The sequence below is a fragment of the Nipponia nippon genome, unplaced genomic scaffold (genome assembly GCF_047370975.1).
Source record: "Nipponia nippon isolate SJK-2023a ecotype South Korea unplaced genomic scaffold, ASM4737097v1 scaffold_10, whole genome shotgun sequence".
Lineage (NCBI taxonomy): Eukaryota > Metazoa > Chordata > Aves > Pelecaniformes > Threskiornithidae > Nipponia > Nipponia nippon.
Genome location: NW_028262291.1, coordinates 19589733 through 19661410, shown reverse-complemented (window position 1 = coordinate 19661410; position 71678 = coordinate 19589733). Strand labels below are relative to the sequence as shown.

Genomic DNA, 71678 nt, shown 5'->3' with positions numbered 1-71678 from the left:
TTTTCTTATGGTGGAAAGTTTAGAGGAAAGCACAACTGTTAGAGTTTAACACTTCTGTCAACTACAGAACTACAAACAGTGCAGCAATTGACTCTATAGAGTTCTCATGATGAATACTGCAGGAGTTCAGGTGTGCTGGGCTTCTGTCTCCCTTTTTAAGACTGACTTTTCAAAGGATTTACAGCTATTAGGCCTCAGACCTCACTGGAAAACTAATAGGATTTGATTTTCCCATTCTTCTTTTGCACTTCTGAAAATCATGAAGTAACTATATATATTTTTTTTTTTAATTGGACTGGACTACTTGGAGTTTGCAAAAGGTCTCTGGTATGATCTCTTAAAGATGTGAAATTGTGCATGTTCCTTTTGCACAGTTCATGGAGGAAGGAAAATTCTTTTCCTCTGAACTGTTAGCGCCTGGATGCAAGCTGACGCCTGCATAACATCAGTTCTGGGATGTGAGGTCAGTTAACAAACTAGTAGTAGACTTGCATGGATCCTGTTGAATTAACAGGAATAAAGCACAGGTTGGTGAAGTGATAGCTTGAATAACAGGTGAGATTTAGATTTTCTTCTGATAGTACTGTTGCTCTGTTATACTGTTAGCTTTTCTGATTGTGTTCAGCCAACTGTTCTGCTGGACTTGCTCCTATCTTTGGGGTTTTTTTGTCAGTGGGAAGTTGTATAAATGTATGCTAGAATTCAGCTATAGGAACAAGAGAGTTATGGAATTTTTTTTTAAATTGGAGAAAAGTCTGCTTGGTTTCAATTTAAAAAGTTTTTAACCACAACTTTCTTAGTGATTGTGATGAACCTTAATAACTCTAAAAATCTTCCTCCAGGCTTCACAGCCCTTTTGAAAACTTTCAAGATACAGTGTCAGTCACTCAGTTTTCAAAATGCTGGGGGACACCTGAACTCTCTTTGAAGGGGATAGCTTTTAGCTTCAGAATTAATTTAAACTAGGTATGGCAAAAGCAAAACCCCTCACTGTTTTCCTGTCCTTGAGTATTGTATTTTCTTGGATTGTTGGGAATATAACAATTTTATTTTTTTCCCAAGTAACTGTGAAGTCTGTAATACTGCTGCAGCGTTTTTAGTTTTATTGAAGCCTTGATTCCGTCTGAATAGTCTTCTGATGAGTGAGCAGAATGGCACAGCCTCAGACAGCACACTTGTAACTAATAAAATATCCCTGAATTACACTATTAGGACAACATTATGAGATGATTCAAGCAACATTATGTATTTAGGTGAGATAAATTTATTTTGCTGTCTTGGCTATTTGAAAACAGGTATTTGTAGTCTAACTGACCTTTTCCATCTCTTAAACACCTTCCCCAACCCAAACCAAGCAAAAAAACGCCCAAAACAACAACAGAAAAGCCCCAAAAACCTGCAGCATTAATGTCTTTTTTTAATTTTTTTTTTAAGGGAGACATTTCTTGTTTAAATTGTAAATCCCTATGTACTAAATGACTTTATTAGCATTGTTTCTGGTGAGCTGGCTTATGCTGCAACATTATATTGCTGAGTAGATACCAACTACATTTTCCTCCCTGAATTATGAAGGAGTGGTAGTTAACAAATATCACTACTTACAGACAGCCAAATAAGAAAAAGAAACAAATTTAATACTATACAATCTCCTAGTTATCCTTACTTTGTTGAAGATGGACATGATCCTTCACATCGGCTTAAAGTGACATTTGTAGAACAGCCTTTGTAAGTTATTTTTTCTTCATATTCGAGTTCTCTACAATGCTCTGTCAAATGTAAAAAGAAAAAAGTGTAGCAGAAACTGATCTTAGTCTTTTCGAGTGACTTTTGCTGGATGCCAAAAGCCTCCATACTCAGTATCATAGAAAACCATTCCTATTGCATGAGACAATTAACAAGTCACCAGTGAGTAACACAGCAAGAGAAGGTTTTAAACTAGGCACTGAAGATGTATGAGAGAGTTACCCTGGAGGACAACTAAGAAAATGCAAGTCACTGGCATTACAAATAAGCAAAAAAAAATTCCTGTTAAGAACATAGTGCAAATTCAGTCCAGCAGGAAAAAACTCTAAACTACTGCTGAGAACACAAAGATGCAAATAAAACAACCAGCTGGCTAATTCTGGTGTAATTATTTCTGCTTCACAGACTTTGTAATAGATTACTTGAAAAATGCTTAATTTAGTCATTTTTAAGGATTTATTTATAGGTAGCCAGATGTTCACAACTTAACTGCCTGCCTGAGGTCTGTCTTTCGTTACTAGATAGAATGTGTAATGCTACCTAGCAGGTAATGATTATATGTACTGATCTCGCATTTTCTCCTGACTTGAAGCAAGGCACTAAGCACTTTATGAAGCAAAAAGCTGACTGAAAACGCAGGTTTTCCAATGAGTTTAGAGATTGTGTTTGAAGTTTATATTAAGGAGAACAAAGATGCTGAATACTATGAAGGCAGTTTATGCACCTCTCGCACTGCTCCTGTACAGTGCTCTTTTGAGCACATTCAGGTTCCCTGCTTGAAGAAAGGTTATGGATAAAACTTGAACACTGTTGCGGGGAAGGCTCAGTTAATGCTGTAGTAGGAATTTGGGAATTTGTCATTAGAAAATAAAGCAACTAATAACTAGACACTAGGCTAAGGTACTATACCTGTGTATCATAAATGAAGAGCTAGGAGCTAGGCCAGTGTTTAACTTTTCCTTCTGGACTGAATGGTAGTGTTAATATTCTGCAAGACTGAAAAGTACCAGAGTTGCTTAGTTTAGGGCTGAAAAACGTGCAGAGAAAGGAGAACAACTTGTTTGCAACTTCCTGAACTCATGAATAAATACTGGGAGGTACTGCCTGTTAACGGCAAGGAACAAGCCTGATAATGGTATCGTTAGGAAGATACTGCTTGAAAGCACTTCTCTTAGAAAAAGAACGTCAACAAAATCTAAATCAGGCACTAAAAACATAATTATGCTGGGGAAAATCCTGCTTGAGAGTTCCTACATGGATTCCCATTCTGTGAGGTGAAAATTATGAGGATGCAGGGAAAGCAGGGTCAAAGGGGGTGGGGCAAGAGAAAGAATCCCATCTCCTTGGGTCAAGCTGTCATTTCCGGATGCTCACGCAGTCAGTCGATTTGAGCCTTTTTTCTGCAAAAAAAAAAAACAGCAACCAGCCTCTTTGGTACTGCATTACTTGTGTAACAGTGGGAGGAAGGACAGACTGTGCATTCAGTCGCTTGCTCTGCAGGTAAAGAATTCTGTCATGCCCTGTGGCTGAGCTGAGTGACCCGTACAAGCTGCACTCTGCTGACAAGGCCAACAGTGAAAACAGATTAAAGGTTCTGCTACAGGTGACTATACCCGTTGTTATGTATTGATTCTCATGTCGCTCTTTGAGAGTAGTAGTTAACCACAAATACGGTTTTCTCAGCTGACTATTTGGGACCCTTTGTGTAAATCAGTCTTCTGGAGTAAGACTCAGTAGGTGATATCTTGGATTACTTGAGCATGGTGTTCTGCTTTGTTCATTTTTTATTGCTGTTACAGATGAGTTTCTGGTTCAGTTGATCTGATTGTAACAATGGAATGGAGGACTTCGTGTGAAGATTCACGACAACTAAGGAAATAGCATGTAGGACTGTGGAAAAACTTTGAACACATGCTTCAAAGATAAAAAGATGCAAATACTTATAATCTCATTATTAAGCAGGGTAGAAAAGGGCCAGCCTGTTAGGATGCCACATATCCTTCCTAATTCTTGAAAAAGATAAGGCAAGTGAGGGCTGTAACTTGTTGGAGGTGAGGTTGTTAGTTTCTTTAGGAATTAAACACACAGAAAAGGAGAACAAACAGTGAAAGTGGTATATGACAGTGGAGAAAGCAATAGGAAAGAAGGCAGTATGATATGGCTAAAGTACGCTTTCCAGATAGTTTCTCCGTTGTATGTTGAACTCTCTCAAAAGAGAATATAAAGTAGCTGAAATTGAGATGGGTCCTCAAACAGAGAACCCCACTGGAAATCCACCTTCCATTCACAGATCGAACAGTGCATATGCCGTTTACTTTAGAAATGTTAATCTATATCTGAGGAAGTGTTGAATAAAAACTGCCTGCCTCACTGTTTCTAAATAGGACTAGAAACTAGGCCTCTACTACCTATACAGAATCCAGTTAAAAATGTATAGATATCTCTTGTACATCCACACCAGTGTTCGTCACTCCTATACTGTAGACCCTAAAGTAGGACAGTTCCATCTAAACCAGTAGAGAGGACGTTGTTTTGTGTGCCTTCTTTTACATGAAATTGTGCAGAAATCGTAGAATGTGGTATTCCTTCAGTCAAAACATATTAGGCTTTAATTATGCACAGGAACCAAAAAACATCACTCTACCTTGAAAACTGACAAAACAGTACCTTGCAGAAGAGATGAAAAAAAATGCTCAAGTGTGCAGAAAGAGTATATGAGACCAAACAGGAGGACTGCAGGGTAACTCAAGAGATACCTTTTCTTTGGACAGGCTGTCTTTCTTACACTGCTTAACTGGGATTTTAAGATAAAAAACCAAACAATTCTGTGGCTCTTCCAATATGCATCCTATCAGCCTCCTTAACTCACACTAATTAATGTTTACATCAGCATAACAACAGGTTCCCTGCTATATAAAATTGGACTTCAGACAAACACTCTACAAAAAATAACTGTAGAAAGGACAAAAAGAAAGGATGGAGCCAATGCATAGAAATGGTATCATAGCCAAAGAATATGTAATGTAAGAATTCATACACTCATGAAAGAAAAGATGTGCTAAAAAATCCCCACATGATACAGGAAATGATATAGATATACTTTACCGTGTGACACTGTTAACGGTGCAACAGAAGACAAGGATGTCAAAAGTCTAGAGGTGAAAGAAGGAGATGACGTAGTGCGGGTAGTGGTTAATGTTGTTGTTTCCAAAGAAGTCCTTTCAACTGACTCTGTAGAAGCAGTAGTAATAAAATTGGGAGCAAAAGTAATTGATGTAGATAAAACAGTTGGAATGAAAACTGGAGAGGACTTGGCAGAGATATGGGTAGGAACTACTACAGAATATGTTTTGCCATGTGGAGTAAATGTGGTGTTTTGGGAGGAAAAGTATGTAGTACTCTCAGCAGACCTGAATGTGGAAGTAGTGAGGGGCATAGGTGTAGCCTTTGAGCTGGTGGTTGAGGCTGACGCGGAGGAGACTGTGGAAGTGGTGGCAGATGGCAGCCGGGTACCGAGCTGGTTGTTGGGGGCAGGCGGAGAGCGGGGACTTGGAGACGTCTTTATCAGAGGGACTTCTGTGCTGCTAGCGGGGCTGGCCTCTCTGGAGACAGAGGTCTTGGAGGTGCTGCTGGCGGAGGTGGTGGCGGTGGTCTTCTGCGTGGTGAGAGGCGGCACAATGTGTGGCACGGTTGTCCTTTTCTGGGTGAAGGCTGTTGGGAGGAAAGCACAGGTTGACTGAGGGGGCAGGCCAAGAAGGGAAGGTAAAGGAGGTGTGAGGACGCCCTGGGCTTGGGCCTCGGGCCAGAAAGGCAGCCCCGTGTAGCACTGAGTCTCGCTGGTCAAGAGGGAGGACCGGGCTTCTGGCTCCTTCCCTGAGCCTCCCCGTGCTGCTTAGACCCAGTTGGGGCCAATGTGCGCGCCAGTCGCCGGTGGGTTGACCCTGGCTGGATGCTAAGTGCCCGCCCAGCCACGCGCGCACTCCCCCTCAGCGGGAACGGGGAGAGAATCGGAAGGGCAAAAGCAACAATCGCACACGCGTCTGGATAGAGAGAGTTTTTGGAAGTGAAGAATCTAAAGGAAGAACAAACCAAAGACCACCCATGAGATGCAAAGGCAATCCCTCACCACCTCCCACTGGTCGCCAATGCCCAGCCAATCTCTGAGCAACGGCTACTTGGGAAAAACTGCCCCCCACCCCATTTTACTGCTCAGCATGACGTTCTGTGATATGGAGTATCTCCTCGGTCACTCACGTTGGGTCAGCTATCCTGGCTGTGTCCCCAGCCAACCTCTTGCCCACCCCTTGCCCACTCCCTGGCAGGCAGAAGGAGAAACAGAGAAGGCCTGCGTGCTGTGCTAGCACTCCGCAGCAATAGCTACAGCACCTGTGTGCTATCCAGACTGCTTTGGACACACTTCTAAAACACAGCACCAGACAAGGTGCTCGGAACAAAACTTCGCTCCATCCCAACCAGGGCCAGTACACAGGCCCAGGAGTGCACCAGGTCCCAGGCTGGCGAAAGGCAGCGGGAAGGGAGGGCCAAGTGCCAAAACAACTGTGCAAGCGACGTACGGTGCTTGGAAGGAATGATGGAAGGGTGGATGGAAGGAGGGAAGAGCAGGCAGAAGCAGCGGGAAGGGTAGGAGGGAGCCTTACCAGGCTGTGAGGAGCTCAGCCATGTTGAGGACACAGTTGAGGAGGGAGAAGATGCAGGCGACGGCAGCGTGCTGGTTTTGGCTGTGGAGGGCGCGGAGGACTCCGATGCAGGCAACTCTGTTGGAGCAGTGGTCCTGGGGGAAGAGGGCTTGGGCCTTAGGGTCGTAGGCGTAGGCTTTGGGCTGGTGGTTGAGGCTGACGCGGAGGAGACTGTGGAAGTGGTGGCAGATGGCAGCCGGGTACCGAGCTGGTTGTTGGGGGCAGGCGGAGAGCGGGGACTTGGAGACGTCTTTATCAGAGGGACTTCTGTGCTGCTAGCGGGGCTGGCCTCTCTGGAGACAGAGGTCTTGGAGGTGCTGCTGGCGGAGGTGGTGGCGGTGGTCTTCTGCGTGGTGAGAGGCGGCACAATGTGTGGCACGGTTGTCCTTTTCTGGGTGAAGGCTGTTGGGAGGAAAGCACAGGTTGACTGAGGGGGCAGGCCAAGAAGGGAAGGTAAAGGAGGTGTGAGGACGCCCTGGGCTTGGGCCTCGGGCCAGAAAGGCAGCCCCGTGTAGCACTGAGTCTCGCTGGTCAAGAGGGAGGACCGGGCTTCTGGCTCCTTCCCTAAGCCTCCCCGTGCTGCTTAGACCCAGTTGGGGCCAATGTGCGCGCCAGTCGCCGCTGGGTTGACCCTGGCTGGATGCTAAGTGCCCGCCCAGCCACGCGCGCACTCCCCCTCAGCGGGAACGGGGAGAGAATAGGAAGGGCAAAAGCAACAATCGCACACGCGTCTGGATAGAGAGAGTTTTTGGAAGTGAAGAATCTAAAGGAAGAACAAACCAAAGACCACCCATGAGATGCAAAGGCAATCCCTCACCACCTCCCACTGGTCGCCAATGCCCAGCCAATCTCTGAGCAACGGCTACTTGGGAAAAACTGCCCCCCACCCCATTTTACTGCTCAGCATGACGTTCTGTGATATGGAGTATCTCCTCGGTCACTCACGTTGGGTCAGCTATCCTGGCTGTGTCCCCAGCCAACCTCTTGCCCACCCCTTGCCCACTCCCTGGCAGGCAGAAGGAGAAACAGAAGAAGGCCTGCGTGCTGTGCTAGCACTCCGCAGCAATAGCTACAGCACCTGTGTGCTATCCAGACTGCTTTGGACACACTTCTAAAACACAGCACCAGACAAGGTGCTCGGAACAAAACTTGCTCCATCCCAACCAGGGCCAGTACACAGGCCCAGGAGTGCACCAGGTCCCAGGCTGGCGAAAGGCAGCGGGAAGGGAGGACCAAGTGCCAAAACAACTGTGCAAGCGACGTACGGTGCTTGGAAGGAATGATGGAAGGGTGGATGGAAGGAGGGAAGAGCAAGAGCTGGGAAGAGCAGGCAGAAGCAGCGGGAAGGGTAGGAGGGAGCCTTACCAGGCTGTGAGGAGCTCAGCCATGTTGAGGACACAGTTGAGGAGGGAGAAGATGCAGGCGACGGCAGCGTGCTGGTTTTGGCTGTGGAGGGCGCGGAGGACTCCGATGCAGGCAACTCTGTTGGAGCAGTGGTCCTGGGGGAAGAGGGCTTGGGCCTTAGGGTCGTAGGCGTAGGCTTTGGGCTGGTGGTTGAGGCTGACGTGGAGGAGACTGTGGAAGTGGTGGCAGACGGCAGATGGGTGCTGAGCGGGCTGCTGGGGGCAGGCGGAGAGCTGGGACTTGGAGACGTCTTTATCAGAGGGACTTCTGTGCTGCTAGCGGGGCTGGCCTCTCTGGAGACAGAGGTCTTGGAGGTGCTGCTGGCGGAGGTGGTGGCGGTGGTCTTCTGCGTGGTGAGAGGCGGCACAATGTGTGGCACGGTTGTCCTTTTCTGGGTGAAGGCTGTTGGGAGGAAAGCACAGGTTGACTGAGGGGGCAGGCCAAGAAGGGAAGGTAAAGGAGGTGTGAGGACGCCCTGGGCTTGGGCCTCGGGCCAGAAAGGCAGCCCCGTGTAGCACTGAGTCTCGCTGGTCAAGAGGGAGGACCGGGCTTCTGGCTCCTTCCCTAAGCCTCCCCGTGCTGCTTAGACCCAGTTGGGGCCAATGTGCGCACCAGTCGCCGCTGGGTTGACCCTGGCTGGATGCTAAGTGCCCGCCCAGCCACGCGCGCACTCCCCCTCAGCGGGAACGGGGAGAGAATCGGAAGGGCAAAAGCAACAATCGCACACGCGTCTGGATAGAGAGAGTTTTTGGAAGTGAAGAATCTAAAGGAAGAACAAAGCAAAGACCACCCATGAGATGCAAAGGCAATCCCTCACCACCTCCCACTGGTCGCCAATGCCCAGCCAATCTCTGAGCAACGGCTACTTGGGAAAAACTGCCCCCCACCCCATTTTACTGCTCAGCATGACGTTCTGTGATATGGAGTATCTCCTCGGTCACTCACGTTGGGTCAGCTATCCTGGCTGTGTCCCCAGCCAACCTCTTGCCCACCCCTTGCCCACTCCCTGGCAGGCAGAAGGAGAAACAGAAGAAGGCCTGCGTGCTGTGCTAGCACTCCGCAGCAATAGCTACAGCACCTGTGTGCTATCCAGACTGCTTTGGACACACTTCTAAAACACAGCACCAGACAAGGTGCTCGGAACAAAACTTCGCTCCATCCCAACCAGGGCCAGTACACAGGCCCAGGAGTGCACCAGGTCCCAGGCTGGCGAAAGGCAGCGGGAAGGGAGGGCCAAGTGCCAAAACAACTGTGCAAGCGACGTACGGTGCTTGGAAGGAATGATGGAAGGGTGGATGGAAGGAGGGAAGAGCAAGAGCTGGGAAGAGCAGGCAGAAGCAGCGGGAAGGGTAGGAGGGAGCCTTACCAGGCTGTGAGGAGCTCAGCCATGTTGAGGACACAGTTGAGGAGGGAGAAGATGCAGGCGACGGCAGCGTGCTGGTTTTGGCTGTGGAGGGCGCGGAGGACTCCGATGCAGGCAACTCTGTTGGAGCAGTGGTCCTGGGGGAAGAGGGCTTGGGCCTTAGGGTCGTAGGCGTAGGCTTTGGGCTGGTGGTTGAGGCTGACGCGGAGGAGACTGTGGAAGTGGTGGCAGACGGCAGATGGGTGCTGAGCGGGCTGCTGGGGGCAGGCGGAGAGCTGGGACTTGGAGACGTCTTTATCAGAGGGACTTCTGTGCTGCTAGCGGGGCTGGCCTCTCTGGAGACAGAGGTCTTGGAGGTGCTGCTGGCGGAGGTGGTGGCGGTGGTCTTCTGCGTGGTGAGAGGCGGCACAATGTGTGGCACGGTTGTCCTTTTCTGGGTGAAGGCTGTTGGGAGGAAAGCACAGGTTGACTGAGGGGGCAGGCCAAGAAGGGAAGGTAAAGGAGGTGTGAGGACGCCCTGGGCTTGGGCCTCGGGCCAGAAAGGCAGCCCCGTGTAGCACTGAGTCTCGCTGGTCAAGAGGGAGGACCGGGCTTCTGGCTCCTTCCCTAAGCCTCCCCGTGCTGCTTAGACCCAGTTGGGGCCAATGTGCGCGCCAGTCGCCGCTGGGTTGACCCTGGCTGGATGCTAAGTGCCCGCCCAGCCACGCGCGCACTCCCCCTCAGCGGGAACGGGGAGAGAATCGGAAGGGCAAAAGCAACAATCGCACACGCGTCTGGATAGAGAGAGTTTTTGGAAGTGAAGAATCTAAAGGAAGAACAAACCAAAGACCACCCATGAGATGCAAAGGCAATCCCTCACCACCTCCCACTGGTCGCCAATGCCCAGCCAATCTCTGAGCAACGGCTACTTGGGAAAAACTGCCCCCCACCCCATTTTACTGCTCAGCATGACGTTCTGTGATATGGAGTATCTCCTCGGTCACTCACGTTGGGTCAGCTATCCTGGCTGTGTCCCCAGCCAACCTCTTGCCCACCCCTTGCCCACTCCCTGGCAGGCAGAAGGAGAAACAGAAGAAGGCCTGCGTGCTGTGCTAGCACTCCGCAGCAATAGCTACAGCACCTGTGTGCTATCCAGACTGCTTTGGACACACTTCTAAAACACAGCACCAGACAAGGTGCTCGGAACAAAACTTCGCTCCATCCCAACCAGGGCCAGTACACAGGCCCAGGAGTGCACCAGGTCCCAGGCTGGCGAAAGGCAGCGGGAAGGGAGGGCCAAGTGCCAAAACAACTGTGCAAGCGACGTACGGTGCTTGGAAGGAATGATGGAAGGGTGGATGGAAGGAGGGAAGAGCAAGAGCTGGGAAGAGCAGGCAGAAGCAGCGGGAAGGGTAGGAGGGAGCCTTACCAGGCTGTGAGGAGCTCAGCCATGTTGAGGACACAGTTGAGGAGGGAGAAGATGCAGGCGACGGCAGCGTGCTGGTTTTGGCTGTGGAGGGCGCGGAGGACTCCGATGCAGGCAACTCTGTTGGAGCAGTGGTCCTGGGGGAAGAGGGCTTGGGCCTTAGGGTCGTAGGCGTAGGCTTTGGGCTGGTGGTTGAGGCTGACGCGGAGGAGACTGTGGAAGTGGTGGCAGACGGCAGATGGGTGCTGAGCGGGCTGCTGGGGGCAGGCGGAGAGCTGGGACTTGGAGACGTCTTTATCAGAGGGACTTCTGTGCTGCTAGCGGGGCTGGCCTCTCTGGAGACAGAGGTCTTGGAGGTGCTGCTGGCGGAGGTGGTGGCGGTGGTCTTCTGCGTGGTGAGAGGCGGCACAATGTGTGGCACGGTTGTCCTTTTCTGGGTGAAGGCTGTTGGGAGGAAAGCACAGGTTGACTGAGGGGGCAGGCCAAGAAGGGAAGGTAAAGGAGGTGTGAGGACGCCCTGGGCTTGGGCCTCGGGCCAGAAAGGCAGCCCCGTGTAGCACTGAGTCTCGCTGGTCAAGAGGGAGGACCGGGCTTCTGGCTCCTTCCCTAAGCCTCCCCGTGCTGCTTAGACCCAGTTGGGGCCAATGTGTGCGCCAGTCGCCGCTGGGTTGACCCTGGCTGGATGCTAAGTGCCCGCCCAGCCACGTGCGCACTCCCCCTCAGCGGGAACGGGGAGAGAATCGGAAGGGCAAAAGCAACAATCGCACACGCGTCTGGATAGAGAGAGTTTTTGGAAGTGAAGAATCTAAAGGAAGAACAAACCAAAGACCACCCATGAGATGCAAAGGCAATCCCTCACCACCTCCCACTGGTCGCCAATGCCCAGCCAATCTCTGAGCAACGGCTACTTGGGAAAAACTGCCCCCCACCCCATTTTACTGCTCAGCATGACGTTCTGTGATATGGAGTATCTCCTCGGTCACTCACGTTGGGTCAGCTATCCTGGCTGTGTCCCCAGCCAACCTCTTGCCCACCCCTTGCCCACTCCCTGGCAGGCAGAAGGAGAAACAGAAGAAGGCCTGCGTGCTGTGCTAGCACTCCGCAGCAATAGCTACAGCACCTGTGTGCTATCCAGACTGCTTTGGACACACTTCTAAAACACAGCACCAGACAAGGTGCTCGGAACAAAACTTCGCTCCATCCCAACCAGGGCCAGTACACAGGCCCAGGAGTGCACCAGGTCCCAGGCTGGCGAAAGGCAGCGGGAAGGGAGGGCCAAGTGCCAAAACAACTGTGCAAGCGACGTACGGTGCTTGGAAGGAATGATGGAAGGGTGGATGGAAGGAGGGAAGAGCAAGAGCTGGGAAGAGCAGGCAGAAGCAGCGGGAAGGGTAGGAGGGAGCCTTACCAGGCTGTGAGGAGCTCAGCCATGTTGAGGACACAGTTGAGGAGGGAGAAGATGCAGGCGACGGCAGCGTGCTGGTTTTGGCTGTGGAGGGCGCGGAGGACTCCGATGCAGGCAACTCTGTTGGAGCAGTGGTCCTGGGGGAAGAGGGCTTGGGCCTTAGGGTCGTAGGCGTAGGCTTTGGGCTGGTGGTTGAGGCTGACGTGGAGGAGACTGTGGAAGTGGTGGCAGACGGCAGATGGGTGCTGAGCGGGCTGCTGGGGGCAGGCGGAGAGCTGGGACTTGGAGACGTCTTTATCAGAGGGACTTCTGTGCTGCTAGCGGGGCTGGCCTCTCTGGAGACAGAGGTCTTGGAGGTGCTGCTGGCGGAGGTGGTGGCGGTGGTCTTCTGCGTGGTGAGAGGCGGCACAATGTGTGGCACGGTTGTCCTTTTCTGGGTGAAGGCTGTTGGGAGGAAAGCACAGGTTGACTGAGGGGGCAGGCCAAGAAGGGAAGGTAAAGGAGGTGTGAGGACGCCCTGGGCTTGGGCCTCGGGCCAGAAAGGCAGCCCCGTGTAGCACTGAGTCTCGCTGGTCAAGAGGGAGGACCGGGCTTCTGGCTCCTTCCCTAAGCCTCCCCGTGCTGCTTAGACCCAGTTGGGGCCAATGTGCGCGCCAGTCGCCGCTGGGTTGACCCTGGCTGGATGCTAAGTGCCCGCCCAGCCACGCGCGCACTCCCCCTCAGCGGGAACGGGGAGAGAATCGGAAGGGCAAAAGCAACAATCGCACACGCGTCTGGATAGAGAGAGTTTTTGGAAGTGAAGAATCTAAAGGAAGAACAAAGCAAAGACCACCCATGAGATGCAAAGGCAATCCCTCACCACCTCCCACTGGTCGCCAATGCCCAGCCAATCTCTGAGCAACGGCTACTTGGGAAAAACTGCCCCCCACCCCATTTTACTGCTCAGCATGACGTTCTGTGATATGGAGTATCTCCTCGGTCACTCACGTTGGGTCAGCTATCCTGGCTGTGTCCCCAGCCAACCTCTTGCCCACCCCTTGCCCACTCCCTGGCAGGCAGAAGGAGAAACAGAAGAAGGCCTGCGTGCTGTGCTAGCACTCCGCAGCAATAGCTACAGCACCTGTGTGCTATCCAGACTGCTTTGGACACACTTCTAAAACACAGCACCAGACAAGGTGCTCGGAACAAAACTTCGCTCCATCCCAACCAGGGCCAGTACACAGGCCCAGGAGTGCACCAGGTCCCAGGCTGGCGAAAGGCAGCGGGAAGGGAGGGCCAAGTGCCAAAACAACTGTGCAAGCGACGTACGGTGCTTGGAAGGAATGATGGAAGGGTGGATGGAAGGAGGGAAGAGCAAGAGCTGGGAAGAGCAGGCAGAAGCAGCGGGAAGGGTAGGAGGGAGCCTTACCAGGCTGTGAGGAGCTCAGCCATGTTGAGGACACAGTTGAGGAGGGAGAAGATGCAGGCGACGGCAGCGTGCTGGTTTTGGCTGTGGAGGGCGCGGAGGACTCCGATGCAGGCAACTCTGTTGGAGCAGTGGTCCTGGGGGAAGAGGGCTTGGGCCTTAGGGTCGTAGGCGTAGGCTTTGGGCTGGTGGTTGAGGCTGACGCGGAGGAGACTGTGGAAGTGGTGGCAGACGGCAGATGGGTGCTGAGCGGGCTGCTGGGGGCAGGCGGAGAGCTGGGACTTGGAGACGTCTTTATCAGAGGGACTTCTGTGCTGCTAGCGGGGCTGGCCTCTCTGGAGACAGAGGTCTTGGAGGTGCTGCTGGCGGAGGTGGTGGCGGTGGTCTTCTGCGTGGTGAGAGGCGGCACAATGTGTGGCACGGTTGTCCTTTTCTGGGTGAAGGCTGTTGGGAGGAAAGCACAGGTTGACTGAGGGGGCAGGCCAAGAAGGGAAGGTAAAGGAGGTGTGAGGACGCCCTGGGCTTGGGCCTCGGGCCAGAAAGGCAGCCCCGTGTAGCACTGAGTCTCGCTGGTCAAGAGGGAGGACCGGGCTTCTGGCTCCTTCCCTAAGCCTCCCCGTGCTGCTTAGACCCAGTTGGGGCCAATGTGCGCGCCAGTCGCCGCTGGGTTGACCCTGGCTGGATGCTAAGTGCCCGCCCAGCCACGCGCGCACTCCCCCTCAGCGGGAACGGGGAGAGAATCGGAAGGGCAAAAGCAACAATCGCACACGCGTCTGGATAGAGAGAGTTTTTGGAAGTGAAGAATCTAAAGGAAGAACAAACCAAAGACCACCCATGAGATGCAAAGGCAATCCCTCACCACCTCCCACTGGTCGCCAATGCCCAGCCAATCTCTGAGCAACGGCTACTTGGGAAAAACTGCCCCCCACCCCATTTTACTGCTCAGCATGACGTTCTGTGATATGGAGTATCTCCTCGGTCACTCACGTTGGGTCAGCTATCCTGGCTGTGTCCCCAGCCACCCTCTTGCCCACCCCTTGCCCACTCCCTGGCAGGCAGAAGGAGAAACAGAAGAAGGCCTGCGTGCTGTGCTAGCACTCCGCAGCAATAGCTACAGCACCTGTGTGCTATCCAGACTGCTTTGGACACACTTCTAAAACACAGCACCAGACAAGGTGCTCGGAACAAAACTTCGCTCCATCCCAACCAGGGCCAGTACACAGGCCCAGGAGTGCACCAGGTCCCAGGCTGGCGAAAGGCAGCGGGAAGGGAGGGCCAAGTGCCAAAACAACTGTGCAAGCGACGTACGGTGCTTGGAAGGAATGATGGAAGGGTGGATGGAAGGAGGGAAGAGCAAGAGCTGGGAAGAGCAGGCAGAAGCAGCGGGAAGGGTAGGAGGGAGCCTTACCAGGCTGTGAGGAGCTCAGCCATGTTGAGGACACAGTTGAGGAGGGAGAAGATGCAGGCGACGGCAGCGTGCTGGTTTTGGCTGTGGAGGGCGCGGAGGACTCCGATGCAGGCAACTCTGTTGGAGCAGTGGTCCTGGGGGAAGAGGGCTTGGGCCTTAGGGTCGTAGGCGTAGGCTTTGGGCTGGTGGTTGAGGCTGACGTGGAGGAGACTGTGGAAGTGGTGGCAGACGGCAGATGGGTGCTGAGCGGGCTGCTGGGGGCAGGCGGAGAGCTGGGACTTGGAGACGTCTTTATCAGAGGGACTTCTGTGCTGCTAGCGGGGCTGGCCTCTCTGGAGACAGAGGTCTTGGAGGTGCTGCTGGCGGAGGTGGTGGCGGTGGTCTTCTGCGTGGTGAGAGGCGGCACAATGTGTGGCACGGTTGTCCTTTTCTGGGTGAAGGCTGTTGGGAGGAAAGCACAGGTTGACTGAGGGGGCAGGCCAAGAAGGGAAGGTAAAGGAGGTGTGAGGACGCCCTGGGCTTGGGCCTCGGGCCAGAAAGGCAGCCCCGTGTAGCACTGAGTCTCGCTGGTCAAGAGGGAGGACCGGGCTTCTGGCTCCTTCCCTAAGCCTCCCCGTGCTGCTTAGACCCAGTTGGGGCCAATGTGCGCGCCAGTCGCCGCTGGGTTGACCCTGGCTGGATGCTAAGTGCCCGCCCAGCCACGCGCGCACTCCCCCTCAGCGGGAACGGGGAGAGAATCGGAAGGGCAAAAGCAACAATCGCACACGCGTCTGGATAGAGAGAGTTTTTGGAAGTGAAGAATCTAAAGGAAGAACAAAGCAAAGACCACCCATGAGATGCAAAGGCAATCCCTCACCACCTCCCACTGGTCGCCAATGCCCAGCCAATCTCTGAGCAACGGCTACTTGGGAAAAACTGCCCCCACCCCATTTTACTGCTCAGCATGACGTTCTGTGATATGGAGTATCTCCTCGGTCACTCACGTTGGGTCAGCTATCCTGGCTGTGTCCCCAGCCAACCTCTTGCCCACCCCTTGCCCACTCCCTGGCAGGCAGAAGGAGAAACAGAAGAAGGCCTGCGTGCTGTGCTAGCACTCCGCAGCAATAGCTACAGCACCTGTGTGCTATCCAGACTGCTTTGGACACACTTCTAAAACACAGCACCAGACAAGGTGCTCGGAACAAAACTTCGCTCCATCCCAACCAGGGCCAGTACACAGGCCCAGGAGTGCACCAGGTCCCAGGCTGGCGAAAGGCAGCGGGAAGGGAGGGCCAAGTGCCAAAACAACTGTGCAAGCGACGTACGGTGCTTGGAAGGAATGATGGAAGGGTGGATGGAAGGAGGGAAGAGCAAGAGCTGGGAAGAGCAGGCAGAAGCAGCGGGAAGGGTAGGAGGGAGCCTTACCAGGCTGTGAGGAGCTCAGCCATGTTGAGGACACAGTTGAGGAGGGAGAAGATGCAGGCGACGGCAGCGTGCTGGTTTTGGCTGTGGAGGGCGCGGAGGACTCTGATGCAGGCAACTCTGTTGGAGCAGTGGTCCTGGGGGAAGAGGGCTTGGGCCTTAGGGTCGTAGGCGTAGGCTTTGGGCTGGTGGTTGAGGCTGACGCGGAGGAGACTGTGGAAGTGGTGGCAGACGGCAGATGGGTGCTGAGCGGGCTGCTGGGGGCAGGCGGAGAGCTGGGACTTGGAGACGTCTTTATCAGAGGGACTTCTGTGCTGCTAGCGGGGCTGGCCTCTCTGGAGACAGAGGTCTTGGAGGTGCTGCTGGCGGAGGTGGTGGCGGTGGTCTTCTGCGTGGTGAGAGGCGGCACAATGTGTGGCACGGTTGTCCTTTTCTGGGTGAAGGCTGTTGGGAGGAAAGCACAGGTTGACTGAGGGGGCAGGCCAAGAAGGGAAGGTAAAGGAGGTGTGAGGACGCCCTGGGCTTGGGCCTCGGGCCAGAAAGGCAGCCCCGTGTAGCACTGAGTCTCGCTGGTCAAGAGGGAGGACCGGGCTTCTGGCTCCTTCCCTAAGCCTCCCCGTGCTGCTTAGACCCAGTTGGGGCCAATGTGCGCGCCAGTCGCCGCTGGGTTGACCCTGGCTGGATGCTAAGTGCCCGCCCAGCCACGCGCGCACTCCCCCTCAGCGGGAACGGGGAGAGAATCGGAAGGGCAAAAGCAACAATCGCACACGCGTCTGGATAGAGAGAGTTTTTGGAAGTGAAGAATCTAAAGGAAGAACAAACCAAAGACCACCCATGAGATGCAAAGGCAATCCCTCACCACCTCCCACTGGTCGCCAATGCCCAGCCAATCTCTGAGCAACGGCTACTTGGGAAAAACTGCCCCCCACCCCATTTTACTGCTCAGCATGACGTTCTGTGATATGGAGTATCTCCTCGGTCACTCACGTTGGGTCAGCTATCCTGGCTGTGTCCCCAGCCAACCTCTTGCCCACCCCTTGCCCACTCCCTGGCAGGCAGAAGGAGAAACAGAAGAAGGCCTGCGTGCTGTGCTAGCACTCCGCAGCAATAGCTACAGCACCTGTGTGCTATCCAGACTGCTTTGGACACACTTCTAAAACACAGCACCAGACAAGGTGCTCGGAACAAAACTTCGCTCCATCCCAACCAGGGCCAGTACACAGGCCCAGGAGTGCACCAGGTCCCAGGCTGGCGAAAGGCAGCGGGAAGGGAGGGCCAAGTGCCAAAACAACTGTGCAAGCGACGTACGGTGCTTGGAAGGAATGATGGAAGGGTGGATGGAAGGAGGGAAGAGCAAGAGCTGGGAAGAGCAGGCAGAAGCAGCGGGAAGGGTAGGAGGGAGCCTTACCAGGCTGTGAGGAGCTCAGCCATGTTGAGGACACAGTTGAGGAGGGAGAAGATGCAGGCGACGGCAGCGTGCTGGTTTTGGCTGTGGAGGGCGCGGAGGACTCCGATGCAGGCAACTCTGTTGGAGCAGTGGTCCTGGGGGAAGAGGGCTTGGGCCTTAGGGTCGTAGGCGTAGGCTTTGGGCTGGTGGTTGAGGCTGACGCGGAGGAGACTGTGGAAGTGGTGGCAGACGGCAGATGGGTGCTGAGCGGGCTGCTGGGGGCAGGCGGAGAGCTGGGACTTGGAGACGTCTTTATCAGAGGGACTTCTGTGCTGCTAGCGGGGCTGGCCTCTCTGGAGACAGAGGTCTTGGAGGTGCTGCTGGCGGAGGTGGTGGCGGTGGTCTTCTGCGTGGTGAGAGGCGGCACAATGTGTGGCACGGTTGTCCTTTTCTGGGTGAAGGCTGTTGGGAGGAAAGCACAGGTTGACTGAGGGGGCAGGCCAAGAAGGGAAGGTAAAGGAGGTGTGAGGACGCCCTGGGCTTGGGCCTCGGGCCAGAAAGGCAGCCCCGTGTAGCACTGAGTCTCGCTGGTCAAGAGGGAGGACCGGGCTTCTGGCTCCTTCCCTAAGCCTCCCCGTGCTGCTTAGACCCAGTTGGGGCCAATGTGCGCGCCAGTCGCCGCTGGGTTGACCCTGGCTGGATGCTAAGTGCCCGCCCAGCCACGCGCGCACTCCCCCTCAGCGGGAACGGGGAGAGAATCGGAAGGGCAAAAGCAACAATCGCACACGCGTCTGGATAGAGAGAGTTTTTGGAAGTGAAGAATCTAAAGGAAGAACAAACCAAAGACCACCCATGAGATGCAAAGGCAATCCCTCACCACCTCCCACTGGTCGCCAATGCCCAGCCAATCTCTGAGCAACGGCTACTTGGGAAAAACTGCCCCCCACCCCATTTTACTGCTCAGCATGACGTTCTGTGATATGGAGTATCTCCTCGGTCACTCACGTTGGGTCAGCTATCCTGGCTGTGTCCCCAGCCAACCTCTTGCCCACCCCTTGCCCACTCCCTGGCAGGCAGAAGGAGAAACAGAAGAAGGCCTGCGTGCTGTGCTAGCACTCCGCAGCAATAGCTACAGCACCTGTGTGCTATCCAGACTGCTTTGGACACACTTCTAAAACACAGCACCAGACAAGGTGCTCGGAACAAAACTTCGCTCCATCCCAACCAGGGCCAGTACACAGGCCCAGGAGTGCACCAGGTCCCAGGCTGGCGAAAGGCAGCGGGAAGGGAGGGCCAAGTGCCAAAACAACTGTGCAAGCGACGTACGGTGCTTGGAAGGAATGATGGAAGGGTGGATGGAAGGAGGGAAGAGCAAGAGCTGGGAAGAGCAGGCAGAAGCAGCGGGAAGGGTAGGAGGGAGCCTTACCAGGCTGTGAGGAGCTCAGCCATGTTGAGGACACAGTTGAGGAGGGAGAAGATGCAGGCGACGGCAGCGTGCTGGTTTTGGCTGTGGAGGGCGCGGAGGACTCCGATGCAGGCAACTCTGTTGGAGCAGTGGTCCTGGGGGAAGAGGGCTTGGGCCTTAGGGTCGTAGGCGTAGGCTTTGGGCTGGTGGTTGAGGCTGACGCGGAGGAGACTGTGGAAGTGGTGGCAGACGGCAGATGGGTGCTGAGCGGGCTGCTGGGGGCAGGCGGAGAGCTGGGACTTGGAGACGTCTTTATCAGAGGGACTTCTGTGCTGCTAGCGGGGCTGGCCTCTCTGGAGACAGAGGTCTTGGAGGTGCTGCTGGCGGAGGTGGTGGCGGTGGTCTTCTGCGTGGTGAGAGGCGGCACAATGTGTGGCACGGTTGTCCTTTTCTGGGTGAAGGCTGTTGGGAGGAAAGCACAGGTTGACTGAGGGGGCAGGCCAAGAAGGGAAGGTAAAGGAGGTGTGAGGACGCCCTGGGCTTGGGCCTCGGGCCAGAAAGGCAGCCCCGTGTAGCACTGAGTCTCGCTGGTCAAGAGGGAGGACCGGGCTTCTGGCTCCTTCCCTAAGCCTCCCCGTGCTGCTTAGACCCAGTTGGGGCCAATGTGCGCGCCAGTCGCCGCTGGGTTGACCCTGGCTGGATGCTAAGTGCCCGCCCAGCCACGCGCGCACTCCCCCTCAGCGGGAACGGGGAGAGAATCGGAAGGGCAAAAGCAACAATCGCACACGCGTCTGGATAGAGAGAGTTTTTGGAAGTGAAGAATCTAAAGGAAGAACAAACCAAAGACCACCCATGAGATGCAAAGGCAATCCCTCACCACCTCCCACTGGTCGCCAATGCCCAGCCAATCTCTGAGCAACGGCTACTTGGGAAAAACTGCCCCCCACCCCATTTTACTGCTCAGCATGACGTTCTGTGATATGGAGTATCTCCTCGGTCACTCACGTTGGGTCAGCTATCCTGGCTGTGTCCCCAGCCAACCTCTTGCCCACCCCTTGCCCACTCCCTGGCAGGCAGAAGGAGAAACAGAAGAAGGCCTGCGTGCTGTGCTAGCACTCCGCAGCAATAGCTACAGCACCTGTGTGCTATCCAGACTGCTTTGGACACACTTCTAAAACACAGCACCAGACAAGGTGCTCGGAACAAAACTTCGCTCCATCCCAACCAGGGCCAGTACACAGGCCCAGGAGTGCACCAGGTCCCAGGCTGGCGAAAGGCAGCGGGAAGGGAGGGCCAAGTGCCAAAACAACTGTGCAAGCGACGTACGGTGCTTGGAAGGAATGATGGAAGGGTGGATGGAAGGAGGGAAGAGCAAGAGCTGGGAAGAGCAGGCAGAAGCAGCGGGAAGGGTAGGAGGGAGCCTTACCAGGCTGTGAGGAGCTCAGCCATGTTGAGGACACAGTTGAGGAGGGAGAAGATGCAGGCGACGGCAGCGTGCTGGTTTTGGCTGTGGAGGGCGCGGAGGACTCCGATGCAGGCAACTCTGTTGGAGCAGTGGTCCTGGGGGAAGAGGGCTTGGGCCTTAGGGTCGTAGGCGTAGGCTTTGGGCTGGTGGTTGAGGCTGACGCGGAGGAGACTGTGGAAGTGGTGGCAGACGGCAGATGGGTGCTGAGCGGGCTGCTGGGGGCAGGCGGAGAGCTGGGACTTGGAGACGTCTTTATCAGAGGGACTTCTGTGCTGCTAGCGGGGCTGGCCTCTCTGGAGACAGAGGTCTTGGAGGTGCTGCTGGCGGAGGTGGTGGCGGTGGTCTTCTGCGTGGTGAGAGGCGGCACAATGTGTGGCACGGTTGTCCTTTTCTGGGTGAAGGCTGTTGGGAGGAAAGCACAGGTTGACTGAGGGGGCAGGCCAAGAAGGGAAGGTAAAGGAGGTGTGAGGACGCCCTGGGCTTGGGCCTCGGGCCAGAAAGGCAGCCCCGTGTAGCACTGAGTCTCGCTGGTCAAGAGGGAGGACCGGGCTTCTGGCTCCTTCCCTAAGCCTCCCCGTGCTGCTTAGACCCAGTTGGGGCCAATGTGCGCGCCAGTCGCCGCTGGGTTGACCCTGGCTGGATGCTAAGTGCCCGCCCAGCCACGCGCGCACTCCCCCTCAGCGGGAACGGGGAGAGAATCGGAAGGGCAAAAGCAACAATCGCACACGCGTCTGGATAGAGAGAGTTTTTGGAAGTGAAGAATCTAAAGGAAGAACAAACCAAAGACCACCCATGAGATGCAAAGGCAATCCCTCACCACCTCCCACTGGTCGCCAATGCCCAGCCAATCTCTGAGCAACGGCTACTTGGGAAAAACTGCCCCCCACCCCATTTTACTGCTCAGCATGACGTTCTGTGATATGGAGTATCTCCTCGGTCACTCACGTTGGGTCAGCTATCCTGGCTGTGTCCCCAGCCAACCTCTTGCCCACCCCTTGCCCACTCCCTGGCAGGCAGAAGGAGAAACAGAAGAAGGCCTGCGTGCTGTGCTAGCACTCCGCAGCAATAGCTACAGCACCTGTGTGCTATCCAGACTGCTTTGGACACACTTCTAAAACACAGCACCAGACAAGGTGCTCGGAACAAAACTTCGCTCCATCCCAACCAGGGCCAGTACACAGGCCCAGGAGTGCACCAGGTCCCAGGCTGGCGAAAGGCAGCGGGAAGGGAGGGCCAAGTGCCAAAACAACTGTGCAAGCGACGTACGGTGCTTGGAAGGAATGATGGAAGGGTGGATGGAAGGAGGGAAGAGCAAGAGCTGGGAAGAGCAGGCAGAAGCAGCGGGAAGGGTAGGAGGGAGCCTTACCAGGCTGTGAGGAGCTCAGCCATGTTGAGGACACAGTTGAGGAGGGAGAAGATGCAGGCGACGGCAGCGTGCTGGTTTTGGCTGTGGAGGGCGCGGAGGACTCCGATGCAGGCAACTCTGTTGGAGCAGTGGTCCTGGGGGAAGAGGGCTTGGGCCTTAGGGTCGTAGGCGTAGGCTTTGGGCTGGTGGTTGAGGCTGACGCGGAGGAGACTGTGGAAGTGGTGGCAGACGGCAGATGGGTGCTGAGCGGGCTGCTGGGGGCAGGCGGAGAGCTGGGACTTGGAGACGTCTTTATCAGAGGGACTTCTGTGCTGCTAGCGGGGCTGGCCTCTCTGGAGACAGAGGTCTTGGAGGTGCTGCTGGCGGAGGTGGTGGCGGTGGTCTTCTGCGTGGTGAGAGGCGGCACAATGTGTGGCACGGTTGTCCTTTTCTGGGTGAAGGCTGTTGGGAGGAAAGCACAGGTTGACTGAGGGGGCAGGCCAAGAAGGGAAGGTAAAGGAGGTGTGAGGACGCCCTGGGCTTGGGCCTCGGGCCAGAAAGGCAGCCCCGTGTAGCACTGAGTCTCGCTGGTCAAGAGGGAGGACCGGGCTTCTGGCTCCTTCCCTAAGCCTCCCCGTGCTGCTTAGACCCAGTTGGGGCCAATGTGCGCGCCAGTCGCCGCTGGGTTGACCCTGGCTGGATGCTAAGTGCCCGCCCAGCCACGCGCGCACTCCCCCTCAGCGGGAACGGGGAGAGAATCGGAAGGGCAAAAGCAACAATCGCACACGCGTCTGGATAGAGAGAGTTTTTGGAAGTGAAGAATCTAAAGGAAGAACAAACCAAAGACCACCCATGAGATGCAAAGGCAATCCCTCACCACCTCCCACTGGTCGCCAATGCCCAGCCAATCTCTGAGCAACGGCTACTTGGGAAAAACTGCCCCCCACCCCATTTTACTGCTCAGCATGACGTTCTGTGATATGGAGTATCTCCTCGGTCACTCACGTTGGGTCAGCTATCCTGGCTGTGTCCCCAGCCAACCTCTTGCCCACCCCTTGCCCACTCCCTGGCAGGCAGAAGGAGAAACAGAAGAAGGCCTGCGTGCTGTGCTAGCACTCCGCAGCAATAGCTACAGCACCTGTGTGCTATCCAGACTGCTTTGGACACACTTCTAAAACACAGCACCAGACAAGGTGCTCGGAACAAAACTTCGCTCCATCCCAACCAGGGCCAGTACACAGGCCCAGGAGTGCACCAGGTCCCAGGCTGGCGAAAGGCAGCGGGAAGGGAGGGCCAAGTGCCAAAACAACTGTGCAAGCGACGTACGGTGCTTGGAAGGAATGATGGAAGGGTGGATGGAAGGAGGGAAGAGCAAGAGCTGGGAAGAGCAGGCAGAAGCAGCGGGAAGGGTAGGAGGGAGCCTTACCAGGCTGTGAGGAGCTCAGCCATGTTGAGGACACAGTTGAGGAGGGAGAAGATGCAGGCGACGGCAGCGTGCTGGTTTTGGCTGTGGAGGGCGCGGAGGACTCCGATGCAGGCAACTCTGTTGGAGCAGTGGTCCTGGGGGAAGAGGGCTTGGGCCTTAGGGTCGTAGGCGTAGGCTTTGGGCTGGTGGTTGAGGCTGACGCGGAGGAGACTGTGGAAGTGGTGGCAGACGGCAGATGGGTGCTGAGCGGGCTGCTGGGGGCAGGCGGAGAGCTGGGACTTGGAGACGTCTTTATCAGAGGGACTTCTGTGCTGCTAGCGGGGCTGGCCTCTCTGGAGACAGAGGTCTTGGAGGTGCTGCTGGCGGAGGTGGTGGCGGTGGTCTTCTGCGTGGTGAGAGGCGGCACAATGTGTGGCACGGTTGTCCTTTTCTGGGTGAAGGCTGTTGGGAGGAAAGCACAGGTTGACTGAGGGGGCAGGCCAAGAAGGGAAGGTAAAGGAGGTGTGAGGACGCCCTGGGCTTGGGCCTCGGGCCAGAAAGGCAGCCCCGTGTAGCACTGAGTCTCGCTGGTCAAGAGGGAGGACCGGGCTTCTGGCTCCTTCCCTAAGCCTCCCCGTGCTGCTTAGACCCAGTTGGGGCCAATGTGCGCGCCAGTCGCCGCTGGGTTGACCCTGGCTGGATGCTAAGTGCCCGCCCAGCCACGCGCGCACTCCCCCTCAGCGGGAACGGGGAGAGAATCGGAAGGGCAAAAGCAACAATCGCACACGCGTCTGGATAGAGAGAGTTTTTGGAAGTGAAGAATCTAAAGGAAGAACAAACCAAAGACCACCCATGAGATGCAAAGGCAATCCCTCACCACCTCCCACTGGTCGCCAATGCCCAGCCAATCTCTGAGCAACGGCTACTTGGGAAAAACTGCCCCCCACCCCATTTTACTGCTCAGCATGACGTTCTGTGATATGGAGTATCTCCTCGGTCACTCACGTTGGGTCAGCTATCCTGGCTGTGTCCCCAGCCAACCTCTTGCCCACCCCTTGCCCACTCCCTGGCAGGCAGAAGGAGAAACAGAGAAGGCCTGCGTGCTGTGCTAGCACTCCGCAGCAATAGCTACAGCACCTGTGTGCTATCCAGACTGCTTTGGACACACTTCTAAAACACAGCACCAGACAAGGTGCTCGGAACAAAACTTCGCTCCATCCCAACCAGGGCCAGTACACAGGCCCAGGAGTGCACCAGGTCCCAGGCTGGCGAAAGGCAGCGGGAAGGGAGGGCCAAGTGCCAAAACAACTGTGCAAGCGACGTACGGTGCTTGGAAGGAATGATGGAAGGGTGGATGGAAGGAGGGAAGAGCAAGAGCTGGGAAGAGCAGGCAGAAGCAGCGGGAAGGGTAGGAGGGAGCCTTACCAGGCTGTGAGGAGTTCAGCCATGTTGAGGACACAGTTGAGGAGGGAGAAGATGCAGGAGATAGCAGCGCGCTGGTTTTGGCTGTGGAGGGCGCGGAGGATTCTGGTGCAGGCAACTCTGTTGGAGCAGTGGTCCTGGGGGAAGTGTGCTTGGGCCTTAGGGTCGTAGGCGTAGGCTTTGGGCTGGTGGTTGAGGCTGACGCGGAGGAGACTGTGGAAGTGGTGGCAGACGGCAGATGGGTGCTGAGCGGGCTGCTGGGGGCAGGCGGAGAGCTGGGACTTGGAGACGTCTTTATCAGAGGGACTTCTGTGCTGCTAGCGGGGCTGGCCTCTCTGGAGACAGAGGTCTTGGAGGTGCTGCTGGCGGAGGTGGTGGCGGTGGTCTTCTGCGTGGTGAGAGGCGGCACAATGTGTGGCACGGTTGTCCTTTTCTGGGTGAAGGCTGTTGGGAGGAAAGCACAGGTTGACAGAGGATGAGGGGAAGAGGGGAATGCAAACGAGGTGGGTAGTAGCCCCGGGCTGTGGGCATGTGCAAGAAATGCAGCACTGTGCTGCACTGAGTCTTTCTGGTCATGAGGGAGGATTGGGCCTCTGCCTCCTGCTCTCAGCCTTCCCGTCCAGCTTCTCTCCTTAAAAGGAGGGTCAAGGACAGCACCTGAAGGGTGCTCCCCAATGAGCAAGCACCCTCTGCCTCTCCCTGGGAGAGGAGTCTTTCTGTATGTGCGTGTCTGCCTCCAAGGAACAGGCAGACTGTGCCGTCCGCCTCCTCCCAGGCAAGCCAGGCTCCGTGGGAGAGAGCTGTGCTCAGGCCCGTACCAAAGGCAGCCCATAGCAAAGTGCTGAGGCTAAAGGAAGTGGGAATGGAGGAAAAGTACCAAAGCAAATGCCCGAGCAGCCTGTGCTGCTAGAAAGGAAGAAAGGAAGGAAGGATGGAAGCGTGAGAGCTGGGAAGAGCAGGCAGAAGCAGTGGGAAGGGTAGGAGGGAGCCTTACTGGGGTTTGAGGAGCTCAGCCATGTTTAGGACACAGTTGAGCAGCATCCCGTACGCTGTCCCAGCCTCTGGTGTCATTTGCTCACCTAGCAATTCACGTTGTCATACAGCCTCAGAGGAGACTGTCCTTGTTGGCATATGGTGTACCTGACATCCCAAAGTGTAATTTTCTTTTTTTAATATTTATTTTTGGGAGAATTTGTTAGAATGGCTAGTCAGAACACATATTCTCTCATTTGTGAGTTTTCAAGAAGTCACTTTTAAACATAGAGAGATTTTGCCTAATTTTGGAGGAAATGTAGAGTATGACCTTGAAGAGAAATGTTAGGTTTAAGATGATATTTGGATGTCAGATACTTGCTCCATTGGGAAGACACAGATTTCCATTTTTATCACACTTCAGTTATCCATGTTCTTTCCTACCTATTTGCAATTTTAAGACAACTAGTAAGAATGCTTGTTTTTTTTAATAAGGAGTACATTGACATGTGTCTTTTGAGTGATGGCTTCACCTGGCAGATATCAAAAAGTGATATTTACCTACTGTTGTTAGTTTAGGCTTGCTGAAAGTTGTGACCTGAGATGTAGTTTGAGTAGGTTTTGAGGTGGTTGTCACTTCCTTTGTGATAGCGGTCTTGAAGGGTGGTGTGGTGAACCTCACTTTTTCTGTCTCTGTTGAAGCAGCAGTTGATGAGGCAACAGGTGTAGGCTTTGGTTTAGTCGTCATGGTTCTTTTTGTTGAGGTAGTTATGGAGGTGGTAGTGATGGCTGTAGTCATGTTTGGTGTGGTAAAAATTGATGTTGTATGTTCTTTTGGAGAAAAGGTAAATAATATAATGTGAGTAATCAGTTCATAGAATAATTAAAAATAGATAAATTATGAAGAGCTATCCATGTTCCAGAGACCCAGTTTTCACCCTTGATCTTTTGAATATTTTCTTCATTAATTGTTTGTATTCAGAGTCTCACAAGCTTGCCAAATCTTTTTCTACTTGTATTTTGTTTCTGTTGTCCCAAATCTTTCGTTGTTCTAATTTTCTGTGTTTTTCCTGTATTAGATTTTTTATGTAATTTGTCTAAGAAGTTAGCTTTGTTGTCACTTATTGGCTAAAGTGTGTATGAACTTTGCCCAAATGACAATTTCATTGGCTATTCTCATGTTCCAAATCAGCCACAGCTTCAGCTTTCCACAATTTGTATTACAAAGCTAAATAACATCATACTGTAGGACTTTCCTTGTCCCAGTGGACAATTAATCTGTCACAACGGCAGCCTTTGAAGTTGTGTTTTGACTCCTGTGGGACCTCTTTTTAACTCTGCTTTCCCTGATAGCCTGGGTCCAGGATGGCTTATTAGTTGAAGTGCATGTTGGTGGGAACACGTTATTATGAGTCTCCACAAGCCATAGAATCAGAAAGTAATTTATGTTGGAGAAGTCATCCTCCTGAGAGCAGGACTCTAGAATCCTAGACAAAGCTGCTGCACTGGTACCTGTGTGATTCTGCTTTGGAGCCTGCTTACATTATTCAGAGTTAATAGGTTGGGTGCTCCTTGAATATGACCACATAACTGAACCAGTTGTGGAAAAGAGGTTGAAGCTGAGCTAATAAATCCAACTGGAGCTGAGCTGGGTCACTACTTATAGAACTTCTAATGTGCTTCTCAGATGAGTCACACAAGTGATTTTTGGTTGTATTTTTAACCTATTGTCTATATCCTTTCTCTTTCCATGAACTTTTGATCTACACTTCTGAACATTTCTGGTTTACAGACACCTTTCTGGAAGCCTGCTCTGCCTAATTCATGATTTGGATTCTTATGCTTGGATGTTGAGACAGCTTGCAATGCTTTCCTAGTAGGATGATATCTCAGCTATGTATAGAGTGGGTTTACTGTATTTTAAACAGTAACACTAAAAACCTACCAGTTGTTGACTTTATTGTGACAAGAGGTGATGCTGATGAAGTTCTTGGAACTGTGATTTTTGAGGTTATTGTTGGATTTGTAGTCTCAGTTGATATAGTAGCTGCAGAAGAAGAAATACTAGGTACTCTTGGTGGGGTACTTGTGGTAGAGCTTCTCGTTACTTTAGGCTGCACTGATGTTACTAAGAGGAAAAAATAACAAAATTAATGGATATGAAATAGTTATTGATAATCTATTTATAATATACCTATATGAATTTAAAATTCTTTTTTGAAGTAAAAACACTGTTTTAATTACTATTAGTAGTAACTACTATTTAAAACCGTTACCTTTTAGGTGAAACATTTGAGAGAATAGATATCCATCTATTCCTTTGCTTTTATGTGCAGTGAATACATTGAACAGGAATTCTTGTAGAAGCTTTTATACCTTTTTCTTCATCGCTTTAAAGTGAATTTGGCATGAATGCTTGTGCATAGCAGCAGAAATGGAATTGTGTTTCATTATTCATGCAGTCGACAGTGTAACATTTTCCCAGTACCGTCTGTCTTCAGGGAAATTGATGGAAATTCTAACAAATTTAAGATCAGTATATATAGATTCCTTTCCTGGATCAGGCTATAGGAGTTTGGTATACTCAGTCATACACTTCCATGAAGACCATCTTAAATTGTTGAGGTGTTATACAGCCAGTCGCCACAAAGAATTGTGATGAAATTTTTGTGGGATTTTGTACATCATAGAATCATAGAATGGTTTGGGTTGGAAGGGACCTTTAAAGGTCATCTAGTCCAACCCCCCTACAATGAGCTGGAACATCTTCAACTAGATCAGGTTGATCAGAGCCCCATCCAGCCTGACCCTGAATGCTTCCAGGGATGGGGCATCCACGACCTCTCTGGGCAACCTCTCCCAGTGTTTCACCACCCTCATTGTAAAAAATTCCTTCCTTATATCTAGTCTGAATCTACCCTCTTTTACTTTAAAACCATTACCCCTTGTCCTATCGCTACAGGCCCTACTAAAAAGTCTCTCCCCATCTTTCTTATAAGCAAGCCCCCTTTAAGTATGGAAAGGCTGCAATAAGGTGTCCCCGCAGCCTTCTCTTCTCCAGGCTGAACAACCCCAACTCTCTCAGCCTGTCCTCATAGAAGAGGTGTTCCATCCCTCTGATCATTTTTGTGGCCCTCCTCTGGACCCACTGCAACACGTCCATGTCCTTCCTGTACTGAGGACTCCAGAGCTGGGTGCAGTACTCCAGGTGGGGTCTTGCCAGCGGGGAGCACAGGGACAGAATCACCTCCCTCGGCCTGTTGGCCCACGCTTCTTTTGATGCAGCCCAGGATACAGGTGGCTTTCTGGGCTGCGAGTGGACATTGCTAGCTCATGTCCAGTTTTTCATCCACCAGTACCCCATGTCCTTCTCTGCAGGGCTGCTCGTCAATCCCTTCATCCCCCAGCCTGTCTTGATACCAGGGGTTGCCCCAACCCAGGTGCAAGACCTTCCATTTGGCCTTGTTGAACCTCATGAGGTTCACATGGGTCCACTTCTTGAGCTTGCCCAGGTCTCCCTGAATGGCATCCCATCCCTCAGGCATGTCAACCGCACCACTCAGCTTGGTGTCATCTGCAAACTTGTTGAGGGCATGCTTGATCCCACTGCCCACCACAGCCAAGACAGAAGTCCTTATTCACTAACAGAGGTATTTCAATACTGATATCTGGAAGTGCCTAAGTATGCTGAGGAAACACTGTTCTCTCAATATTTTTTTTTTCTTAAGATGTCTAACAAATATTTCAAATATTTCTATCATTTTCTATGAGACCAAGTTATTTTTCATCATTGCATCTTATGCATATGAAACTGGTGATGCCACTATATCACACAAAAAAGTATTTTTCTTACTTCATAAACACATATCAGGACATATATCAGTGTATAAGTACTAGTTTGGTCAACTACATAAACTAACCTGTTGAAGGTGAAGATGTTTCAGGTGTGGTACTAATGCTTTCATTTCCTGTTGTGTAAAGGTAGAACAGGTTAAGTTTGTGAATGAAGGCATATTGAAATATTCCAAATAAGGCAAATTTCAAATTGGATTCAAAGGATTGTGTTAATTAGTGAGATATTCCTGAAAATCCTTAATATTACATATTTCAGAGGTAAACTTCACATTAAAGGACTTAAACAATGACAAAGAAAGAAATACATCTCATAATAATAATGAACATGAGTAAGTTTTTGCTACCTTTCTTATGATTTTTATGCTTAAGGGCACCTCACTTTTCAGGGATATTGGAAACATTTTTGTATCTAAATGAGATCACTAGATGAGATCCTGGTTACACAGGTTAGAATTTCGTAATATGAGAAAAATTGTCCTTGAGGTTTTTTTACATCTGCATGAAAATCCAAACTGTGCAGCTAGAGTCTATCCAAACCATTATTTAATAAGATAGCTTTTCATAGAAGTAAACCATATGGTAATAAACCTGAAGTTAAAGTATTTTATTAAAAAAATCTCTATAAAGGGATTTGCTAAGTAAAGTCCATTAGCTAGGTCTGATCCTATTCTATATGTTCTCTTTTTTTATGAAAGGTGTTGAATATATCCGAGACCCACAGCTCTGCTGGGGCAGCCCCTCACACAGATCAGAACACCAATACACTTTCAGGAAGACCCACATTTTGAAAAGTACTCACATTTACAATGAACATAATTTTTCATGTTGCTAACTAAAATCAGTTAGGGTCATCCAGCTTCTGTATTATAGCATTCCCTAGCCTAATCCTTCTTTTAATTAGTTGTCTTCATTCCTTTGTTTACCAACTGAAGTTTAACACACTAGCAGTAGAGTAACAGGGTTATTTTGAAGGAAAGTTATGTTTGGATGAACACTCATTATTAATTGAGAGGTACTAGGAACAATGCCTTCTTTGAGAATATACAAATGTTTTAGTATTGTTTTCCAGTTACTGTAGAGAAAGAGAATGAGTATATAGGTCACTGCTTACCACATGGCATGCATCTTCCCTTCTCATGGTCAAAGTATTCATCATGAGAGCAGTTGTAACAGCCTGAAGAAAGGGGAAGAGAAGTTGTTTTAAATTTCTCAGAGAACAGCATTTAATTTATACTACTTATAATCTCTTACATTTCTGTTATTAAAAAAAATGTATCAATTGCAACATCATCTATTCAGGTAAGCATTTCCAATGTCATCCTCAGAATGGCCCACCTATGTAGTAATTGTTTTGGTTTCTCCAACTATATCCATTTGTCTAATAAGAATATTAACTGCTCTCTCCATGTTTTCTTCCCGAAGTATAATGTATTCTTTTGATTTGGTGCAAGTCAGAGAATTTCTCCTCAAGACAGGCTGAGCGCAATATAAAGCTAGATGTAGTACAGGTACTGAATTTTTTTATGTAGGTAAAGCAGTAGTAGTAAGGTAAAGATCAGCAAAACTGCTTCAAAGATAGCATCAATTAGAATACCATTATTTAACTGTGGTATGACTTACTTAAAAAACAGGATTGAAAATAATTACTGTGTTACTGTTTTCTGGTTTACACTAGTATAGCTTATTACCTTCAATGTTGACATATTTGTAGTTTTGATTTGGACAATTACAAGGTCTGTAATGCCAGGTGCAGTTGTCATTGTCGTAGCCATTGGAATAAGCACCACCACTTCCTGGTTTTTTATGAGAATTGTAATACTCACAATAGACAGCTAAAAAAGGTAAAAGCAAGAAAGAAATCAGAATTTTTCAAATTAATGGCATGTTATTTTCAAAGGACTAGAGGGAGGACAAAATTAATAAACAGTTTGAATCAAAGATTTTGTCCTGAAGTTATGAGCTTCTGATGTAAATTGAAATTTACACTCCAGTGAGGTCAGTTTCTTTTTTGCTAATGCACTATGCAGGCATTTCCACAATTTTTAATGCATAATTTAGTGAAATGTTGAAAAGAAACCATCAAAGATGACAACTCTAGCATTGATTTTTAACACACTCATCCTCTTTTTTTGTCCATATACGGTGTTCTGGAACACCTCGATATCTTTTTCCTGTTTTACAGTGTTCCAGCCAACACAGCTGTCTTTATTTCCTTCACATCCACACAGAAGGTGATTTCATCATAGCTAAAATGAAACATTTTTTTTTATAATTTCATACTCCCTCTGCTGACAAAATGACAGTTCACTATACAGTGGCAGCAGAAGAAACAGTCTGCCTTCTGTGACGACATTATTTTCTCTCTCATTACTCCATGGTAAAAAGAAATATAATATTTTGGTTAATTTAGCACAAATTCAAACTACAGATTTCAAAACCCAGGTGACTGAAGTCAACTACTTGCCCACAGAGAAAATGCAACTTAGGAGATGCTTATTAAGCAATTACCTATGTTGCCATATTAATATACTCACAGTAACAGTAATAATCTCTTAAACCTCTTTAAAGAGAGCTTAAAGAAACTTACGACAGAACTCGGGAGTCCTCCAGTCAATGCAGATACCTTTATCTAAGCATGCCATGGCATATACTGCAATGGCATCGCACATGCATTCACAGTCCCCTCCAATGTCACAACCACAAGAGTCTCGAACACAGGCCTCATAATAGGGCATACGATTCACCTGCATTGGAAAATGAAGTAATGAATTTTATAGGATTCTTTTGTGCCTATTTGTTAAGAAGGTGCTTTTCGCTGGGCTAAACAATATGTGTTCCATTAAGTGAGAGTAGCTAGTATTTCCTCTGAACACTTGTCAAAGCACTTACAATCCCACCTCATACAAATCTTTTTAGCAAGAACGTAGATGTCTCCACATCAACAATAGAAACTGATGATGTTTTACCAGATATATATTTCTAAATTCATACTATTTCTGAACACATTATGTATAGTCAGCTAAAAAAACTCCCAAACCCCCACATCCACTCAGGCACAAGTGCCTAAGTTCGTCAGCTGTACACCCTCCATGGATAGGGATGAGCACTGCAACATTATCCACATTTCTCAATTGTTTTCCCCTCCTGAAAATGGAGATTTTCCTTCAGAAGGCCTGGTTTTGATGAACCTCACAATATTTTCATTTCCACAAAGTGAGCAAATGAAAACAAATAGGAGGGTTGATGATATCTTGCTCTCGGGTTGATCTGCATCTTCTAAGTAATGCTGTTGATTTACTGATGAGAACAAGTGTTTTCAGGCTTTTCTTAAGTTTGGTTTTCTAACAAAGGCTAAAAGGTTTCAAAAGAGTAAACAGTGCATTGATCAGTATCAGGCATCATCAACAGACTGACTGATTTCTGATACATAAGTGTTCATTCTTTTTTCACTCTGATATTTTTAACGCATCTGTTAATGCCATACTTAGCTTTTGTGCTTACAAAAGGGCTGGTGAAGTGCAAATAAGAAAAGACAAAGATTAACATAAATGAGAGCCATAAAACATTTTATATATATTTTATTAAAACATTTTGGGGAAGAGAAAATCAAGTGTTTGGAAGAATACAGATTATCCCTATAACTAAAAAGAAGGCCAAATCGATTCTTACCTTATTGTGACAGGCAGAAAAGACTTGGCTGTTGATGACGGAACATGTCTTTTCTGCCCATGCTTTACGATAAGGGTTCTTGCTACAGGGGTCCACTACAAAATATACATCCCCACAGAGAGGATTCTCTTTCCAAGAATTGACAAATTCCAATTCATTTGATGCCACGTACTTGCTTCGAGTTTCAAAATCATCCTTCATATTGCCATTATAGTTCCCACATAAACCGCATATAGTTTCCTAGGTTGAATGAAAGCAGCAATGTCAAATCAGCAAGTTACAATTACTCGCCTTCCCTTTCGATTACTGACAGTTTCCTGTGCTTTAGTAGTGAATGTGATCTACAAATACTCTCTCATACATTCTTAGCGTCTTGTGCATGAGGGTCTGTTCATCAGTGAACAAATGTGTTTCTCTTCTAAACTGTAAGCTGTCATAATTTAGAGATCAAATTTGACCATGCAGTTGTATAAAATAAAAGCACTTAGCACAAAAATTTCCTGAATGCAGTAAGGTAATCAGTTAAAAATCAGCCTCTAGTGAAAATCTCTGCTGTTTTGGAGATAATGATGAAAATGAATTGCTAGTAGCATCTCTGAAAAACCTTTGCTATCATAGAGAGTCAAGGCAATCATCATCAAATGTGCCGTTCAATCTGAATTGAAGGACAGTTTACTAGAGGAAGTTATTCTGCAATACCTGTGTTTCTCTGGAGATCCTGATGAAGAAGTTCATGTGCTTATTCCAGATAAGGGTCATGTTGTATTTTCCTGGGATAATGATATCAAACATCAGGTGAAGGGCATTCTTTTTCACATTATATCGTATTCCAGGATTTTCCCCAGAAATAGCGAAGGTTTCATCTCGCAGTATGAATGTCAAATTCTGGAAGAAAATTTATCTCGATGTTATAACTTATCAACTTTCAATATTTCCCTTACTCTGTGTCACATTCCTGAAGATCTGATGTTGTGCTACTACAGAATGTCTTGACATTCCCACTTATTTTTGAAAAGTCATGGCAGTCAGGTGAAGTCCCTGGTGACTGGAAAAAGGGAAACATTGCACCCATTTTTAAAAAGGGTAGAAAGGAGGACCCTGGGAACTACTGACCTGTCAGCCTCACCTCTGTGCCTGGGAAGATCATGGAACAGATCCTCCTAGAAGCTATGCTAAGGCACGTGGAGGACAGGGAGGTGATTTGAGACAGCCAGCATGGCTTCACCAAGGGGGAGTCTTGCCTGACCAACCTAGCGGCCTTTCTATGCTGGAGTGACTGCATCAGTGGACAAGGGAAGAGCTATGGATGTCATCTGTCTGGACTTCTGTAAGGCCTTTGTCATGGTCCCCCACAACATCCTTCTCTAAATTGGAGAGATATGGATTTGATGGATGGACTGTTTGGTGGATAAGGAATTGGCTAGATAGTCGCATCCAGAGGGTAGTGGTCAATGGCTCGATGTCCAGATGGAGAACAGTGAGTGGTGTCCCTCAGGGGTCCGTACTGGGGCCAATGCTGTTTAATATCTTCATCAAAGACATGGACAGTGGGATCAAGCATGCCCTCAACAAGTTTGCAGATGACACCAAGCTGAGTGGTGCGGTTGACATGCCTGAGGGATGGGATGCCATTCAGGGAGACCTGGGCAAGCTCAAGAAGTGGACCCATGTGAACCTCATGAGGTTCAACAAGGCCAAATGGAAGGTCTTGCACCTGGGTTGGGGCAACCCCTGGTATCAAGACAGGCTGGGGGATGAAGGGATTGACGAGCAGCCCTGCAGAGAAGGACATGGGGTACTGGTGGATGAAAAACTGGACATGAGCTAGCAATGTCCACTCGCAGCCCAGAAAGCCACCTGTATCCTGGGCTGCATCAAAAGAAGCGTGGGCCAACAGGCCGAGGGAGGTGATTCTGTCCCTGTGCTCCCCGCTGGCAAGACCCCACCTGGAGTACTGCACCCAGCTCTGGAGTCCTCAGTACAGGAAGGACATGGACGTGTTGCAGTGGGTCCAGAGGAGGGCCACAAAAATGATCAGAGGGATGGAACACCTCTTCTATGAGGACAGGCTGAGAGAGTTGGGGTTGTTCAGCCTGGAGAAGAGAAGGCTGCGGGGACACCTTATTGCAGCCTTTCCATACTTAAAGGGGGCTTGCTTATAAGAAAGATGGGGAGAGACTTTTTAGTAGGGCCTGTAGCGATAGGACAAGGGGTAATGGTTTTAAAGTAAAAGAGGGTAGATTCAGACTAGATATAAGGAAGGAATTTTTTACAATGAGGGTGGTGAAACACTGGGAGAGGTTGCCCAGAGAGGTCGTGGATGCCCCATCCCTGGAAGCATTCAGGGTCAGGCTGGATGGGGCTCTGATCAACCTGATCTAGTTGAAGATGTTCCAGCTCATTGTAGGGGGGTTGGACTAGATGACCTTTAAAGGTCCCTTCCAACCCAAACCATTCTATGATTCTGTTCTATTCTGATGATTCTATTTTACAGGCTTTTTTACCCCCTTGGAATTATTTTGTATGCATATGCAAATCTTCACTGGAAACAAAAATATCTGTCATTGTTCCACCGTCATTGTTAGGTGCGCTAGCACTTTGCATTTGGTGGAAATAATAGTCTTCTACATGCAGCCAGCAGAGTAGAGGAAGTATTTTTTCATGTGTTCCCAAGAATAATCAAAAAGTTATGGAGAAAATAGCTCTCTGTCTTGAGCTCTTTTACTGTCTCCCACTCTCATGTGTACTTTTACAACTTTACTCCTGCCATACTGAAGTGTTTCAATGTCTAGATAATCAACAGAAAGGTTTGGCTGGAACATGCATTTATGACACTGGATCCTAAGCTAACAAACTTTTTCACCACAGCACTAACCAGCTGAAACTGCCAATATTTAGTCAGTAACGTGGCAAATGTGTACTGCTTGTAGTGACTGTTCCTTGGGATAAAATCTCGTCTGTCCCTGTTCCTCTCTCTGTTAGATAATGAAGGACTGTAATACTGATCTGATCTGATAGTACTAGGCATTGCTGCCCCATAGAACTGAGAACAGTAAAACTTATCCAATTCTGGAAGCTGTCACACAGCAGTGGAAATGAGGATAAATGCTCATTGCTATAGTTTCATGGATATATCTCAGGTAAGATCTGGATATATTTTGAATTGCAGATATTACCTGGACTTAGAGAAATTTGGAGAGATTTTTCTCATCATCCATGATGAGAATTCCTCAATTTTATAATATTGTTTTCTTGAGTTTGGCGGGGGTGGATGGGGTGGGGAGGATATCAGTATCTTTTGACTGAGCAATTCACTGCTAGGTCAGTAAAGTTCAAAATTTTATGGCTTGTATGTAGGCAAGAAGTTTGGGGACTGAAACATAGACATGAGAATTGAAAAAAAAAAACTGATGGCAATTCCTAGTAAAACTGAAGCTCTAGGTTTAGCACATAATTTCACTTACAAGACATCACTTCAAAGACACAGCTAAAGCTTCCAAAAGGGAAGCAAACATGGGCTTAAAATAGCTATTCAGCTGGATAACAGCAGAATGAAGATCTTACCCCAAGGTAAATGCTGATGGATCTGGAGCATGTAACCCCTGATTTCCCACAGATGACATTCTCAGTAACAATTTTGAAAGAGGAAACAGGTCTATTAACACTGCAGCCATCCTAAAAAAACCAAACCAAACAACAAAAAGCACAAAACCCCAATAGACTCTGTGTCTGGAGTCTTCCAACTTGAAACATAAAAGGATAAAAAAGTAAAGAAAGCTTAAACATGTCATGACTGATTCTGCCTGTTTTGGGAGGTGATGACCTCTGATTTGGTAGTCAAACTGACATCACTTCCCTAAAAGATATAGTTGGCTGGTACAGAATACATACGTATCAGTGACTATTTAAACATGTTATTAAATCTAAAATTTGTTGTAATTGCATAAAAAACTGTGTTTTGAGAAGTAAAGTCTTTTCATCTTAAGTATTGAAATAAGCAGAAAATATAAAAACACATCAAGTGTTTATAAAGATTCAAAGTGCTCTATTGGTTATAGATGCATCCTAGGATATTTTCATTAGCCATTTAAATCAAGCTATTTCTTGACCGTAAGATACTGCCAAAATAAGCTGTAAGAGGCAGGTTACCATAGCTAATATGTATTCACAGTTGCCATCAAACACAAAACGCTGTCCATCAAAAGTGGTGATGTGGCCTTCTCCATACAGATTACACGTTGAAGAACACTTTGATTTCTGAACACATTTCCATTTGCCTTTTGTGCAAGTGCTGGGAGTGAGAAAAGAAACCATACTCAGATTTCAAAGAAATGCCACCTTAACCTGCTTCTTTTTATATACATGCACTTTTATAGATAAGATGTTCATTTAATTGACTTGTGTACACTGTGACCAAGTTACAAGTAATATAAGAACCATAACTAAAACTTACGGACTGCCTAGAAAATTAATTAATGATAAAGAAGAAATCTTAAGTAATTTTTGCTTTCTTTTTTCATGGAAGAAAGAATATAAAACTCATTTATTTTTGCTCTTAATGGGATCAGATGTCACTGTTCTGTGTAGTTTGGAGGGGGGTGGTTTTTTAATACTAGATTGGTAACTGGAAAGGGAATAAAGCACTTTGAGAATGCTGCTAAAGAGATGTGAGCAATCTTTTGGGGGGCTTGCTTTTATCTACAGAAAAGAAGGAAGATTGTGCCCTCATCATTATTTACGTGGAGCTGTTAATCCTTGACCTTATGTAGTTTACAGTTACAGGCCCTGCTGGATGCCCTTATTCCTGGATATGTATGTGGCAGAAATTATCCCTGAAGCCAGTACCATGACTTTTTTATCTGTACGTATATATTATCAAATGCTAAGCTTCTCTTTATCACCTCTGTGCTTTGTCACTGTATTCCTTCCATTCAGCTGTTGCCATTTCCTATTCTCCCGTCAACTAAACGCTTTTGTTATGTAGTTGTACAGTTTAGTGAAACAGAGGTTCTGCAACGAAAAACTGTGTGATTCTTACCAGATCTCACATTCAGTTTGGATCTGTTCACCTTTTCCGTAAGCAAGACCACCATATTCACATGGACACTCATCAGCTGGAACACACCTGCCATCAAGATTTTCATATAGCCCATCAGCACAGACACAGCCTGATTCACATTTAGTGGGTATCTGGTAAAGACCAACAGATTGCAAAATGAAAAGAAATGTGAGATGCATTTTATCTTGTATGTGAATGGTGTCAAGAGTGAACCTGTGCTAAGTTCTGGTTTTGACTTGATTTCAGTTTTGTGATTTTCCTCATACTAACATACTAGTCAATTGAACTGGTTTCACTGAAGTTGTAAGATATTCCTGCTATGGTGAGATATTAAACATACTTGAAGACTCTGAAAAATTTGTCTTTCATTGCTACCAATCTTTCAGACAAAGTACAACAGAAGTTTCTTTATATCAAGGAAGTTTATTACAACTCTTCCAATTAGTCTGTTTCCTTAACATAAAGGCATAAGAAAAGCCTGTCAGGACAGACCAGAAGTTCACCTAGCCTAGGTCTCCTGCCTCCTGTGACCATCAGCAGCAGATAGTTGGGAAAGAATAGACCAGGAAGCATAAACCACATGTTCTAGCAGTTTCCAGTGACATGCAGCTTATGGAGTACCTGAGCCAGTGGTGATAGCCATATAGTTAAGAATCCTTAATGGATTTTTATTCTAGTAATTTACTAGAATTTAATTCATTAATTCATGCAATTTAATTCCTTTAATCACTTCCTGAATATATGTAAATTTTTAGTGTCCACAGTCTGTGGAAGGAAGACTGATGTTTAACTGTACAACGTTAGAAGAAATATCTCCTGTCATTTCACTAGAAGGAATGTAGTCAAGTGCTAAGTAACAACTAGAACATTCTTCCTCTCTCAATGAGATAAGTATCCCAGAGCTGTGAAACTCACACATTCAATTCCAGTAGCCAGCATCTGACAGGTAGGGGCACATGCAGCTCCATACTTGTTTTCTAAACGGTCAGAACATGATATATATTTCTTAGGAGCTTTGCAGCTTTCTAGGAAAAAGGAAGAAAAGCAAACATTGCAGAGATTGTGAAGTAGCAATTTTACAACATAGGGGGAAAGAATACATTTCTAAATAAACCATATCAGACCCATACCTGCAGGATTTTGAGGTTTGCCTGTGCAACTTAGCCTTCCATTAATGCAGTAGCTAGGGGGAAAAAAAAAAAAATCAATGCAATTCTCTCTTAAGGAAGATATTTTAATTTTTTGCAAAATGGCTTCATGTTTCTCACCATTGGAAATGTTTCATTTATGTTACCAGCTCCTCCCCATCCTTCAAAATGGAACATGAGTCAACTTGCCTCTCTTTACTTTTTGTAGTATACAGTAACATCAGTTTTGAAAGTGAATAGTAGGCCATTCACTATTATGATGGCCTATCAAGTCATTCTTGAGGTTTGTATATAGCTGTCTAGATACTCTTGACAAAATCTCCTACTAGGAATAATCATATCTTACCTATTATTTTCTAATTTTTTCCTTAACATTTCCAAGCTTAAGGTAAGTCAAATGCTTTTTGTTCATAAGATGTCTTAAAAAATAAACCTTTGCTATCGAGTGAAGGAGATAGTACTAGTTTTGGCTGGAATGGAGTTAATTTTCTTAATGGTACCTCAATAGTGCTGTTTTGGATTTGTGACCAAAACAGCGTTGATAACACGATGTTGTTTTAGCTATTGCTGAACAGTGTCAAGGCCATCTCTGCTTCTCATGCTGCCCCGCCAGCGAGTAAGCTGTGAGTGCACAAGAAGCTGAGAGGGGAAACAGCAAGGACAGCTGACCTGAACTGACCAAAGAGGTATTCCATACTATACAACATCATGCTCAGCAATAAAAGCTCAGGTAAAGAAGGAGGAATCATAGAATCATAAAGGTTGGAAAGGACCTCTGAGATCATCGAGTACAACCATTAACCTAACTGCCAGGTCCACCTCTAAACGATAACCCTAAGCACCACATCCGCATGTTTTTTTGAACGCTTCCAGGGACTGTGATTGCACCACTTCCCTGGGCAGTCTGTTCCAATGCCTAACCACTCTCTCCGTGAAGAAATTTATCCCAATATCTAATCTAAATCTCCCCTGGCACAACTTGAGGCCATTTCCTCTTGTCCTATCACTTGTTACCTGGGAGAAGAGACCGACCCCCACCTCACTACAACCTTCTTTCAGGTAGTTGTAGAGAGCAACAAGGTCTCCCCTCAGCCTCCTCTTCTCCAGACTAAACAACCCCAGTTCCCTCAGCCGCTCCTACACAGTATTCAAGATGCGGCCTCACCAGTGCTGACTATAGGGGCACTATCACCTCCCTGGTCCTGCTGGCTGTCCTATTTCTGATACAGGCCAGGATGCCATTGGCCTTCTTGGCCACCTGAGCAAACTGCTGGCTCATGTTCAGCTGGCTGTCAACCAACACCCCCAGGTCCTTTTCCGCCAAGCAGCTTTCCAGCCACTCTTCCCCAAGCCTGTAGCGTTGCATGGGGTTGTTGTGACCCAAGTGCAGGACCCAGCACTTAGCCTTGTTGAACCTCATACAGTTGGCCTCAGCCCATCGACCCAGCCTGTGCAGATCCCTCTGTAGAGCCTTCCTACCCTCCAGCACATTAACACTCCCGCCCAACTTGGTGTCATCTGCAAACTTACTGAGGGTGCACTCAATCCCCTCATCCAGATCATCAATGAAGATATTGAACAGGACCAGCCCCAATACTGAGCCCTGGGGAACACCACTTGTGACCGGCTGCCAACTGGATTTGACTGCATTCACCACCACTCTCTGGGCTCGGCCATTCAGCCAGTTTTTTACCCAGTGAAATGTGCACTTATCCAAGCCATGAGCAGCCAGCTTCTCCAGGAGAATGCTGTGGAAGACAGTGTCAAAGGCTTTACTAAAGTCCAGGTAGACAACATCCACAGCCTTTCCCTCATCCACCAAGCAGGTCACCTTGTCATAGAAGGAGATCAGGTTAGTCAAGCAGGACCTGCCCTTCATGAACCCATGCTGGCTGGCCCTGATTCCCTGATTGTCCCATTGTGCGATGGCACTCAAGATGACCTGCTCCATGACCTTCCCCGGAACTGAGGTCAGGCTGACAGGCCTGTAGGAAGGAGGCATGTTCGGATTTATACTGCTTGTCTTCCCAAGTAACCATTATGCATGACAAAGTCATGGTTTCCTGGAAAGGTCTAAACATCTGCCTGCTGATTGGAAGTAGTGAATTAATTCCTTATTTAGCTTTGATTGCACATGCTGCTTTGCTTATTAAATAAGCTTATTTTTGCTTATTAATAACAAAAAAAAGTTATTAAACTGTATCTCAACCCACAAATTTTCTTGCTTTTGCCCTTCTGATTCTCTTCCACATCCAGCTGAAGTGGAGCGAGCAAGTGGCTGTGTGGTGCTTAGCTTCTTACTGCCATTAACCCTCAACAGAGACAAATGAAGACCCCTCGTCTCCATTTTCAGTTTGTTAATCTTTAAACTTGATACACTTACCAGGTAATCCCACCACTTATTATTGACTGGTCAGGCAAGATGTACTTTCTATCTTCTAAATAGCAGGGACAATGAGATTTACGAACACACTCATTCTTGTGGTTCAAGTACATTCCTTTAGGACAATGGCAGCCTTCAATAGGGATGTCAGTTGGATGACATTCCAGGGCTCGGTTGGAGAGTGACAAGCATGTCCTGTCACATGCCTGAGTGTTGTAGCTGAATGTTTGATTGCCAGTACAAGTAATGGCTGTAAAACAAGACAAGAGGGTATGTTAAACTTAATTTACTTGTCCTCTTCCTTGTGAAACATAATCATGTTCATAATGTGCTGCATATATTGTGTTAAAGGCTTCAATGCTTAACGCTTCCTATCGCTTCTCTTCCTGTGGATGTGGCACTCTAGCAAAAAATATTGCAGACCAGGGCTTAACACCAACCATATAGCTGTTTGGAAGTTTTATGAAGGTTAAATATCTTATTGCTTCTTTGTGTATCTTGGAATAAAATAATGCGAAGAGAAGCTTTGCAGAAATACCAATGTATTTCTGAGTAACCGTGAAACCTGTGCCTATGCCTAAGCTGCATAATAGCAAAATCACATCTGCAACCAGAGTTTTTCCTAGTTCTTTCTCATCTTATGGTACAGTATAGCTTTATTTATGTGTCTATTCCATCACTAAATTATCAAGTCCTGGAAGCATCCACATGCTCACCTTAAAGCATAAGAGTAATCTTTTTCATGTAGTCTTAAAATAAAAATCCTTTTCTGAAACAGACTAGAAGGGTATTCAGAAGTTGGATATCTGTTATCCCATTTCTGCTTTTCTCTTCTTTCTGTTCACTACTTTCCTCATTACTCTTAAGATGATTTGGACATTGTTTAGAATACTGCTTTACCATTTATGTTTTTTGTTGTGTTATGACACATCTGTGAAGTCAGCAGCTCCTGGGAATATGGCTTTTATACCTGCTGGTTGGCCTACTTGAGCAATAAGTAGCTACTTTCTAATGACTGACAAGTAGTTTTAAAATATGTTCTTGCTCTTATTCAGTTTTGTCATAGGTGAATCAAACATGGGAATATTCTAAATGGAAAGAGATAGACCCGTATGCATGCATTCCTCTGGTGGCAGACTATTAAGAGTTGGTTCAGTTACTTACTACAATTGTCCATACTGTTTCTCCAGTTCTCAAGGATTAAACCCATTGAACTGCATGTTCGTGCATACGATCCCAGAGCAGAACAAATATAAGGAAAGGTCTCTTCGTAATTACAGGCTTGGTAGACACATCTCTGAAACCCAATACATGGAGAGTACTCTGTTACTGGGGAACAGACATTTGGAAGTGCTAAACCCTGGAGGTATTTAAAAGACGTGTAGATGTGGTGCTTAGAGACATGGTTTAGTGGTAGACTTGACAGTGTTAGGACTGTTGGATTCGATGATCTTAAAAGTCTTTTCCAACCTAAATGATTCTACAATTCTATGCTGAATTGCAGAGGTAAGTCATGCAAAATACATATTATTGCATAACTAAAACTGATGAAAAAGATCAAATTAATTGCCTGATTGACATGAATAAAATATACTTAGTACCTAAAAAATGCCTTTATTTATTCGCTGATTTTAATTTTTAATTTTCAAAATGTTTTGTGGAGACTGGCAAATTGAGCTCAGTTATGCACATGGGAAAATCAATACTTTGCATAATTAAAGTTGTCAACATGGAGAACTGCAGCATGAGTAAAAATACCTTCTGATTCATAGGGATGGGACTGGTGCCTATGAACAGACTTCTAGTGTGGTGGAGACATAATTTTCAAAAACACACTTGTTCCTTAGCTTCTATGCATTGCTGATCCAAATGAGTGGGATACTGTATATGAGTACATTCTGGTTCATATTTGGACTCCCTCTGTACACCGTCTATCATCATTTCCTACCTTGTAGAAAGGAATAGGGTTCACCACAGCATGGCATTTCTCGAACACTGTACCCTTCTTGGTAAGAATGGAGCAATGAGTCTCAGCAGATATTTCTAATGAAAGTAAATCATGGACATTAAACAGAGAAAGTTAGGAAAAAGAAATGACAAGATGAAAAAGAAATGAAGAAACCCCTGGACACACTGCTCTAGCTGAGCTTTCGCTAAGGATGGATTGAACAAAAGGACAGCTTAGCGTGTTAGCTTGCAGACTATACTTTTGTTCAAACGGCTCAGTAGGGCTTGGTTTTTTTTGTTTGTTTTGGTTTTTTTTTAAGACCAACAGCAATAGAGACTTGAGAAGGCAAAGCCTGGATTTCAGTCACAGCACAGCTGAACAAGTCTGAGACATCCATGGACTTCAATTCACTGGAAATATCACCCAAAACCTCTCATTGATCATCTCAATCTCAGATCTCTAGAATGGGCTCTGATAAGCTTTCACTAGATATGTATTCTAGAAATCAGAAACGTCTTGTTGGTTACAGAATTTGTGATGTTCAATTGTCTCAGTCTCTGGTTCTCTCAAATTCTCTCATTACCCTGGTATAGGCTTATGGAAGTGTCAGACAAAGCCAGCTGGAGATCAGTTACAACAGGATCATCTACTTACTGTTCAGTTGACTCAAAGCACAAGGGTCAGTATCTCTCTCTAAAGCAGGATGGCAATTTCCTGCCCTCCAGGAATCTACAAACAGGGAGGCTGTCCCTTCAGTGATATCCATGCTAGTCATGAAGTCATCTGTAGTGTCTCCATTGTAATTCCCACACAAACCTAACAACATCAGAAATCAACGGATGGCTGAAAATTAAAGACTCTGTACACAATGGTCTATGTTTCATTCTAAAATAGTGAGAAAATTGATTCAAAAGTTCTGCATGGAGTGTCAATGAATGCTATAGGTCAAGTAGCCAGAGAATCTTGATTATGAACACAGTCACTAAGCCTCTGCCTTCTTAAGTTAAGATTGTCCACTTCTATTCAATGACAAATTCATACAGAAGTTTTTGTCTTGTTTTTAGAAAAAAGGCTTTTTCAGTGGTTTTAAATCATGTAAAAGAGAAAGGCCATGAAATACTTTTGCAGTTACATGTGTTTTCTTATGTATATAAAATCTGTAATGACAAAGAATATACATTTAGACTTCTTTAAAAGCTGAAGCCTCTCTGTAATTCCCTATAGATAATTAGAATGCAGGATATGCCTTTGTGGCTAATGTTGCTGTGCAATAAACATAAACACCTCCATCTGGTGCTTATCTACTGAGAAGCTTTTAGATTCTTAGGCTTATTGTGTTTACAGTGATCATGCACTGCATTCAAAGAACCAGGTGCTCCAAGATGTAGAGACCACACAGACCGATTTGTTGCCCCTTCATTGTGTAGTAAAGCACATACTGAAAAAGGCACACATCATAAAACACGTGAAGAACAGTATTATATTACAGATGAAAAATGTCACCCATCTAATTTCTTTGATTCTTTTTAAAGTTATTAGCGAAAAAAAATCCTTAGCACATTGGTTTTCCAATGTAGGTATTTTTGTTTGAATCCAGAGAAGAAAGTTTATTCCTTCAAGGATGAGTACTAAGCTTTCAAAATTACACTCTCTATGTTTTTTCCTTCACATGGGGACTAGATTTCTTACCTAGGGTTCTGCCTTTGAATTGTGATCCAACTTTCACATAGGCCTGGAACACAGGTGATGTTTGAACTACAAGTTCCAGCCCGAAGGTTGTATACATTTGAATGTACATCGAGGACTGTCTGAAAATAGTGATGTCTCCTAAAAGAACAAGGGTATTTAGAAGTAGAGATTTTGATGCATAGGATATTGCAAAGTAATGATTTTAATGCATATGTAAGTGTCCTAGCATTCTGTCTACAAGTCTTCTCCTTCCACACACAACTCTCCACAGAGAGACAGATGCAATGGGAAAGATTTTAACCTTCCTCTAAAACCCCTGCTATTGGCAATTGTGAGAGAAAAGATGCTGGGTTGTGTAAAACAGATTAATTAACGTAATTTGGATTTTATGTGTATTCCCTTTTCTTTACCTGATCTGTAAGGTAGCCGCTTGAGTTCATCATCATCAGTAAGGAGTTCATTCTGGGAAATCACAATTTTGTCCTGTAAGAAAGGGACGTGGAATCAGAAATAATTATCTGTACTGATGATATTCATATGTTCTTTAACATAAGCAACTGTATTGTCAATGACCTATCTAATAGGAAAAGATTGATTCAAGCTTTTTCTCACATGTTATTCCATAGTGCTTTCAGTTTTCACTTTGAAAATACTCTAACTTTCTTAGTTGATGTGGCAACTGAGATCTTTACTGTGTACGCATGAACTGGAACATATCTTTAGTATCTATTCCCCATAATTTTTCAGTTCAGGCTACTAGAAATAACTTTAAGTATTTATTTTGTTAACCTGGTTACTGAAATGCTGGATAGAACCTGAGGAGGCAATACTTACCTTTGTAGATATGTAAATTACAGCACTAAGTGACGTCTCAGAATGAGAATAACCGGACTTTTCATATACAGCCATTAGGGTTCCATTGTGTGGCAGGCTGGAACTCTGGAGGAAAATAGTGAAAAAGGAAGTCTGTGACAGAATAACAATGATTTGTAGAATAAATGTGTATCATAGGAAGACCTCAGTTTGTGTTCCAATGGGAAACCAAAGACAGAGTAAAATATATCCATTTGATATTCTGTGTTTCTAGAATGCAGGAAATTACCTTCATAAGAACATAAGTGCAAACCCCATGGAACCTGTATGATCTAGAATCAAATGTGGTAACAAAGGAGCCTCCTTCCAGTGAACACCTTCCAGGGCAGGGCAAGTCTTTGCAATTCCATTGACCCATCGTACATTTACTGAGGAAAACAAGAAATTCTGTGTAAGGTTATTCTCATACTAAGGCACTAATTACCAGAAGAGGATTTGATCCTCCTGTCTGGAGGTTTTACTGTAGCTGATCAACATCCAAAATTGGTTAGTGAACACAGTGTAACATACATATACATTCTGAACTTTCATTTCCACTGTTTTGAAATATCTTTTCTTTACGCTTTAAAAACACCACTACTTCCTAGTAATGGAAGATGTCATTTGTGTCACTTTCCCCCTTATACTTTCTATGCTTTGATTTTCTTTGTCTATCTATGTCAGTTGAAGTTGTTCATCTTAATTCAAAGTTGCTGAACTCTTGTGTGAATTGTCACTAAACTTTCCTGAATAGATTGATCATGAAAAGTGCATTCATTGTTACAGTCCTGAGGATTAATGCCATTATTTATCCTTTACTTTATTTATTAGAATTATGATAGCAAGAGAAGTAACAACAAAAAAAATATTCCACTTTTTTTCTGGAAAAAATTTCCAAATTTAAAAAATATTGTCTTAAGTAATGATTTTCTGTTGCAAACCAGAAATGTAGTTTTCAGAACTGATTTGGTGATCGGCAATGCTGAGATTGCTAGAAAGAAATTGTAAATACTGGATATTTGTTTTCTGCTAATTTTACCTCCAGTTTCACAGAGGAGATAAAAATGCTACTGTTTTGTGTGGCCTGAAGGAGCACTTACACAGATTAATCAGGAAATGAGACATGTACATCTTCAATTACAAATGTATGATTTGTGGCACTCGAAGGTAGCCTCAGAGATGAGGTGGCCACCATGATGATTTGCAGCTGCCCTCCGAAAAGTTAGGCTAAATTTTCCAATCGCTTGGTGAGGATACTCTCCATCCTCTCATGAAAGTACCTGTCGCTACTCACCAGGTTCTACACGCTGCTTTCATTGTCTCACCAGGAGCGTATGTTTTCCCATTCAGTGTACATGGACACTGCTGAATGTGAACACATGTTCGATTCTTTGAGATGTCATCAAGAACAGTTCCTGCCAAAAACGATAAACAACAAAAATATTTTTCTGTATCCTTACTTAGCACTAAAGCTATTATAGCTTGAATGCCTTCCAAAATTAGCTTGAGAATGCTATTCTTGCACAGCCAGTGCCCATAGTTAGAGATATAACGTGCAGGACATTTTCTCTTAATTAAAACTGACTCTTTACAAGTGATAACAGAGTTTGGCTACTTTGTTATATGAAAGTGCAGACAATTGTCTTAATTTGAAATTTGAACTTAATTTGAAATAACAGTAAGCTTGAATGTTATTTTTCAAACTTTTTTTTTGCTATGACATTCTGATTGAGTTGTGAATTTTGAAGAAAGAACATATTCTATTTCCTAGAGTACTAAGTCTAGTTTTAAATATGTAACTCACAACATGTTACTTTTGACTACTATAAAATGGTGATGATATTGATATACTCACATCACAGTAACCCTGGAGGATATTTCAGTTCTGAAATGTCAAGAAATTATGCAAATGATAGTCATAATTACAATTTTTGTAGGAAGTTCATCTTGAACTATTTTAAAGGGATTTTACAAAATGCCCATAATATTGCAGAACTTCTCTGAGGTATGCTACCTCTTGCTGGTGCCCTGGAAGGCTAGATACCTGGGACAGGAAATTAATTAAGCTTACTCAGTGTTTATTATAGTACAGAACTTTAAGCAGGTAACATTTAATTATCCCATCACGTATCACAGTCTTGTGGGGAAAACGCTTTCACAACTCTGTTCTTGCAAACAGTGACCAAGAATCTTTAAGGACCATGACTATTCAAGACTCCAGTTATATTATGTTACCTGAGAAGTGGCAGTTCTAGCAGCACAATGCCCTGAAATGCACTGCTAATTCATTATTAAGAAGTCTATTCCACTTGACTCAATATATACCAAAAACATCTGTATGGGTCATTTAGGATATGATGAATAGAGAAATGATACCTTCAGGACAAAAGCAGCCATAGGTACAGTGACTGGAACAGCTGTACTCTGGGTTGGAACAGGTTTTAATACATGGAGAACCACATTCCTCATAGATTTGGTTAGCAGAACATTTTCCCACAGCTGCAACAAACAGTGAAAGTGTTAAGATCTTTAAAGTGTAAACATAGAAGAATCTCTCATCTACCACCTAGCATGGAGAAGACCTTGTGATTTCTGGCACTAACGTTCTCTTATCCTGCCTCAATACTCAATTAATCATCTGAGTATTCATCATTACCATCGTATTCACTCTAGCTTTTATTCATTTTTCATGCCTTATTTATTAGAAACTCCTTTCAGAAGCCTGAAGAATGGGAAATATGCTATATTGCAGCCTAATAAGCTACCAAAAATCAGATTTTCTGTAGTACTTGAAGGATTTAAAGAATATAACTCTTGATTTTCTGTATAGTTCCTGCTTCTCAGGTGTTATCTGCTTTTCAGAATGCAGCTACCTAGCAATTCTAATATATGGAACTCAGAACATGCTTTATTATGTGGTAAATTCAAGCAGAGATTTTTCCTTATCTGAAAAAGTAAAAATAAGTGAGGGAGGGAAATAGAGGTACTTAGAGATGAGGCTGATGAAGAAAGACAGACAACTAAAAAGTTCATTACCTTTGTATATTTGGCATTTATTTGCAGATTCTTAGATTCTTAGCTTTGTTTTTTTGGGAAACAAGGTTCCCATTCCCTTTTTTTTTCCCCCAACCTTTTCCTTTTATCACTTTACTACCAGTCCTAGCAATGGTCGACTGACAACAAGAAAACTGCTGTGACTTGGAGAAAACGAGGCTATTATTTTACTGTGATTAGTAAGAATTATTGTACAGTTCTGTGAATGCACACAGTGACTTACTAATATTTATCTGAATCTATAAAATGCTACAAGGAGACTACAATTTTGAAGGATTAAAAGCAATTGCAGACCAACCAAAGAATAAAATGGGTTACCAATTTATGTAAGGTCGATAACCTTGGAGAAGAGCAGGGGAAAAATTATTTTAGAAAGAAGTGCAATTTTAAAGCATTGGGGATAGTAATGGAGCTTAGTATGGAATGTTTTCAGTAAGTATGAGGAAAGAACGAAAGAAAACTCAATGTTAAATACAAAACAAAAAATGAAGAGTGGCACCAATACATGAAGACCAAGAAGAGAATAGAATATGGCACTGGAGATGCAGGGAAGGCAAAATGATACAAGGTCTCGTAAGTAACAATGGTGAGATGATAGACTATGGCAAGTTAAACAATGACTTCAGGAATATAATTCAACTGCGATTTCACTATTGCTATACTAAAATCTAAATGGTAGCCAATCTTAAAGACTTTTGAAACAGAATAAGAATCAAGGGATAAAGAGAAATATATTCCTGTCAAAGCAATTTATTTTATGAATTTGCTACCCATGACCATATATTCATATAAAGGATAAATAAAAATATGATTAAATTATATGCTTCTGAAGGACAATATCATATTAAGCAAGGCCATTTTGAAAGCTCCTCTTTTTTGACATGAGCTGCATCTCTGGTAATTTAATGTGCAAGTTGGTTTAGAAATAACAACATAAATTTAAGTTACTTCTGACTTTTTTTATGATCAGCATGTTCTCTTATAAAACAGTGAATCCTGCTACATAACACTGACTATAGATTGAAGTTTCAGGTGGATTCAAAAAGACCGCAAAAAGTGAATCAGAACTTTGATAACAAACAGACACTTGAAAAAAAGTGTGTCTAATCATGTACAGCTTGGAGAGTAATGGAAGATTTGCTTCCTCTTTACTTCCAATCAGTAGTTGCAATTAAGAAGGTTGAGCATCTGAAAATGAACTGCTGAAAATCTCCTGTGAATAAAAGGGGCTATGGCAATTGTAAGCAAAAAGGTTTAAAGACTTCAGAAGCCATTTAAAAGTTCTCTCTCTTCACTGGCTAATTTGCTAAGTACAACAATGAAAAAATGTACTAAGAGAGAACAGCCTCCTGTTGGAAGTATGAGAAATTCAACAGTTTTCACGTGGTGGATATTTTTCTCTCTTATGGTCACTGTTCTAGAGGTAGGAGCTACGTTTCATGCTTCCTCTTTCTCCTTTGAGGTTTCTGTGTTCTCCTTCTTAATGCTTTACCAAAGACCACTGCTGTTGTCTTAAGAAAACAATTTGTTTGATTCAAGACAGTAGAGACTCTACTATCAATTGATTTAAATTCCAGTTAATCATCATTCTTCCTCTATGTAAGATATAGCAAGGTTAAGTACAATCTCCTATGAATAAAACTTTTGAACTTACAGCAGAAGTTTTCAGTTCTCCAGTTGAACACCATTTGATGGGACATAGCACATTGCCTTGAATACTCTGACAGTGTAGAGCAAGTGCAGTTGTTTTGTCCTGGCTCACTGCAGTCCTGCATATCAAGCTGGCAACGAATGACAAACCCATCCTTTGGCACGCTGCAGGTTGGTGACACTGAGTTAAGTAGCTGAGAGCAGATCATGGCCTAAATAAAAAGAGAAAGAAAATTGTTCCTAGTAGTGTTTCCCCCATGTGAAAACCACAATAGAATACCACTGCGAGTTATAATTTTCTTACTGGTTTGTTTGCTTTTTTTGCCCTACAGTTTAGTGATATGTATTTTACTTAAGATGCATGAGAAATTCATAAATAGAAAGGAATACAAATGCATTGTATAATAGAAGGATCTTGATATGTTGAATTAGCTCCACTTCTCATTAAGTTGAAAATTAAGTCATTCTTTCAGTACCATCAATCCCCCTAAAAATGGCTGAGAAGATTACAGGCAGGGAGTATGTTGTCTCATGGAGATTCAGTTCCAGGACAAACATCCCCCATATGAAGATAGCAACATTCATTCCCTTTTGAGCAAATATTTGATATGTTTGTATTGTCTATCATGTTGCCTACTGCAGTATAAGGTCTCAAAGAGAAACAATGTAAAAAGGTTAAACCTCCCAGCCAACAGAAGTTCTCCACCAGATCATAGAATCGTAGAATCATTAAGGTTGGAAAGGACCTCTGAGATCATCGAGTACAACCGTTAACCTAACTGCCAGGTCCACCTCTAAACGATAACCCTAAGCACCACATCCGCATGTTTTTTTGAACGCTTCCAGGGACTGTGATTGCACCACTTCCCTGGGCAGTCTGTTCCAATGCCTAACCACTCTCTGTGAAGAAATTTTTCCCAATATCTAATCTAAACTTCCCCTGGTGCAACTTGAGGCCATTTCCTCTTGTCCTATCACTTGTTACCTGGGAGAAGAGACCGACCCCCACCTCACTACAACCTTCTTTCAGGTAGTTGTAGAGAGCAACAAGGTCTCCCCTCAGCCTCCTCTTCTCCAGACTAAACAACCCCAGTTCCCGCAGCCGCTCCTTATAAGACTTGTTCTCCAGACCCTTCACCAGCTTCGTTGCCCTTCTCTGGACACGCTCCAGCACTTCAATGTCTTTCTTGTAGTGAGGGGCCCAAAACTGAACACAGTATTCAAGATGCGGCCTCACCAGTGCTGACTATAGGGACACTATCACCTCCCTGGTCCTGCTGGCTGTACTATTTCTGATACAGGCCAGGATGCCATTGGCCTTCTTGGCCACCTGAGCAAACTGCTGGCTCATGTTCAGCTGGCTGTCAAGCAGCACTCCCAGGTCCTTTTCCACTGGGCAGCTCTCCAGCCACTCTCCCCCAGTCAAGACCAAACTAATTTTCCAGTGTGAATACAAGTAACATTTACAATCCTCTTCTTCAGAAAAATATGTTCATCACAGGACCCACAGAAACTCCTGGTTTTTATTCCTGCTCTTCTTGTTAAAGAGATGATACAAAACTAATGTTTCCCTTTTTTTCTGTTCTGGGAAAAGGAGAATCTCAGAAGAATTCCAGCTGGCTCTTCTTCTGTAGTATCAAAGTTAAACTTTATAGCAAGAAGAATGTTTTCTATGTTCAAACTAAGAGATCCTTGGGTTGCTAGAAAAATAAGATGAAACTATTAAGGAAAGAAGAAGAAAAATTGCCTATTTCAAGAAAAAACTTTTTAAACATTCTGTAATTACTAGTAATGCATATACTGTGTACAAATAAGTACATGAGAATTGCGAAGTAAGATCATATTCTTGTGAGGCAGTACAAACAGAACCAAAGAGCATGATCATTCTATGTAAAGTGAGATGCTTTTTAGACGATAGCAATGAGTGCTTGCCATTAGGTATATGGTGACTTTATGACCTCCTAGGTAGAAAAAAGAGCAGGTTGCTGAGAGAAATTATGGAGTTTCCATCTCCTCAGCCTCGAAGATCTGCCCAGGAGATACTCAAAACCTACTAGGACATTGTCCTGGACAACCTGCTCTAGCTGACCCTGCTTGAGCAGAGGGTTGGTCTACATGATCTGAAGAGATCCCTTCTAAGCTAAACCATTCTGTGATTCTGTAAAACCTGTGTGGGAATGCAAAATTTGAGTTTCCCTGGTGAAAAAACTTAACAGGATCAACCTAAGTAGGATTCGATTCCTGTAGCTGCAAAATCTAATAGAAGACCTTCTGTTCTTTGCTGCTACCAAGCTTCCTCTTTCGACCGTGGTTACATGGATGCATCATGTTTCACGTACACTGCTTTTCTTGTCATCTAGGACTGGAAGTGATAGCAGTTGATAGTTGTTGGCCCTGTTATGACCACTGTTATCTGGCAATATGTTTAAAGCATCATTGAATGTCTTCAAGTCTGCACAGCTTATAATGTCAGATCTCTAGTTATTGAATAAAAAGTTCTTTAAAGCTTCACTCGTTTCCATGAATTTCCTGCGATGACCTGCATGAAATTTCAGGAAGCTGTAAGCTAAATGCTGGGTTTATATGAGCAATATAGGTCCAGACTCAAAAATGCCCATGGGCCTTTTTTAAAATGCATTTTAATGCAAAGAACTCCTTTTCTTTCTCATATCATGCTATGCAAATTTTGACTTTATCCATTTTCATGGAAGTTGGTTTTATGAAACCACTGCCTCTCTCTTGTTGGTTTCTATCTATCTTTCCACCTCTGTTAAGAATCATGCTGCAGAAAAGCCAAGAAGATCTTTCTTACGTATTTTTTGTGAGGAATGGTGGTAACTGATATCTCCTCAGACAGGCAGATCTCTGATGGATCATCCATTTTTTGTAATGCAGCAAATTTATACGTATCCAGCAATTTACCTGTAAAATGAAGGGTTATAATTTGTCAGGAAAAAGCCCACATGGATTTGTTTAATTGTTGCTGTGATGTAGCAAAACTCAGATCCTTCTCTTTGACTGTGCAAGGTCCTACTAATTACTCCTCCTGATGATAACAACTACCTCTTTTGGCCTTTACCTGGAGTTTATTCAGTAACGTATACTTTTACCACCTTGACCATTTCTCTGAGCTATTTCCTAATCTACCACATCTACTATCTTACATGATACCAGCTGCTATTGTTTTTCTGCCAGCCGTGTTATCTTTTGCCAACTGGTAATTCACGCCTCTTCTCCTCATCCCCCATTCTTATATTTTCCCCTACACGTGGGGTTAAACTCATCACAACCCAAAAAATATTGTATACTTTTTAGAAATCTTTTCTGTCATGTGTACAGAAAACTGTATCTGGCTGTGTTGATCTGACATTAGTTTACTGTGCAATTTAATGTCTCCACACTAGCACTGTAGTTCAGATTAGCAGTGTGTTTTTAGAGCAAATCTTCCAAACATCCCCATTCCCTACTATTTGATTTCCATTGTGGAGTGGTTTTGGCATACAGAGTTCCTTTAAGATGAAACCAAGCCAGAAGATGTGCTCTAAGAGCATGTGTAATGAGCTCCAACTGCTAATGGGCAGTTCAATAGACCAGATTACAGTGACTCTAGAAGTGAACACCCTAAACCACATATAGCACAGATGTTGAGTCCTCAGCACCAACTATTTTGTTCTAAAGATCCACCCTTATTGGGACGCACTACATGTTAATATTCTTGTCCACTATGTTCTTTTAATTATAGCCTCATTCTTGCTTCTACCTAATGTAATCATTTCCCACACTGTGCCTTGTTATGAACCTGGACTGTTCTGAAAGTTAAGTGAGAGAGTGATCCTTGCCACCTCTTTCTAAAATATAAGAGAGTCCTTATAATTTGTCTGAGGAACCCACAATATTATCATCATAGCAAATAATAGCGTGTAGCATAATCATACGATAGGTATGCTGGTGACCTCTGAAAGTGCTTTACTTAATTCTGAAACTGAGTGAGCAGTCAGAGCAATGTTAGTACAGTACTAAATTTCCACGTTGACTCAGTTTAACCAGTTCTCCTTCCATCTGGCCTGTCCTTAGATCTTACCTTCACTCACAAATTCATTCAATTCATAACCATCATAATTTCCACACATTCCACAGGTTTTCCCCATATATTTTTTTTCAGTCAAAACCTAAAATAAAATAAACCAAAACATTTAAAAGGATCACCCCAAGTAAAATCATCTATACAGCATTACCTTTCTCGAACAAATTCAGTTCAAGGATCTAATTAAAGGTGATCCTTCTCATTAATTTCAGTGACTTGATTGGAAGAAAAGTTTTGGAAGCAGTAACTTCTTTTCCCAATAGGCAAATAGTGATTGTTGTAATTTTTTTATTTAATAAAAGAATAAGATTCTAAGACATTTGCAGAGAATTGAGGGGGGATAATATTCTAAGCAGCCAGAAAAAAATAGAAAAGGAAATGATGCTGTTTCCTTGCTCATATCTTTGTTGGCGAAGCACGAATTTCAGATTTGTTCTCTTAAGAAGGTTATTCAATTATCTATTGCTCTGGAGAGTAAAGTGGTAATATTACTACTGGCTACAATTGATGAATTATTATGAAAACCTTAGATCAGAGGAAATAATTTGACTCTACACAGAATACAGCGTGTACCTATCACAGTAGCATTTCCTGTTATATGCGTGATAGTAATGCTGGTAAATCTCCCAGACAATTTATTACATAACAATCTCCCTGTTTTAGCAAACTTACCAATTCAGAATTTGGTGTATTTTGTGGCATTAATATCACAGGTCATGGTGAGAAAATGTATCCTGTTCCCTAAAATATATCAAGGATTTTGGAGGGAAAAGATGAAAAGATTCAGAAAAAGGAAAGAAACAAAGGAGCTGGTAGGAGCACTGTATGTTTGAAACCAAAAGATGTCCAAGCACAGCAGAAATGACAAAACTATGGCATACACTATTAAATTCCACACAACTTTAAACAATTTCAAACAACTTCAACATCCCTTTAGCAAAACATTGTAGCTGCTGGAATAGCCTGAGGAAAGTTTAAAATCTGTGAAAGCGTCCACAAATCTCAACAGTGGTGGCTTTAGTTAACTACCAATGTTGGAAGTGAAAGGAACATGCAGGTATAAAAAGCAAAGTTTATTTCAAGAGGAATGGATGAAGCAGGAAAAAAATAAATATCCAAATAGTAAACACATGCAAAAAGCACCCATTAAGTCTAAAGAGATCTTGTCATTCCAGTAAGTCAGGGAGAATTTTCTCTTCTGCTTTATGAGAACATTCTACTAACCATGAGATAGTCATCATTGTTCCACATGACAACTAGCTCCATCTCCATCAGCTTAGCCACCAGACGGATGTTGCGTCCATAAGGTGCTATTTGAATTCCATTGCTAGTGTAAGGCAACTTAATGACACTGTAATAAGGTGACAAGAGACATTGACCTTCTCATACCAATATTATGCAGGTATTAGTTATCTTTTTTAGATATAATAAACATACAATCTGAGTTCTTGCAGCAACATGAAATAGAATTTTTTCCTTTGTAACTGTAACATTTCGAGATACATTAAAATTTCTGTTGATTGATTGAAAATCAATGTCAGCAGTTTCATGGAAGAATCACCAGGAGATGGTTGCATCCTGATTATACTAGTGAAAATGATTGCACAGGACTTAGCATCTTCACTTGGTTTGGTTTTGTTAGGGTATAGTTATATGTTTCAAGAATTTGTAACAATACAGTTTGTGTGGCAGAACTATTGTTGATTATCCTGAAGAGCTTCTATGGACGACAGCCTGTTAATATAGGAAGTATTGCTAGGACTGAAAACTGACAAGGTTAGAGAAAGCCATGATGGGACTGTTGTAGCAGAATTAGGTTTCCATCCTTACAGATGAATTCTAGTGCTACAGACTAACAACAACATTAAAGAACAAATATATTTTGCTAAGTACTCAGTAAGTATGTGACAATCATGGAAAAGTTGGTTGGAAGGGACCTTCTGAAGTTGCCCAGGCCAGCCTTTCACCTGAAGCAGGGCTATGTCCAACGCTAGACCAGGTCAGTCATGGCATTTGGTTCTTGTGAATGTAGGACAAAAATTTAAAATGCGGATCATTGGGTTAGACCCATAGATTTACATAATTTTTCTGGAACATAAACTAATAAAAGAAGTCTTTTCTAAATACAGTTTACTAAATTAAGATATAGCTGCAAGTTGTCTTTTTGTCGTGATGGTTATTGTACCCAAGTAAATATAATAAGATACAGACAATCCACAGTCAATTATTTCCTGTATCCGCATGTACTCACACACAAAAATTCAACACTGCCTATCTGATGAAAATGCTGAAAACTTCCCTGGAGAAATTTCCTTGTATGGGAGCAATTTGTCTAGAAGAATGATGAAGAACCCAAAGGTTCCCATCAGTGTAATTCCTCAGTAAAACAGCTGTTCTCTGGATATAGTAATCCTTGGAATAATGTGCACCACCAGTGGTCTCATGTACAAGGACTTCTTTGTAAGCCCCTCCAATATTTCTCTGTTGGTTGTAGAGTTCAAAGTTTCTCTTGTTCAAAGTTTCTCTTGTACCCTATATATCTGTTATCTTTTTAGCACAGGGGGTTCAGAGTTATCTGTCTCAAATCAAATGAATTCTAAGCAAAACACAGGAATTTCAACTAGTATCTACTAAAGAGTATAAGCCGTTCCATCTGTGCTTGTAGTAGAGATAAGCATAAGCAGACCGGTAGTATCTAGGAGACTGTAGTTTCAATGTAAGAACTGTTTTGGTCTGAGAAGGTTAGTTTATCCCTTTGCCTACACAAATGTACTCTAAGCTTGATTCAAATAACTGCAAATGAAATACTTATCTACAGAGTGTGAATGTTTGATAGGAAGAAATGAGTAGAGTCCAGTTAGGTGTGCTAACTTCTGTAATTTGTTAATTCATTTTTGATACAAAGTAGTCTTCTTTAGTGCAACTGCTGTATTAGTGCAACTGCTGTATTAGTGCAACTCCTTGCTTCCTTTAAACACTTTTATCCCATTCATCGCAGAATCTTACCCAACACTCCTGACAGAAATGCTGCCTTTCTCAACAATGACAACAGAAGGTCCCAGCTCAATAATGATCCTCGCAATTTTTTTGTCCAGGCCACGGCGGAACTGAATGTTGAAGTCTGGGCTGGTTTCATCACAAACAGTTGCAAAGATATAGTTGCAGGTCCCAGTGAAGTCATACTGGTATTTATCAAAGGTTGAAAAATGCCCTCCGCCCCAGGTAGAACAGGAATCCTTGCTCAAAACTATAAAAGTGAAAGAGAAAAATGGATTTAGGTCTCCCAACAGCATATTTGCTCATTCAGCTTGCCATTTCACATATAAATAGCAGGAAAAGCTAGTAAGTTTCTACTCAGATTAGTTATGTAAACAACATCCTAGCCATTTGTATTTTTGTAAACTCAAAATTTTATCTCATGTCAGGAAGTGAAAAAGTAGTTGGAGTTAAAGCAATATTCCTATTTACTGTAAGCAGAGGAGAGCTCCTTAACTTCCTAGCTTGGGAAAAAACCTTCCATGTCCTTTGTGGGTAATATAAAGGTTTACCTTCTTATTTCAGTCTGCTCAATCTGCTTGCAAAGGTGACAGCTTGCTACTGGAGAGACCTTTAACATCTTGGGCACAACATTTACAAAACTGTCTATGTCATTACTGTATCATGATTCATTGCACAGTCAGATCATTAGATATCCAAAGACAGTCTTCAAAGCTCAACTTGTAAGTAAGTCCCCACTTTTTTTGGCTCTGTGTTTGTGTGACAAAGTTCCAGCCAGCTTTGTAAATATATAGAATGCTTTAATTAGTTTTCATTTTTAAACAGTAATCACTTTTCATCTGAATGGACAGATTTTAGGAGGATGAAATGAATCATATTAAAAGAGATACAACTCCAGCGTTTGATGTTAGATATTTCTATACCTACTTAAAGCATTTGAACAGTCCCTCTGAAGTTGATAGAACTACTGAAGTAAGTAAAATCATGTCCTTGGTTATATATTTCCAGCCCCAGATTGTTACTTTTAATTTTTTATTTATTTTTGCTATATGAAGCTCAGGTATCTTAGAATATACCTTATAAGCACAAAGTATCAGGTAAGTTTAGCAAAGTCTACCTGCAATTTATATTCACTGCTTTAAAGCCAAAACATTTTTTTTACTCTTAAAGAGTGATCAAGTGACTAGAGAATGCTACTGTTTTTATTCAAGTCATGTAGAAAATACTGTTTCCCAATAAGCTGTTAGCTGTTGGCAAAAAGTACTCCTCTTCCGTACTTCTGTGCTGTCCAGAACGTCTGACTGGAAAACAGGAATTGGCTAATTGTTGTCATTGATCCTTCAAGCCTGATTCCAGCTAGTTTAATATATTGCGCTTAAGTGATACTGACCAGCAAACCTCAGCTTTTTTAGAGTGTGCCAAGAAATGCTTACCTGGGGTTGCACAACGGTCAGAGTGCAATAGGTGCCCCTTTCTATAAATATAGGAGTGCCTTTAGTGTATTTGTTTTTATTTAAATCTTATCAGAGAAAAATAAGAAATAGGAATGTCAATAACTCAGGAAAGTTTAAAACTACATTATATATTTGTCTTTTGAGTTCAGTTTTTATTAAGTGATATCTAGGGATTTTCTTTTAATTTGTGTATATCCATGTCCTACTGTTCCTATTGTTGTAAGAGCAAACAGAAGACAGAGATGAGTTGCTGAATATTTATTTTTTGGCTGATCACAAGCACTCAACTATTTTTACCTTTAGGATGAACTTCATGTAGCTTTTCCATGCTTATGCTGAATGAGAATTCACCTAATTCAAGCCACTCTCTGCTGCTTCTGCCTAAAGAAATGCTTCTCGTCATAATAAATATGCATTTTATATCATTCTTTTTGTTCTACACCTCTGGATTTTCCCCAAACTAGATTAAGAATTTCATTGTCAACCACTGTAATGCAGCAACTTTGGAGTACACAAAGTTGCTTTTTAACAGCATGTAACAGTAAAGCACAGTATTTTAATGTAAAACATTAAGATTATGGATTACTAGAAAGAATACAATTTAAATACAATATGACAGAAAAATTGTTCAGAACACTAGGACTGATACCCGTATTTATTTTAGAAGGGATCTAGTGAAAATTGTGTGTTTTCAGAAGGGTTATAGCCTTCTGTATCCTGTCTTAGCAGAGGAACAGCATGTCCTGTAAAATACAGGATATCAGGTTAGCATGATATATGCTAAACATTTATTCATTCTTGGCATAGATGTGGAAAACTAAATGTATAATGAATGACATTTAAATTCAAAAGTCAGTGCCTCACATTTCTTCAGAAAAGAACATGTGAAAAGGTGTATTGGTTCTGACCAAGGATTGATGTAGCTCGGTATTTTATTTCCAACAGTGATCGTTAAAAGACTGCCCAAGGGAAGAGTATCATCAGGTCAAGCACTTATACTTCCCCAGATACTCTCTCAGTCTCCAATTATTTTCAATGCAGGGGATTTTTTGAGGCTGTTGGGATTTGTCCGCTTACCCACCTTGTGCTCTGGCTTCCAAGTACTTGTTTAGCCTCCTTTTGAACTGAAATGAAACTTTCTTTGTAACAGAAAATACCACAATCACTGCTGTCAAAAGCTACCATTTTAAGAGTTAACATTTTAACAATATCCTTTCTAACAGTACTTCTGATAGCTAATATTTGTAGTACTTTAAAGCTATAGTATGCTAATTATTTTGTGCTTTGGCATGGCACACATTTTTATGCAAGTAAGATAGTGTTATCTTACTATCTTTTGTATTTCTTCGACTCAGAAGGACTAGCACAAATTTGCAGTAAGTAGGTGGCTGGAGTTAAGTTTGCTTACAGATTTGGGTGCATGCACACAAGCCATTTTTAGGAGTTAAGGGAAAACTGAGAAACTACCAGAACTGTGGCAACAATAGCTTCAGCTGGCACAGCTGGATGTTGAAGCTGAGATCTGTCCATACCCTGACTCCCCACTGGCTGCTGGCTATAAAGGTGAGGAAGAACTATTCCATGTTCCGATCTTTCACTTGCACATAAATTTGTTTTAACCTGCAGCCTTTAAAATAATCTCATAGACCTAGCCTCTATGGAGAATCAGCTTTACTTCATTTCCTTGATTTTGCAGCATTAAAAGAATCCATTTCCTAAATTCTTAGATAATATTAGGCAGTAGTCTGCAGGAATGAAGATCAAAGAGATCACACAAATGACCTCAGTAGCAAATTTCTAAATGTGGAAGGTTACTAAACTGCTCTCAGTTTCTATCCTTAGGCATCAAAACCTCAGCATGGTACAATAAACCACTTTCCAATTAGTGTAAAACTTATCAGAGAAAGACAACATATTTTATTGTCTTTTTATAGGCAAACTCTTCATTAGGAATTTCTAAAACTAATGCTTTAAAACATATGCTCCTTGAGGCAAGGACTTATTTTTATTATATGTTTTGTACTGTATCTTCTGCAATATGGAATTGATGCTGAATGGAGTTGTTACTCATAGTTGCAACATGAACATTAAATACCAGGTCAGGTACTTACTTCTTTGCAGAGATTCTTTCTGTTTTTGGAGAAAAAATTGGGGCCAATAATTTCCTTCAAAAGCTGTGAAAGGAAAAAGACAACAAGAAGAAGTTATCCTCTGAGCACAAGGAAGTTGAATATTTGCATATTTATTTATTTATTTTTAAACATGGTACAAGTCAAGGCAGGGTTAACATATATAAATTGTGTCCTGCTACACAAAACTGAATGGAAACTATAGTGAAAAACCACATAATTCAGCTTGTAATAAAAAATTTTTCTACGACTGGAAAAATGTTACCAAAAGGTGCCAGAAATCCTATGCAATATGAGATTTCCTGTACTTCATCCTCAAATCCTATGTTCCTCATTAGAAAAATGTGGGATAAGTCTTTCCTCATGTTTTTGAATTCTTATTCCACCGTCTGGGTAGAAGTAGTGGCAGGAACAGCCAAAACTGGGAAAATATGGGAAAAGTAATGTCCCATGTATTCTTCAAAAGAATCACGGGATCTGTAGCTGAAGAGTGGGAAATCCCCAGGCCTCATTGTTGCTTTTGCTGCTCATGTTAAGGCAGAATGATGAAAGTTGTTACCTGCTCCCTTCCACACACCTCTTCACAAAGCCTGTTCTGGTTATGAGAAGCCAAGGAATGTTTAGCAAATGTGGAGTACTGTATGGTTGCTCTTCCATCACAGACCCAGACCTACTGCATGTGCACAACTGCACCATGTCCTCATACACGCCCAAAGGTTCTTTCGCCTAGCACCTTGCTTCCTGCCCAAAGTGCGAAGAGAGTAAGACAGATGTTGAAAAGGGCTGCCACAGCCAATCTACAAGCAGTGAGCCCTGTGCAGGGCCAGAGGGGGTGCATGCATGGAGTGAGTTGTCATAGAGTCAATCGCTGGGTGGTAACAACCAAAGCAAGCTGTAAGAAAAAGGACTGGAGGTGCTTCAGAAATGTGCTACGCATTTTTAAAGTTTGTCAGGTCCAGTATTAGATAGCAGGAGCAGATATCCTGTGGAAACCATATAATTCTCTATTATATGTTTAGGATCTTTTGCAACAGAGAAAACAGGAAGGCATGTTATGGCAGAAGGTTTCTTTAATCACATTAACCAGGCCAAGTCTACGTACATATCTATATATATATATATTACAGCTCTGCAGGCTTCTGTTGCTTCCTCATATACTGAAGACAATAAAAGCCCCTAGGGAGCTCACCAACTGTAACAGACTCTCTAGCCAATTCCACGCTGTGCTGCTGAATGTGAGATAATATTTATCATGTGATATCTCAAGGATTGTAGGAAAACAGGTGAGGCTCTGCCTTATATGTGAGGCTAGATTAAGGCACAAGAGGGTGATTTGGAGAATAAGAGTTTCAGCACATGCCCTTACTTTGAATCTGAGATATAGACATCTCCAACTTCCCCATCAGTCTGTGTTTCAGCTCTTCTCTGAAATAATACTTATTGAAAAAGATGTTATCTGGATAAACTAATCTCAGCTTTTAAGAGCTAAAATACTACACTGGTGGAATTGTATACAATGAATACCTAGACAGAAGGGAAATAAATCAAGGATGTAAGTTCAATGACAGAAGTGCTCCCACCCCAAATGTTGTTCTAGTATCTTTAAATGACATTCTTCTCAGCCAGTTGTCTAGACTGTTTTCGCAGGCTGTGAAAGTAAATACAAATTTGCTGAGTACAATTTGACTTGCAAACTATGTGTCTAACATGGAACAAATGGATTATACACAAAAATTCTATTCCTCTCCACTGGTGTAAAGGAAACCTTAGGTGACTAGCTGTGGTGTAAATGCCACAGCAGAAGTTCAGTGAGATGTATTCCCTCTATCATTCTTCCTAGATATTGTGTCCATTTCAATGGGACGGTGCTCTGCAAACAAAAAATGAAATTCAAGAGTACAATATAACATAATTTTTCTAAGTTGGAGTAAGTTACCAGCATAATAACTTCTTGATAAACTAAACAATAACATTTCCACAAGAAAGAAACAGCACAAAGCGATCTTATTAGCTGTTGAGTTGCAAGCTGCTATACTCACTGCGTGGCCAGCACTTCAGCTTCCACAGTTGTCTCACACACTCATCAGACAATCATTGTAGATCCTATTCATGCTAGCAGGCATCTCTAGAATACAGCATGCTGCTGCTTCTGTCCTTCCAAGTTCCTAGTGAGCCACACATCACAGTAACACAGCACACCACAAAAAGAGTCAGTTTGTGTGGCTATCGAGCTAACACTCTTTACACCCAGAGTTGCTGCTGCCTTTTCTGAGCCCCTTGATTTTGGTATCCCCATTGGTTAAAAAATCTATTATTGTTGGTTTAACAGTTTTGCAATCACTACAGTTCAATCCCAAACTACAAACCCTACATTAATGGGATTTAAAAGTGTGTAACAGCTGCCTTCAGAGGATACTTGATTTGTAGGAGTTGAAGATATGCCTAAAACAATATTTCAAGTGATATCTATCTAGAGAGCTTGATGTAAAACAAAAAGTCTAATACTTTATGGGCAAATATTTTAGACCAGAACAGACAGTTTGGTTTACAAAGCTTATTTGTAAGCTTTTCAAACACAAAATTCACAAGTCTAAGCATGCCAATCAATTACCAAATGTTACAAATACTCCAGGTTTGGTAATTAGATTAAAAAATTGAATGTAATAATCATCCTGGATTGCATGGAGCTGTGCAAGAATTATACTGAAAATAACTAAGGATATGAAATCCACTTTAATATTTTCCTCAAAGAACGGCTAGTAATACAAATACAGAGCCATTTGCTGACTATCTGTCAGTCTGTATCCTGTCAGATCAAACTATTAAACTAGTTGCAGTACAGTAATTATTCTCAGCATTTACATTCTTCTTCTCACATTTAACTCTGAAGAGATTAATAAAATCATCCTGGCAATTTTATTAACCATTCACAACCACATGAAATGGTGGATTGTATAGATGCAGCCAGTGCTATGGCCTCATGTAGAAGTTGTATCTAGCAACCATTTAGGAATTTTTCATTGAAAAGCCTGTTCTAGTGGTAAATGAGATTTCTAAACTACTGAAATCTTCCTTACTGACATATTACTATTATTGCAAGTATTGTTTTCCTTTGAGAAATGGGATGATTTTGAGTTGACATGAAATACTTAATTTTGAATTAGCTTGACAGAACTTTAGACAGACTTTCACTTTTCTTAGATAAAGGAAGTTTGACTTTCAATTCCTACTCTACTCTAGTTGGCCCGACTTCCTTGAGAACTGTATCTGTCAAAGTGCAGCTTCTGTGTGGTCAGTCTGTCTAGTACATGACAGCAATACAATCCAGACAGGGAACTTGACTTACTGTGAAGAAATAAGTAATTATTTTCCTATACTACAGTTGCTATGAGACATCCCTATGAGAAAATATAATTTTATGTTGTAACGACTTCAATCAAATTATTTCACATCAGCTAAATGAATGAAAGCAAAACATTTCCATTTAATGTAAAACTTTGAAATGAAAAGATTTTTGTACTTCCAAATACAAATAATTTGGGATTTCTGACCTGTAAAGAGTTCAGTTTTTATCTTCTTGTTTGGAACAAAAAGAAATGTTGTAATGTCAGAAGTTCTGGAAAAGACAAGAGCTTTAAAATAAATTATATAAGCCTGCAATGAAATTTAACAGCAAGGGTAGTGCTAGAGTCATAGCTGTAAGACTAGTAGTTGCACATGTTCATGATGATTTCTCTTCAATATGGAATTATTAACTCCCTTTGTCTCTTGCAAAACAAGATGGCTAAACAGCATAAATCAAGGTAACTTCATAGTTACATACTTAGTAAGAAAAAATATCACGACTGTACATAAACATCTTTGATCCATGCATGCAGTTTTGACTGCTGAAATATCTAAATTTAATCAATGAATCAGCATCTCTTATTAACTAAAACCTAGAACTAACAGTTTTAATCTAGTTTTAAACTTCTGTAGGTTTTTAAAATGAGGCTACTGCATGTTTACTGGTTTTTTTTGAGTTATCAAGGGAAAGAAGAAGTGGGTTTGCCAGTTTCCATCAGACTTCATATAAAATATATGTTCTTCCAATGAATATTTATATTTCTAGTTAGAGACAGACTCAAGGTATGGAATTGGGATGCAGATCCATGATGAGGAGAACTGGAGCCCTTGCTTTGATTTAACTCATTCTAAAGAGACAAGACTTGGGTCTAGAGTTCGAAACAATAACCATCCCGCATGTTGGCCAGTTTTAGAACATACAAATCAACTTCGTATGGTTCAGATATGCCTCCAAAAATTGTCTGATTTCAAAATCTTACTTGACAGAATGAAATCTCTATTTGTTTTCATAGTCTCCAAACTTGTGTGGCATTTCAAGGCCCCAAAATGTTGATACATCCCAAAGTGAGAAGACCACTCTGTAAGAATCTTCTAGATCCTACTTTTAGGCTTTTATGTTTAAATTCAACTGAAGTTCCATCCTAGACAACACAGCCCTTTATAGATGAGGCCCTATTTGCAATTGCCAATTTTATACATAAAGCTTGTGGCTGAGTGGGGTCAACAGTAATTTTCCATTTGATTGAGAATATTAGTATATATAGTAATACATCTACTCATCTAACACATGAAGTCATGTAGATTAAGAACTTGCACGCATCTGCATTTGGGGTTAGGACCCACGTTCATGTACTTGACTTGATCTTGGTTACAATAGTGCTAATACAGTGAATGGAGTTATACTTGATTTATAGCAATGTAGTTGAGATTAGAAATTGGCTCTGAGAGTCTACAAAAGGGTTGAGTTGCTTGTATTTTATTTTTTTTTAGTGCTACCATTTAAGTCAGTGATTTAAGAGTAATACATGTCCTTGCGCAATTTGAACTATATGGGTCATTAAATGTAGTAAACACAATACAGATGAAATAAATTTAACTTTGTCCAAGCTAAAGCAGGTGAAGTATGCTTTTTAGCAGCTTGCAACATGTTCTTGAAATCAGAATGGTAACAATTGATAATTACAGAGAATATACAGAAGAGATAAAAAGAAACCGTTATCTTAAGCAATGTCAAACCATGGCAAAATAGGCTCACTCTCAAAGAATCCACTGAAAACACTACAGGAAGAGGAATGAGTAAGAAGGCAGAGTAGCTACAGAGTCAATGAACTTACTTGTCATGTCTTTTTAAAAAATTACAGTGTCATCTGATATTCAGATGGGTTGGATCAAAAAGTAAGACAGAGCCCTTTAAAAGACTAAAGAATTACATTGAATAATGTATGGAGGAATACTTTAAGAATCATGTAAAATTTTTAGACTGGAATCCTTTGCCTGTTTTCCAGCACAGGATTCTTTCTATCACATCATTCTTCAAAAAAGTAATGCCATCCCATAGCTCATACTTAATACTTTTTGCAGTTTGCATAACAAAGGAAAAAGGTTTTGATCATCACTCCACACAGAAGATATACAGCTTCCACAATGACATCACTAGAGCACTGCATCAAGAACATGCCCAAGATGAAGGCACTTGGCAGCTTGGAAATGCAACAAGTCCATTAAAAAAAATATTCCCTGTATCTAGGGAACTAATTTTAGGGAATGATCCAACAAATCAGTAACCATGTTTCTAAAAAAAGTTAAGAACAAATAGTTCTATTTCAGTCATGTATTTATTAAATATGCAGTTGTGTTTTAAGATGCAGTGAGGGAGAAGAAAATGTGTAAACTTAATTCTGATGGTTATGGGAAAGGAGAGCAAGACCTGAACCTCATGTGTGGTAAAATTACAACGGAGTCACCCACTTTTTGTTTCAATACATGCATATTTCCCTTCATATCATATACCAAGATGAAGACAGGCATCTTAGACTTACCGGCAGATTGCAGAAAACTGCAGAAGATGAGAAGTATTACTGTCGGAAACATGATGCATGCCCTAACTGGAGAGTTTTTTTCAGTACTCTCCTCTGTTCCAAATGGGCAGTGCCTCTGCTGCCACTTTCTAGGCTTACCTCTTCAAGCTTGGATGCTTTATATATGGAACTGCAATTCCCTCCCTCATTCCCATGGCTTTCAGAAATTGCAACAGCAGAGCACCCGCCAAACAGGATCTCCTCTTTATCAAGTTCAACACACCTAAATGGCATTTAGAAAGAAAAGAAAAAAGAAAACACAAACCTCCTCCAGTTCATTATCATTCTTACAAGGTTTTTATAATGGCTTCTATTTGTAACAGCTCAAACACATTTAACTTCATTTACTGAACAAATTCGGGATTATACCCAAAAGCAATATGCAACAGACAAATTATACACAAATTATGATCACTATCTGATTAGGAGAGGAATAATATTGGACCAGTACACAAAGTGGAAGAATGAAGTGCAGGAGTTTTGGAACTGCTGGAAAGAATGTCTGGATAAAAGATGGTAAGGCATGAATGGAAATGGCCTCAAGCTGTGCCAGGGGAAGTTTAGGTTGGATATGAAGAAAAACTTCTTCACCAAAAGGGTAGTCAGCCATTGGAACAGGCTGCCCAGGGAAGTGGTTGAGTCTCCATCCCTGGAGGTATTTAAAAGAAGGGTAGACGTGGTGCTCGAGGACATGGTTTAGTGGTGGACTTCGTAGTGATAGGTTAATGGTTGGACTCGATGATCTTAAGGGTCTTTTCCAACCTTAATGATTCTATGATTCTATAATGAATAGAGATACAGATCTCAGATTTTATTAACTCTTCTTTCATCAACTTTTATTCACTCTCCTGGGTGACTGTGTTCATCTCCTCCTTGTGTGACTTTTTAAGCAAAATGATAAACTTTGCCTCAGTAAAAAGGGCTGTCCATGGTACAAGCACGGGAATAATACAGCTTCTTTGCTGAGTTTACAGGGGAGCTAAGTAAGCTCTTGCCTACCACCTTAGCACTGCCAAAGGCAGAGGGCAGTCTATGTTACAAAATGGGAAAGGCTATTTCATTGTGGTACTTTGGCAACTCTGACAAGTTCATTTCCACCTTCCCACCAACATCCCAAAAGATCAGTTCCAGTTCTGTTACAACACTTGGATCTCTCCACATCAGAGGTGAAGTGCTGAATGCACTGGATATGTTCACGGTATTATTGCCACCACTGAACTGACACAACACAAGAAGAACTTTACTTGCTTGATCCTGTCACTTTTCACTAGCACATTAATTACTTCAGGAAAAAATAGTCTAGCATTCTTTTTCTTAAAAACTGGCTCCTCACCATGTTCTCAGTTATTCCTTCTGAGTGGTACAAAGAAGCACAGGGGAGACAGTGACCTTCCTTTAATGGAATTTCAGTCCTGGCTCAATCTGGTTGTAATTAAAATAAAAACATTAAATTTTAATTGAAATGAAGGTCTGCCTTATTTCTTTTGCCTTTTCTTCTCTCCCCACTACTCCCCCAGGCAACTGAAGGGTAAAGTATATGGTTGTTGATAATAGAATTGTGATCCTAATTCCAAAATTCCTGTTGAATTAGGCATCTGCCTTATAACAGAACAAAGTAAATCAGCAAAATCAAGAAAAATTACTTTTGGTGAGAAAAAAAATCCATTTAGTTAAACCCCAGACATTTAAGAAAGAATTTTACAGCAAGTATTTGACCACATCTACATACTGATCATTAGCATACCCTATGGTTTCAACTGGATTGTGAAAATTTAGTATTAAAATCCTCCACAAGATAAGACAAGAACAATCTCATCACCTTTGATGCTGTTGCACTCGATGCATCATTTTTTGTTTACATATCCTTTTCACAGATTTCACCTTAATGTAGTTAAAATAATTGAACTTTTAAAATTAAACGTAATAATGTGAGAATTACCATTTGACTCCAATATGTAAAAATTGTATGTGACTTTTACATAGCTCCCTTCTGGGATGCAGGAGTTCATATACTTTAAAAGTGCATGATAACTGCTCAGTACTTTCTGAATAAACAGGACCTTCTTCCAAAAGCTGTCAACATAAATACCCATATCACATGTCACTTCTGAAAATCTTGGTCAAAGTGCAAAAATATTAAGTCCTCAAAACAGCCTGAATAATTAGATTGATACTACAATAAATCTACTATTAAGGTTTCACAATTGTATATATTACATTAATTTCTGGCAAATCAGCTCTAAGTTCTTATTAATGAAATCCAAAACAGAATTTCATTTTTCACACTTTTAGGAAATAACTGCTAAATGAAGATCAGGAACAGTAGTGCTCCCTAACAACTCAAACTTGATCACTGATAGTGTCATACAGAAATTTACTTTCCTTTGACAGAAAAGATGAAGAAAATTTCATCACTGTTGTCAAGTAGGTATTTATTTTCATTTGTTACATTTCTACATAATCTTTCTGTCAAGCAGTAATAAATTAAAACAGCTGATATCAAAGAGCATTCCATGGATTGCTCATTTCCAGAGCTGGGCACTCGAGAACAACATTTTTGCTATCAAAGGTACCAGACTGACACCTCATGGAACTAAGATTACTGGTAATGTGTGAGAAGGTACCAAAGCCTTTATACTTACCGAACAGCTAATTTTCCTCTTCTATTACCATGCCTTCAAGCTTTTCTCTGTAGCCTTCATGTTTACCAAAACCTTTTATGCCTTTATTATATGAACATTAAGAAGAACTCATGAAATGCAAATACTGGCAAAAGTTATTACAAATACTTATCCAAAATATTGTTGTTTTCAGTTCCCCATATTTGTAGCACTGTTCTTAGCTGACACTTATTCTATCCGAGAAGTCAGGATAAAGATTTTACCTTCAGCTATCCTGGAAGGAATTTCACTGAATTAGCCTAAATACTTATGATTCAGCAAGTAACTTGTTATTTTATGAGGACATCCAATGATGACATAAATACAATTAATCAAAAGCAGCCATCTACAACTACATTTAAGTATACTTACTTACATACTCCAGACCAAGATAAAAGCATTTGCAGCAGAACTATGAGAAGTGACTAAGTTCGCAGTACATAGACAATTATTTTATGCGGAAGAGCTTTGTGAAAAATTGTCTATCCAGCTGCAGTGAGAGAATGATGCCTCTAATCAATGGGGGTTTTCCATGTCATAATTATAACTGATTTAGTAACATCATTAACTGTCAGAAACTGGCATTCTACAGGTGAGCAGAGGTTATTCTGGCCATATACATTATCCAGTAAAAGTTTCTCAGTATTTAGGTATAGTTTAGTTTCCAGCATCATTTATACTTCTTGAAGATTTTGAAATGTCAAAGGAATTTATGTTAAGCCAGAAATTATGCATATTGAGAGAGTCATAGCACTTTAACAGACCATCTTACACAGTTTAATTCATCTAGGAAATTATAGGTATATCAATTCTAGAATATTTTGATGCTTTTATGAAGATCCCTAAGAAAACATTCCACTTCCAGTAATATACTCCTTCTTTGTGTATGATTTTAGTGGCCTTGCAGATATTTGGATAAATAGCTATGTATCTTCATAAAGAGTCAAACTAAAATATAGCATTTGATTAGCCCTAGGCCTTGTGGGTGTTCAAGTAACTTCCAACTTTTAAAGCTTGTGCCTGTAAGATTCCTTTGCTCTTTCTGGTATGTGAAGATACTGGCTACAGCTTGATAGCAATCTGACACAACAGCTGATCTGTTTTTTTTTTTTTTTTTTGAGCTCCAGTATTTGATTTTTTATCTTATTCAAATTTTAGATCATTATAAGATATATTGGTTTAACATGAGACTATTAAAAACATACATTCTTTAACTTCCAAATTATTGTAGGTGACTGGCCTTCAAACAAACTTTTTAGAATATTCATAATAGCATCATTGATGTACAATGAATATAACATATCTTAGAAATGCTGTATCAGAATTAGGTAAAATAAGGCTCTTGAATACAGCTGGGTTATTGTTATGACTGAGACATTCACTGTGACTGGCAGGGCAATCTCAGTTTCTATCTGCAATCAAATGGACTGTAAAATTTCAGCAGGAAGGTTTGACATTCCAGGGAATAGTATAGACTGTCTCAAGGTAACA

General features: G+C 43.9%; 2 protein-coding genes across 2 annotated transcripts; both read right to left on the bottom strand.

Annotated features, from left to right (window-relative positions):
- Positions 1 to 19665: 19665 nt before the first annotated feature.
- Positions 19666 to 21071, bottom strand: LOC148057107 (uncharacterized; the record flags this gene model as incomplete). The annotated part of the gene is made up of 1 exon (XM_087745809.1): positions 19666 to 21071. A coding segment is annotated over one exon (903 nt), but the record flags the coding sequence as incomplete, so codon positions are not given.
- Positions 21072 to 21165: 94 nt separating this feature from the next.
- On the bottom strand, positions 21166 to 59802 carry MUC6 (mucin 6, oligomeric mucus/gel-forming). The gene is made up of 32 exons (XM_087746667.1): positions 59772 to 59802; positions 58030 to 58270; positions 56248 to 56374; positions 55021 to 55108; positions 53752 to 53861; positions 50944 to 51151; positions 48612 to 48734; positions 47530 to 47650; positions 46486 to 46624; positions 46218 to 46322; positions 45794 to 45866; positions 45384 to 45521; positions 44349 to 44510; positions 43695 to 43789; positions 42911 to 43043; positions 41747 to 41996; positions 39346 to 39398; positions 39131 to 39240; positions 38195 to 38346; positions 37306 to 37447; positions 36721 to 36831; positions 33856 to 34041; positions 33157 to 33396; positions 32075 to 32231; positions 31176 to 31319; positions 30599 to 30661; positions 27578 to 27751; positions 26194 to 26463; positions 24664 to 25104; positions 23260 to 23700; positions 21855 to 22295; positions 21166 to 21251 (listed from the first exon to the last, which is right to left on the bottom strand). The coding sequence occupies exons 1-32, from the start codon at positions 59800 to 59802 to the stop codon at positions 21166 to 21168; spliced, it is 5355 nt and encodes a 1784-aa protein (XP_087602793.1).
- Positions 59803 to 71678: the final 11876 nt, after the last annotated feature.

Excerpts from the sequence above, each read along its gene's own strand:
- MUC6 (XM_087746667.1), bottom strand. The coding sequence starts at position 59,802 with ATGGAAAAGCTACATGAAGTTCATCCTAAAG. Across the intron at positions 53,862-55,020 it reads GAATGAATTTGTGAGTGAAG|GTAAATTGCTGGATACGTAT; the intron begins GTAAGATCTAAG and ends TTCATTTTACAG. Across the intron at positions 44,511-45,383 it reads ATTCAAAGGCAGAACCCTAG|GTTTGTGTGGGAATTACAAT; the intron begins GTAAGAAATCTA and ends TGATGTTGTTAG.